Source organism: Triticum dicoccoides, chromosome 4A (assembly GCF_002162155.2).
Source record: "Triticum dicoccoides isolate Atlit2015 ecotype Zavitan chromosome 4A, WEW_v2.0, whole genome shotgun sequence".
Classification (NCBI taxonomy): Eukaryota; Viridiplantae; Streptophyta; class Magnoliopsida; order Poales; family Poaceae; genus Triticum; species Triticum dicoccoides.
The window spans coordinates 200,791,570-200,863,658 of record NC_041386.1 but is presented as its reverse complement, the minus strand read 5'-3'; positions in this window follow the sequence as shown (position 1 = coordinate 200,863,658).

Sequence of the window (72,089 nt, the reverse complement as noted above, 5' to 3'; positions counted from 1 at the left end):
TAGGAGAATGATGTGATGGCCAAGACCCATCTGTTAGCTTAGCATAATGATCAATAAGTTTTATTCCTATTGCTTTCTTCATGACTTATACATATTCCTTTGACTATGAGATTATGCAACTCCTGAATACCGGAGGAACACCTTGTGTGCTATCAAATGTCACAACGTAACTGGGTGATTATAAATATGCTCTATAGGTGTCTCCGAAAGTGTTTGTTGGGTTGGCATAGATCGAGATTAGGATTTATCACTCCGAGTATCGGAGAGGTATCTCTGGGCCCTCTCGGTAATGCACATCATGATAAGCCTTCCAAGAAATGTGACTAATGAGATAGTTGCAGTATGATGCATTACGGAACGAGTAAAGAGACTTACCGGTAACGAGATTGAACTAGGTATGAAGATACCGACGATCGAATCTCGGCCAAGTAACATACCAATGACAAAGGGAATGACGTATGTTGTCATTACGGCTTGACCGATAAAAGATCTTCGTAGAATATGTAGGAACCAATATGAGCATCCAGGTTCCACTGTTGGTTATTGACCGGAGATGTGTCTCGGTCATGTCTACATAGTTCTCGAACCCGTAGGGTCCGCACGCTTAACGTTCGATGACGATTTGTATTATGAGTTATGTGTTTTGGTGACCGAAGATTGTTCGGAGTCCCGGATGAGATCATGGTCACGATGAAGAGTCTCGAAATGGTTGAGAGGTAAATATTGATATATTGGATGATGGTATTTGGACACCGGAATTGTTTTAGAGTGGTTCGGGTATTTTTCGGAGTACCGGGAGGTTACCGGAATCCCCCGGGGAAATATTGGGCCTATATGGGCCATAGGGAGAGAGAGGGGAGCCCGCAATGGGTGGCGCGCTCCCCCCAAGGGAGTCCGAATTGGACAAAGGGGAGGGGGCGCGGACCCCTTTCTTTCTCTCTCTCCCTCTCCTTCCCTTTCCCCTCCGAAAGAAAGGAAAGGGGGGGGGGCGACTAGGATTGGGAGTCCTAGTCGGTTTCCCCCCCGTATGGCATGCCCCCTGGTAGGACTCCTCCCTCTTCTCCTTTATATACAGGGCATGGGGCACCCCAAAGCACAATAGTTGTTTATTAGCCGTGTGCGGTGCCCCCCTCCACAGTTTACTCCTCCGGTCATATTGTCGTAGTGCTTAGGCGAAGCCCTGCACGGATCACATCACCATCACCGTCACCACGCCGTCGTGCTGACGAAACTCTCCCTCAAAACTTTGCTGGATCAAGAGTTTGAGGGACGTCATCGAGCTGAACGTGTGCTAATCTCGGAGGTGCCGTATGTTCGGTACTCGATCGGTTGGATCGCAAAGACGTTCGACTACATCAACCACGTTAACCTAACGCTTCAGCTTTCGGTCTACAAGGATACGTGGACACACTCTCCCCCTCTCGTTGCTATGCATCTCCTAGATAGATCTTGCGTGATCATAGGATTTTTTTGAAATTGCATGCTACATTTCCCAATAGTGGTATCAAAGCCCGGTCTATGCGTAGATGATATGCACGAGTAGAACACAAAGAGTTGTGGGCGATCATAGTCATACTGCTTACCACCAACATGTTATTTTGATTCGGCGATATTGTTGGATGAAGTAGCCCAGACCAACCTTACATGACCACGTTCATGAGACCGGTTCGACCGACAGACATGCAACTAGTTTTGGATAAAGGTGGCTAGCGGGTGTCTGTTTCTCCAACTTTAATTGAATCGAATTTGACTACGGCCGGTCCTTGTTGAAGGCTAAAACAACACACTTGACAGAAAATTGTTGTGGTTTTCATGCGTAGGTAAGAACGGTTCTTACTAGAAGCCCGTAGCAGCCACGTAAAACTTGCAACAACAAAGTAGAGGACGTCTAACTTGTTTTTGCAGGGCATGTTGTGATGTGATATGGTCAAGAGATGATGAGATATACGTTATTGTATGAGATGATGATGTTTTGTCAAAGTTATCGGCAACTGGCAGGAGCCTTATGGTTGTCTCTTTATTGTATGAAATGCAATCGCCATGTAATTGCTTTACTTTATCACTATGTATTAGCGTAGTCGTAGAAGCTATAGTTGGAGAGATGACAACGACGCTACGATGGAGATCAAGGTGTCAAGCCGGTGACGATGGAGATCATGACAGTGCTTTGGAGATGGAGATCAAAGGCACAAGATGATGATGGCCATATCATGTCACATATTTTGATTGCATGTGATGTTTATCTTTTATGCATCTTATTTTTCTTAGTACGGCGTTAGCATTATAAGATGATCCCTCACTAAATTTCAAGGTATAAGTGTTCTCCCTGAGTATGCACCGTTGCGATAGTTCATCGTGCCGAGACACCACGTGATGATCATGTGTGATAAGCTCTACATTCACATACAACGGGTGTAAGACAGCTTTGCACATGCAGAATACTCGGGTTAAACTTGAAGAACCTAGCATGTACAGACATGGCCTCGGAACACTGAGCCCAAAAGGTCAAATGTGAATCATATAGTAGATATGATCAACATAGAGATGTTCACCATTGAAAACTACTCCATCTCATGTGATGATCAGACATGGTTTAGTTGATATGGATCACATGATCATTTAGATGACTCAAGGGATGTTTATCTAAGTGGGAGTTCTTCAGTAATATGATTAATTGAACTTAAATTTATCATGAACTTAGTCTTGATAGTTTTTGCATATCTATGTTGTAGATCAATGGCCCATGCTACCGTTCCCTTGAATTTTAATGCGTTCCTAGAGAAAGCTAAGTTAAAAGATGATGGTAGCAACTACACGGACTGGGTCTGTAACTTGAGGATTATCCTCATTGATGCATAGAAGAATTACATCCTTGATGCACTGCTAGGTGCGAGGTCTGCTGGAGGAGCAACTCCAGATGTTATGAACGTCTGGCAAGCTAAATCCTGTGACTACTCGATAGTTTAGTATGCCATGCTTTACGGCTTAGAATCGGGACTTCAAAGACGTTTTGAATGTCATGGACCATATGAGATGTTCCAGGAGTTGAAGTTAATATTTCAAGCAAATGCCCGAGTTGAGAGATATGAAGTCTCCAACAAGTTCTATAGCTGCAAGATGGAGGAGAACAGTTCTGTCAGTGAACACGTTCTCAGAATGTCTGGGTACCATAATCACTTGACTCAGCTGGGAGTTAATCTTCCTGATGATAGTGTCATTGACAGAGTTCTTCAATCACTATCACCAAGCTATAAAGGCTTTGTGATGAACTATAATATGCAAGGGATGGAAAAGAGAATTCCGGAGCTCTTCGCAATGCTTAAGGGTGCGGAGGTAGAAATCAAGAAGGAGCATCAAGTGTTGATGGTTAACAAGACCACTAGTTTCAAGAAAAAGGGCAAAGGGAAGAAGGGGAACTTCAAGAAGAATAGCAAGCAAGTTTCTGCTCCCGGTAAGAAGCCCAAGTCTGGACCTAAGCCTGAAACTGAGTGTTTCTACTGCAAAGGGACTGGTCACTAGAAGCGGAACTGCCCCAAGTATTTGGCGGATAAGAAGGATGACAAAGTGAAAGGTATATTCGATATACATGTTATTGATGTGTACCTTACTAATGCTCGTAGTAGCGCCTAGGTATTTGATACTGGTTATGTTGCTCATATTTGCACCTCGAAACAGGGGCTACGGATTAAATGAAGATTGGCTAAGGACGACGTGACGATGCATGTCGGAAATGGTTCCAAGGTCGATGTGATCACCTTCGGCACGCTACCTCTACATCTACCTTCAGGATTAGTTTTAGACCTGAATAATTGTTATTTGGTGCTAGTGTTGAGCATGAACATTATATCTGGATCTTGTTTGATGCGAGACGGTTATTCATTTAAATCAGAGAATAATGGTTGTTGTATTTATATGAGTAATATCTTTTATGGTCATGCACCCTTGATGAGTGGTCTATTTCTGTTGAATCTCGATCGTGGTGATACACATATTCATAATGTTGATGCCAAAAGATGCAAAGTTAATAATGATAGTGCAACTTATTTGTGGCACTGCCGTTTAGGTCATATTGGTGTAAAGCGCATGAAGAAACTCCATGCTAATGGGCTTTTCGAATCGCTTTATTATGAATCACTTGATGTTTGCGAACCATGCCTCATGGGCAAGATGACTAAGAATCCGTTCTCTGGAACAATGGAGCGAGCCACTAACTTATTGGAAATAATACATACTGATGTATGCGGTCTGATGAGTGTTCAGGCTCGCGGCGGGTATCGTTGTTTTCTGACCTTCACAGATGATTTGAGCAGATATGGGTATATCTACTTGATGAAATATAAGTCTGAAACATTTGAAAAGTTCAAAGAATTTCAGATTGAAGTGGAAAATCATCGTAACAAGACAATAAAGTTTTTATGATCTCACCGTAGAGGCAAATATTTGAGTTACGAGTTTGGTCTTCATTTAAAACAATATGGAACAGTTTCACAACTCACGCCACCTGGAACACCACAGCGTAATGGTGTGTTCGAACGTCATAACTGTACTTTATTAGATATGGTGCGATCTATGATGTCTCTTACCGATTTACCACTATCATTTTGGGGTTATGCATTAGAGACAACTGCATTCACTTTAAATAGGGCACCATCTAAATCCGATGATACGACACCGTATGAACTACGGTTTGGCAAGAAACCTCAGCTGTCGTTTCTTAATGTTTGGGGTTGCGATGCTTATGTGAAAAAGCTTTAGCCTAATAAGCTCGAACCCAAATCAGAGAAATGTAGGATACCCAAAAGAAACTGTTGCGTTCACCTTCTATCATAGATTTGAAGGCAAGATATTTGTTGCTAAGAATGGATCCTTTCTAGAGAAGGAGTTTCTCTCGAAAGAAGTGAGTGGGAGGAAAGTAGAACTTGATGAGGTAGTTGTACCTTCTCTCGAATTGGAAAGTAGTTCATTGCAGAAATCAGTTCCAGTGATGCCTACACCAATTAGTGAGGAAGTTAATGATGATGATCATGAAACTTCAGATCAAGTTACTACCAAACCTCGTAGATCAACCAGAGTATGTTCCGCACCAGAGTGGTACAGTAATCCTATTCTGGAAGTCATATTACTAGACCATGATGAACCTACAAACTATACACTACTACAGGATGCTGCTAACGCGGTACTATGATCATAGACCCTTTCACGAAACTGTGTGCGATGCATTAATCACAAATGGGGATGTAAAAAACTGTCAAAAAGGTGCAAAACATTTGCAATGGCAGAGCCATCAAACACAGTTTAGATTTTAGTTGCATGTGTGATGCAGGGCATACAGTTCAGTTCAATGAACTGTTTGCGACGAGGAGGAAAAAAAGAAACGCGCGTCTAGATGAAGGTGTGTGTGATATACAACATACGGTTCACTCGGATGAACTATTTGTGATTAGGCAACACAAAAGAAACGGTCAGCCAGATCAAGGTGTGTGCGATATACATCATGCGGTTCACTTGGCCTTGTCGTCAGTGTGTGACCTCTATGGCAGCCGTTCGCTCCCCACTAGCCTCTTCTTGTACCGTGGCAACCGTCCACCGCCTCATTGCCTTTCACTATCGCAGGATGCTGCTAACATGACACTATGATCAGAGACCCTTCGATGTAACTGTGTGCGATGCAATAATCGCAAACGGTGGTGTAAAAAACCCGTCAAAAAAGACACAAAACATTTGCGATGACGGATGCATCAAACATGATTCAGATTTTAGTTGTGTGTGCGATTTAGGGCATATGGTTCAGTTCAATTAACTGTTTTTGATGAGTAGGAACAAAAGAAACGAGCAGCCAGAAGAAGGTGTGTGTGATGTACATCATACGGTTCACTTGGATGAACTATTTGTGATTAGGCAACACAAAAGAAACGGCCAGCCAGATCAAGGCGTGCGCGATGTACAAGATACAATTCACTTAGATGAACTGTTTGTGATTAGGCAACACAAAAGAAACGGTCAGCCAGATCAAGGTGTGTGCGATGTACGACATGCGGTTCACCCGGATGAACTGTTTGCGTTGAGACAAGAGAACATAAACGGTTCAATATAACAAATACCATAAATATTGCAAGGTTCAAATTCAAATATTACAACGCCCAAACTAAAACATTGTAAGCTGCGTCATTTCTAAAAAGGGATCAGCTGCTGACAAGTCATGTATGGGTTTGACACAATGATTTCCAATTTCTTTGCCATATGAACTTTGGCATTTTTCGAGGTACTTCCATTCAATTGTACCAGCCGGCTCTGCTGATCATACCATTGATCTTTCCTAATGAAATGCGTGTTCAACCTCAGTACACTCAGCACCTTTGCTCTGGCAAGAAAGAACCTGGCGAGTGTAATCTCCGATGGGGTCCCCCGGTAGGAGTTCAAAGTAATATTTGAGAGATGCAGATCCAGGCATTCGATGTGATTGTCGTTATAAACATCATCCACTGGGCCTAATATGCACTGTAAAAGAAGAGAACGTGTTAGTGCCTACATGCAGTTTTGAACACTGCTACACGCCCATTTGGTTTGAAGGATTGGTAAAATGCACCAACGTGCCATCTTCGATCTGGCATGATTAACATGGACATTTGATTACAATCTAGAGACATGTAGTCTTCTTCACAAGAGGTTGGATTGGATGAAAAATTCCCTAAGAAAACTAGTACAGATGAATCCAAATCTGAAATTCTTATGGATGATTGTAACCATATGAATGAAGCAACCAATATGGGGTGGGGTGTATGTCCTAAAATCCTCCAAAATTCCTTCAGAAATAGTAGTACATTTTCATTGTGAACTTGGGAAAAGGTGAAAAAAATTGAACTCCCTTATGGTTAACATTTAACAGGAAAGGAACATCACCTCGATATATAGCTTCTTTAGGCACAGAAAACATCTCAGGCAACTGAAAACTTGGTCCAGGTTGGGGACGACAGATTCTAGTGCCAAGACCTTCACTGTGCCCAGAGTCTGGGTGAAGCTTGGTTGGATGACAGACGAACATACATCTTCAAAACTAGTTATAACATTGATATCAAGAAGGAGAGGTATATAAGGCGACTGTTGTACCTGAAAGTTGTAGTATTTGATAGACGAGTAGCCCACCACTTTCAATTTCGGCGCAGAAATGACATTGATTCTTGTTGGACCTTGTTGATCAACTACAAGTACTCTCTCAAGTGAAGGTGTGTCCTGGATGACCATATTGTGGTCCACCTTTTGTGATCTCTCGTTGCAGCACCAGCAACACACATCAATAGTGCGGCGAGTCCTGGAGGTGATGTGCAAGGTACTCGACCAATTCATCGCTTGAAGACGAAGGAACTTGAGTGTAGTACAGCCGCGGAGCAGGCGCTCCATGTCATCCTTTGGGATGCAGACGACGACGAGCTCAAGGTGCTTCAGTCGTGGTAGAAAAAGAGCGGGTGCGTCATTAAGGGGGGATGGCAGTTCATGAACTTGGCGAGGCGTAGTGTGGGTGCGAAGCGAAGCACAGACGTTGGCAGCAAGCTCATATGCCCATCATTATAACTTAGCTTCTTGAGCTGATCTATGGCATGGGATCGGAACCACTCGTCAAGCTTGGCTCGCTCCTTGCCATTGGAACGGAACTTGCACACGATAAGGCCTTTGATTGGGCCATGGTGACTGCCGAGGATCTAGGAGAACGCATCCAAGCTTTTGCAATAGCCATGGCAGAGCTTGTGGGCATGGAGGAGGTCGACAGAGGTGCGGAGCCATAGGCTGCTGTCCTCGCCTGATTTCTGATTGGGAGGAGGGATATGATGACTATCAGCATATCATCAGGGAGGTTGTTGATGAAGTTTAGGCCTGCTGGAGTCGCTTGCGGTTCTTTCACGACCCGCCTCCGCTTGTTGTCAGCCTCGTTCTCCACCTCGTCGGCGGGGACGGGAACCTCTGCCTCCATATTCACGCCGTGCTTTGGTGCTTCAGCAGCCCCGACATCGCCAGTCCCTCCGATAGGGCACTTCGGCGGCATCCTCGTACACTGACGGCTTTGAGGACTCAGAGAGGCATCGAGGATGTGGGCGGAGAGAGAGGAATTGTGTGTGTGATGAGGATGGGGGGTGCGGCCGCTCGGCAGCGCCATTAATATAGACCAGTGGGAGCGAGGCGGGCGGTGGTCCAAGGCTGTCTCGCTTCTCGGTGAGAACGACTGCTTAATCTCTAGTATGAATGAAATATATGCTTAATTACTGAATTTTAGTTTCAAAAAATAGATGGTGATATTGATTTTTAGCTGCATATTTTGACAAATCGCAGTATCTCTTGGCTTAGCGCCGAAGTCTGGCTTTAATTTGCATACCGTAATCTGAACCATTTGCGTTGAAGAGATGCATAGATCCTACGTTAAACAGCTTGTATGCTTCCCAGAGAGCCTGCGCACCGGACTGCGGTCGCACGCCTCCCATTCAGTCAAGCTGCTGTCCACACGACACCTCCAATAGTCATTAAAACCAAGACACATGGTGTCACGTGTATGGTTAACCGAACGCACACAGTTTGAATTATACAAACGTTTGAGATATTAAAGTGGCATCTATTTTTTTCAAATTGCCTTTGTTGGCTATCATTATTCGAGTGCGCCTTCTCTAAAAATGGACACGAAAAATACCACAACATGTCGGGTGCCCGTCCATGATAGCATGCCAAGTTTCATGAATTTCAGACGAGTTTTGGAGTTACAAGAATTTAAAAACCAGGTATTCAATGTTTTGCCAGCAATCAACGGTGCCCGGGGGTTTGAAATTCATTCCCATTTCTTGCATGGGACCTAAGCATGCACCCAAGGACACATATTTGATTTTTCAACCAATTTATATGCACTAGAGCATGCACATGTAGTTCAAATTTGAATTATGCACATAGATGCATCGAAAACTCAGTTAATGCAAAAAATGTCCAAACGAACCCTGAAAAATCACAAAAATTCACACAACACTCCTGTTGTTATATGTTGACACGATAAAAAAACTTGAAAGCAATAAGAGGCAATGGATATCGTTTCATCCCCAAATGTGGGATGTTCCCTACCGAAAACCATCATGCTTGTTGTGAGAATCTCTAGTTTGTGAGAAGCATATACCCAAACCTGCCCCAAATGGGACAAAATTTGTACCACGTCATGTTGATGCCGCTCCATGATAGCATGCCAAGTTTCATGAATTTCAGACGAGTTTTGGATTTACTAGAATTTAAAAACCAGGCATCTCACTATTTTGCCGGCAATCAACGGTGCCATGGTGTTTGAAATTCATTCCCATTTCTTGCATGGGGCCTAAGCATGCACCCAAGGACAAAGATTTGATTTTTCAACGAATTTATATGCACTGGAGCATGCTCATGTAGTTCAAATTTGAATTATGCACATAAATGCATTAAAAACTCAGTTAATGCAAAAAAATGTCCAAACGAACCCCAAAATATCACGAAAATTCACACAACACTGCTGTTGTTCTATGTTGACACAAGAAAAAAACTTGAAAGCAATAAGAGGCAATGGATATCGTTTCGTCCCCAAAGGTGGGACGTTCCCTACCGAAAACCATCATGCTTGTTGTTAGAAGCTCCGGTTTGTGACAAGAATATACCCAAACCTGCCCCAAATGGGGCCAAATTTGTACCACGACATGTTGATGCCACTTCATGATAGCATGACAAGTTTCATGAATTTCAGATGAGTTTTGGATTTACTAGAATTTAAAAACCAGGCATCTCACTGTTTTGCCGGCAAGCAACGGTGCCATGGTGTTTGAAATTCATTCCCATTTCTTGTATGGGACCTAAGCATGCACCCAAGGACAAAGATTTGATTTTTCAACGAATTTATATGCACTGGAGCATGCGCATGTAGTTCAAATTTGAATTATGCACATAAATGCATTGAAAACTCAGTTAATGCAAAAAAAGTCCAAACGAACCCCTAAAAATCACAAAAATTCACACAACACTCCTGTTGTTCTATGTTAACATGATAAAAAAACTTGAACGCAATAAGAGGCAATGTATATCGTTTCTTCCCCAAAGGTGGGACGTTCCCTACTGAAAACCATCATGCTTGTTGTGAGAAGCTCCGGTTTGTCAGAAGGATATACCCAAATCTGCCCCAAATGGGACAATATTTGTACCACGGCATGTTGATGCCGCTCCATGATAGCATGCCAAGTTTCATGAATTTCAGACGAGTTTTGGATTAACTTGAATTTAAAAACTAGGCATCTCACTCTTTTGCCGGCAATCAACGGTGCCATGGTGTTTGAAATTCATTGTCATTTCTTGCATGGGGCCTAAGCATGCACCCAAGGACAAAGATTTGATTTTTTAAAGAATTTATATGCACTGGAGCATGCGCATGTAGTTCAAATTTGAATTATGCACATAAATGCATTGAAAACCCAGTTAATGCAAAAAAATGTCCAAAGGAACCCCGAAAAATCACAAAATATCACACAATACTCCTGTTATTCTATGTTGACACGAGAAAAAAACTTGAAAGCAATAAGAGGCAATGGATATCGTTTCATCCCCAAAGGTGGGACGTTCCCTACCGAAAACCATCATGCTTGTTGTTAGAAGCTCCGGTTTGTGACAAGCATATACCCAAACCTGCCCCAAATGGGGCCAAATTTGTACCATGGCATGTTGATGCCGCTTCATGATAGCATGACAAGTTTCATGAATTTCAGACAAGTTTTGGATTTACTAGATTTTAAAAACTAGGCATCTCACTGTTTTGCCGGCAAGCAATGGTCCCATGGTGTTTGAAATTCATTCCCATTTCTTGCATGGGACCTAGGCATGCACCCAAGGACAAAGATTTGATTTTTCATCGAACTTATATGCACTGGAGCATGCGCATGTAGTTCAAATTTGAATTATGCACATAAATGCATTGAAAACTCAGTTAATGCAAAAAAAATCCAAACGAACCCCGAAAAATCACAAAAATTCACACAACACTCCTGTTGTTCTATGTTGACACAAGAAAATAAACTTGAAAGCAATAACAAGCAATGGATATCATTTCGTCCCCAAAGGTGGGATGTTCCCTACTGAAAACCATCATGCTTGTTGTGAGAAGCTCCGGTTTGTGAGAAGCATATACCCAAACCTGCCCCAAATGGGGCCAAATTTGTAGCATGGCATGTTGATTTCGCTCCATGATAGCATGCCAAGTTTCATGAATTTCAGACGATTTTTGGATTTACTAGAATTTAAAAACCAGGCATCTCACTGTTTTGCCGGCAATCAACGGTGCCATGGTGTTTGAAATTCATTCCCATTTCTTGCATGGGACCAAGGCATGCACCCAAGGACAAAGATTTGATTTTTTCAACTAATTTATATGCGCTGGAGCATGCACGTGTAGTTCAAATTTGAATTATGCACATAAATGCATTGAAAACTTAGTTAATGCAAAAAAAATTCTAAATGAACCCAGAAAAATAACAAAAATTGACACAACACTCCTGTTGTTCTATGTTGACATGAGAAAAAAGACATGAAAGCAATAATAGGCAATGGATATCGTTTCGTCCCCAAAGGTGGGACATTCCCTACCGAAAACCATCATGCTTGTTGTCAGAAGCTCCGGTTTGTGAGAAGCATATACCCAAACCAAACCCAAATGGGACAAAATTTATACCACGAGATGTTGATGCTGCTCCATGATAGCATGCCAAGTTTCATGAATTTCAGACAAGTTTTGGATTTACTAGAATTTAAAAACCAAGAATCTCACTGTTTTGCCGGCAATCAACGGTGCCATGGTGTTTAAAATTCATTCCCATTTCTTGCATGGGACCTAAGCATGCACCCAAGGACAAAGATTTGTTTTTTCAATGAATATATACGCACTTGAGCATGCGCATGTGTGCGTATCCCGACTCATAAGTTGTGATCACCCAATGCACGTGTACAGTGATCCCAGAGATCAATGCTCACTGAACACACAGAAGCTGAATAACAAGAGCCTTACATCCATACATACCGTCTTACATAAATTATGACCATTATGGTCGAGTCTTGAGTATAACTTCGCAGCGGAAATCTTCGTCGATAACTTGGACCCATGCCATCTGCCTTAACCCTACATGCATTTTGACTGGGAAGCGTCCTAGCTCGCATGTGCGTCACCGAAGTATTCTTCATCATATCCTGTTCTTTCATGCCTGGCCAATAAAATAACCAGTGGCAAGCCAATGAGTACTTTGAATGTACTCACAAGCAACCCAAGGGTGATAACATAATAATTATGCAAGGCTCTACTGCTAATTTGGCATTTTTGCGGAAAGCTAGTTTTTCTCATGCAAGTATAATCATCATTTAACAAGGACATGAATGTGTCTGCAACAAGTATCAAGAGGTTACAGACATCAACATCGAGAAAGAGTTATGAACAATTCATGCTCAAGCTCACCGTGACTTTCTCACGAATCACATCAACAAATTTACCAAACCCTGTTGTTTTCCAGAAACTTATGAACATAGTCTAAGCAGCACCACCCAACTGTCCTTGACCGTGGACACGGCTATTCGAATAGTTTTACACTCTGAAGAGGTTGCACACTTTACCCACAAGATCCGTGGAACTTTCGTGTCATCCACGACCCGCGGTACCTCAAGTACCCGGGGTAAGCACCCGATCACTATCTTTCCCTAGACGACTCTAGCATAGAGTCCACTCGATTGGTAGTAACCCCCGTACCCAACATTTCACATCTTAAAATTGTGGAGCCTCGCTCCCGTATTCATCACATACCACAAGCATGGGGTACCAACGGTATGTCCGGTGTCCTGAGAAAATAGTCATGGCTGCCCTACCTAGCACGACCCCGTCCCGAGAGAGCGCAACAACAACTCTCCCGTCACTAGTAATGCGGGCTCCAAGCTAGTATCGGCCTAGGTAATCAATAATGCCCTTTCCCATATAAGGGTAGAGTGGTTGCGCATGTAAGGTTGGGACGGTCGACAAATCTTAAATCTAATCTGTCTCTGTAAACAACACTTTTATCAAGCCCCGGTACACTACTTCTGCAACAAGTAGTGACCTAGTCCATCATCATCATCTCCCAAGGGCATCAGTGGCACCCACTAGGGCTGTTTGTAAGTATGTCAAACCACACTTGTTTCTTTCCATGCATAGCCTTGACACCTTTTGCGTAGCCAACTACTATAGCATATTTCTACAATCCATCAACACAACTCTAAACAAGGATATAGTCATGAACAATACAAGTATCAACGAGTATGCAACAGAGCCAAGCCCAGCAAGGTTGCCATTCAAGAACCATCATGCACTCGATGAAACAGTGAAAATGTTCTCATGATATAAAAGGTTTCAACATGGTCAAAGGGCTGCTTTCCTGGTTCATCAGAGTCTTCAAATCTTCTAGTCCATCTCCGAGTATTTCGTCTACTTCGTCAACTAATGTCGGAAACAATCATAGTAAGCAACACAACAAGGCAGAAAATAAAAGTACTCTAAAAATATTAATTGGACTTTTCTAGGATACCTTTGGTCATATGAGGAATGACCAAAGTGGTTTCATTGGGATTTGATCAATGTATATCTCTGAACATTTCAACATGATGGAATCAAGGGATTTATGGATTTGCAAGAAGTACACAGAAATATTATTTTGAAAAATGAGCAAAGGCACCCATTGAACAAAGAATGATTTTAGAAGCATCTAGGAGTTGGTTTCACTGGATATGGAGTTCAAATGAATTTCCTATGAATTTGCAAAGTTGGCTTATATGGAGAAATGGCTCATTATTTTGTGTGGCACAGAAAGTATTAGGAAAAATGTTGAAAAACTAAGTTATAAACTCAGGATCATCTAGAAATTTGAATCATGGCATTTGGATGAAAGATGATCTCTGTGTGATTTTCTAAAGTTCATTACAGAAATGGAAAATGGGATTTTATTTAATTTGTGTGAGGAAAGTTGTTCTGGAAAAATGTGCATGTTGCACCAAAAGGTAGATCATGATTTATGGAGTCACTAGAAATTTGAATTACTAGATTTGGAGTTCATAAGATTTATTTATGAATTTTACAAGTTTACAGAAAAAGAAAAAGCAAAGCGAAAGGGTTCTACCTTTATCCTGCGCACTGGGCGAGAGATAGCAGTGGGCCGGCCCAGCGGCTCAGCTGCATGGGTGGCAGGGCGACGTCGAAGGCGCAACTAGCAGAGTACGCCTTCGCTGTGCGTGTAGCGGGTTTACTCCTGGCCCGTCTCCACTCAAATGGGCGGGGCCCGCCCACCGTGTGCTGACGAGCGAGGCCCGGTGCTCAGGCCATCTCCTACCTCCCGCTCGGACAGAGCAGAGGCAGGGGAGGCGAGGCCGAGCATGTGTCGGCGTTCTCCCTAGCGGCACCGTCCACCTCCGGTGATGCCGAGCACACTAGCGGGTTCAGAAGGCTACGCCGCATCCGCCGAGGTGCGCCAGGTCCACAGGGGTGGTCGGATGCGAGCGCACCATCGGCCGTGGCGGGCGAGGCTGGCGGTGGTGATGGAGCTCGATGGCACGGCCACGAGGAGGAGAGAAAGAAGTGCAGGAGGGTCCCTTCGGGATGTTGGAGGTGCTCTGGTGTGGTCTAGAGGGGTGGAGGAGGAGCGGTGGGTGCAAATTTAGGAGGAGTCCGGCAGCTCGTCTCCGGCCATGGGGAGCGACAGAGGGCACGAGAGGAGGTGAAGGTTGGTCCAGGGGTGCATGGGAGAGAGAGAGAGAGCCAAATGATTAGAGAGGGGGCTCAGGGGTGGCCTTAAATAGAAGGGGGGAGGTGCACAGCGGGGTCGTGCGCCGGCGAGGCCGTAGCCATCGCTGGAGGGCATGGGAGGGCATGGCTTCGAGTCGGGGGTCTTCCTGGGCATGGTCTACGACCAGGGAAAGAGAGAGGGAGAGAGGAGCGAGCGCAAGGCGGGCCAGGGACGCGGGCGGCGATTGGCGGATGCGGGCGACGCTTGGGCACGCGCCGCAGGGGCGAGAGGAGGGCGCAGGAGCAAGTGGGAGACCTACTGGCGTGATGCGGACACCAAGGCGCATCGACTGGCGCGAGGGGGAGGCTCGAGGTGGACGGGAGCGCCGTGTCAATGGTCGGGAGCACGATAGCGTGCTCCAGAGCGCGTCTTTGGCTGGCATGCGCGGCTTTTCCGCGCGCGCTCGCGCGTCCACTTGTGTCTAGTGGCTGTAGGGGGGAGTAAACAAAGTGGAAATGGCATTGGATGCCTTGGGGAGCCAGTAGAAGAGAGGAGGGGTAGAGAAAGAGTGAAAATGATGTTGTCCAGAGAAGAAAAGTGGATCCCTGCCCCCCTTCATCATTGCCTCTCGGGCAGGGAAGCACAGAAGAGGTAGAGGGGGACTAGGAGAGGTTGTGGGAAGAAGTTCAGCTCATGGAGATTAGTGGAAATGGCCAAAAGATGCATTTTGAAATTCTGCCAGAAGGTGTTTGATGTAGGTTTGGGCAAGAAATTTAGTTTCACTTGACATGAAACTTAACAGGATGAAATGGCACATAGAAGTAAGGTGTTACACCAAGTTTGAGCTCATTTGGGAAAAGTAGCCAATGTAACTTTGGTAATCCCTAGAAATCAGCAGAAATGGCTTTACCAAGATTTAGTCATGCAAATATATTCTCCTTGATGCACCACTTGGTGTAGTGTCATAATTTGAGGACTTGAACATGTCCATAAAAATTCAGATCACAAGGACACACTTGGCAATGTAGAGTTGTGCAATTTTGGTTCTGGACAGAATGGGTTTTAGAACACTTTGATCATAGTATCCTTCTCTCCAACTTGTGCCATTTGGTCTAGATGCATTATTACACCATTTGAGCATGTGCACCAAGTTTGAGAGAATTTGGACATGTTTGGCAGTGCAAGGTTGTTCAAACTTGAAAAAGGACAGAAATGGTTTTGATAGGGTTTGGTGGGGCTATATTGTTCTCCATGACATGAGACTTTGTAGGATCCTCAAGTAGGTCATTCTGGATATGATAGAATTTGCCTGTATTTAATGGAGAATATTTCCTTTGTAAACATTTCAAAAGCTTGGAATGTCCATAAAGAGTTTTTGATGTATTTGACCAATAATTTGAACATGACCATGTGTTTAAACTCTTATATATGGACAATATATGTCCATTGAGCTTCCCTAAATTTTCTCATATATTTTTGAAACATTAAAATAATTTTAACCTATTAAAGACCATTTCTGGCCTTAAGAAAAAGCCTTTAAATAAAATAGGAAAATAACTTTTAAAATTATATTTTTGTGATTTATGGGAGCCCTATACCTAATAGGTTTCAAATATAGTTTTTGAAAGATTTTTCACACCCTTGATTAAGTACTTGTAGTTCAAGTCTCAATTCATGGGTTTTTGGAAAACCTAATTTAGAAAATTCTTTTGGCCAAAATATTTTTTTCAAGAAATTGTTTTTATGTCCTACACACATGGCATGATCATTGGGCAAGGTTTTGGATCAAGGAGAAGGAGTATAAGAGTTGGAGGATTTATTTGATGTTTAGAGCACTTGCAACCAGCACACAAAAATCAAATCAAACAAAGACCAAAACACTCAAAAGTTTTTGTCAAACCACATTTTATCATCATTGATTAGCTTAAGTGTTGTGGCATGAAAATCAGGGTGTGACAGACCTACCCCCCTTACAAGAATCTTGTCCCTGAGATTCCCAAACTAGGCGCGAAAAGGAATACAGAAACTTGGATCGAGGGTAGTCTTCACATTCTCATACTGCTTCTGCTTCCGAGTGGTGCTCCATTGACCCTTGAAGTACTTGATGGTTCGATGGCTCAGTGACCGATGTCCTGGTCGAGGTCGGGCTAGTTAGGAAGTTGGAAACACTCCGGAGGTTGTGTTGTGTGGGAAAACGTTGTGCGTAGTGGGTAACTCAGGTGGTAACTCCAGCTGGCAACTGTCTTCTCTTTCATCTCGTAGCAATCTCGGCGGGGGTTGTTAAATCTTGGAGTGAGCTTCCCTTTGACATGGAAATGCTTGCTTCCATTGAGAGAAGTGGCTTGCAGATACACCCGGTCTTCGACGCGGAGGTTTACTTCTTGATGATGGTGGTTGGTGTAGTTCTTCCTCCTGGACATGGCGATCTTCAGATGTTCCTTGACCAGCTGAACGGTTCTTCTTCCGTCTTCGGGTAGGCAAGTAGGTCACCAAATAAAGATGACAACCAACTTGTCCAAGTACTCCATGAAGACTCGTTCATGGGGTACATAAAGTATGATGGGGCATTGATGGTGGTCACAGTTGAGTATTGGCCATGGTTTCCTTGTCCTAGAGCCAAAACCCATTGTCATGATCAGACCATGTTGTGGCTTGGTAGGGCTTAAGGGTTTCAAGGATTCTAGCATGAGGGTGAATGTTTATCATCTAGTCCTTAAGCACGGTTTCTGAGATGCCAATAGTTCTATCTAGTCCTCTAAACAAATCACTTATACCACCGAAAGCATCATCTCGTATAGGTCAACTCCAATCATCACTCACGCTATTCATGTCCTCATGACTCCCAAGAGGAGGTTTAACAGAATTATACATGTCTACAGTCCCCAAAAATCATATGTATGGCTACCCCTAAGAATTCATGGGTAGGGCATTCAAGCTGCTAAGCTTGAGTTGAACATGGCAATTCAAGTGCTCATCCTATTCTCCCAAGGTCTAAGATTAAGCATCTCTATCCTAAGGAAACACATCGTAAGCCACTCCAGAACCTTGTTTCCTTCCTATGAATCAACTCCAAGGCCCATTAGCTTCCATCAATCACTACATAATCCATTAATTCTACAAATTCAATGTCTATGGTGTTCCACACGATCTTCTCATGTCCTATAACCCCATATGCTTTAAAGGGCTACCCTTACTATAGTCAGTCCACCAATTTCCATTTCCATGGTCAAGTAAACTCCAAGGTCAAGCTTATATATATATCCCTAAATCAACACCAACAATTAATCCATTCTCCTAGTTTATTGTCCTCCAAGAAACATGGTATCATGATTGAGATCATCAGTCTAAATCCAATTTACTTCGAACCATGTAGACTCACTTCAGCATCTATACTCCACTAGGATCACCTATTTAAATCTAGATAGCGTGTTCAACGAGAATTCTGTTTCCCTCAAGTTATTATAATGTCAGCTATCTCCTATCAATGACCCTTGGCTAAGTCTAATCCTTACGCTTCCAAGAATTTCATCTTGCGACCATAATCGTCCTACTAAATCCAATTTACTCAGGGGTAATTAAAGCCATGGTAATCTATAATCATGATCCCTCCAAGTTCATCTACCAACATGAAAGCCTTATAATCCACCAAAGAGTCTCAGATAATTCCTCAAAGTCATTGATATAAACTCATCAAGTCATTTTTACTCTATTCCTATATCCTGAAATTGGTCTTCCCTATGGCATTGTCAGTTCTGGTGCTATATTAGGATGATAATGTGCTTGTTCACTATGTCCACTAGTTCCATAATGAACCTGGTGGGAAGCAAGGGTTACTGAGGCTTCACTAGTCCCTTACAATTTGTAGGTTAAGCACACGGTTAAGAATTCGAGCTGGGGTATCTCGTGAAGTCTCGAAGGGTCTAGGGATGGGTTTCTAGTCAGGAGGGTTAAACATAACTCTACGGGGTTGCACCTGGTTGAGGAGGCGGTAGCAAAAAGTCTTCATTGCTAGCTGGTTGCCGAGGTAGAATCCTTGGTGTATCTTGTCTTGCCGGTCTTCAGTTGAGGAGAGAGATGAGAGGGAAAATAGCATAGAGGAGGGGAATGCCAAAAGGGGGATCTATAGTGCAAGTGCAAACAAACAGGTGCAAAATGGTTCAAACCAAATAAACACGGTAAGGAAGGTGATATAGTTGCGTACTTGTTGCCTAGGGCAAAAGTGCGACCTATATCAAAACACAAACAAATAAAAACAAGCAACACACAATCATGGTTCTATTCAAACCATCATATGAACTCGACTGCGCATAGGGGGTACACGACTCATCCTACCCTAGGGGTTCTCGGATTCAGTAGTCGTGCTTTGCTCCGTGCCTCGTGCAGTCTTCTGGGTTTTCCTTAGGGGTTGCTACGTCTCTTGTAGTTGTTCGATGAAACAATCCATGTTGATCCTGAAGATTCTTCAACAACTTCTTGCCTGTTGAAGTGATGGGGTGAAAGTGGCTCCTCGTAGCAGGCATTGACTCGGTCTTCTGTTGTCTTCTTAATCATGATGATCCCTTTTTGTCTTCTATGGCATCGATGGTACCAAGTAGGTAATCCTTTATGCAATGACATTAACAAGGCATAGTAGAGGTCCAACATGTCGGTTAAGTTGATGACAATATCGACACCAAGAGCGGGGGATGAGGAGAACCGTTTTCCTGCTCACTATAGTGAGCCAGACCAAATGGCGAGGTTCTCATCCACCGGTGGTTGATGATATAACAACGATAAGGACATGATTGCTCTCTTAGCGATGTATATCATGACCTTGCATATCTCATGACCTGCTCATCACAAGACAAGGTTGCATCATCTTGGGGTAGTGTCAAGGGTGTCACCATTTTCTGGGTCTTGATGTCCTCATTCCTCGAGGTATCTTCTGTTGGTATCGTCTTGTTGTGGTGTCGCTAATCTTGTGTTTAGAAGATGTGGGTGAATGTCTGGCAAGGAGTCTTCTTCTCGATTACCCACGAGGATTACAGGGAATCCAAGGGTCAGGGGCTTAAAGGTACTAGCGACCATTTGCTAAAGTTTTGAAGGGGAAAAGATCAATAAGGAAAATATATCTTAGTTTTTGAAAAACTCAGAAGGGAAGAGAAGTGTAGATAGTTTTTGAAAATTAGTAATAGTTTTGAAAATAGTTTTAACCTAACTAACGACCATGCTAACTAAGGCTTCCTACAGTCAACTTGGCTCTAATACCAGCTCTGTGGGGATCCCGACTCATAAGTCGTGATCACCTAATGCACGTGTACAGTGATCCCAGAGATCAATGCTCACTGAACACACAGAAGCTGAATAACAAGAGTCTTACATCCATACATACCGTCTTACATAAAAAATTATGACCATTATGGTCGAGTCTTGAGTATAACTTCGCAGCGGAAATCTTCGTCGATAACTTGGACCCATGCCATCTGCCTTAACCCTACAGGCAATCTGACTGGGAAGCGTCCTAGCTCGCATGTGCGTCACCGAAGTATTCTTCATCATATCCTGTTCTTTCATGCCTGGCCAATAAAATAACCAGTGGCAAGCCAATGAGTACTTTGAATGTACTCGCAAGCAACCCAAGGGTGATAACATAATAATTATGCAAGGCTCTACTGCTAATTTGGCATTTTTATGGAAAGCTAGTTTTTCTCATGCAAGTATGATCATCATTTAACAAGGACATGAATGTGTCTGCAACAAGTATTAGGAGGTTACAGACATCAAAATCGAGAAAGAGTTATGAACAACTCATGCTCAAGCTCACCGTGACTTTCTCACGAATCACATCAACAGATTTACCAAACCGTGTTGTTTTCCAGAAACTTATGGACATAGTCTAAGCAGCACCACCCAACTGTCCTTGACCGTGGACATGGCTATTCGAATAGTTTTACACTCTACAGAGGTTGAACACTTTACCCACAAGATCCGGGGAACTTTTGTGTCATCCATGACCCGCGGTACCTCAAGTACCTGTCATCCACGACCGGCGGTACCTCAAGTACCCGGGGTAAGCACCCGATCACTATCTTTCCCTAGACAACTCTAGCATAGAGCCCACTCAATTGGTAGTAACCCCCGTGCCCAACATTGCACATCTTAAAATTGTGGAGCCTCGTTCCCGTATTCATCATATACCACAAGCACGCGGTACCAACGGTGTGTCCGGCGCCCTGTGAAAACAGTCATGGCCGCCCTACCAAGCACGGCCCTGTCCCAACAGAGTGCAACAACAACTCTCCCGTCACTAGTAATGCGGGCTCCAAGCTAGTATCGGCCTAGGTAATCAATAATGCCCTTTCCCATATAAGGGTAGACTGGTTGTGCATGTAAGGTTGGGACGGTCGAAAAATCTTAAATCTAATCTGTCTCTGTAAACAACACTTTTATCAAGCCCCGGTACACTACTTCTGCAACAAGTAGTGACCTAGTTCATCATCATCTCCCAGGGGCATCAGTGGCACCCACTAGGGCTGTTTGTAAGTATGTCAAACCACACTTGTTTCTTTCCATGCATAGCCCTGACACCTTTTGCGTAGCCAACTACTATAGCATATTTCTACAATCCATCAACACAACTCTAAACAAGGATAGAGTCATGAACAATGCAAGTATCAACGAGTATGCAACAGAGCCAAGCCCAGCAAGGTTGCCATTTAAGAACCATCATGCACTCGATGAAACAGTGAAAATGTTCTCATGATATAAAAGAGTTCAACATGGTCAAAGGGCTGCTTGCCTGGTTCATCAGAGTCTTCAAATCTTCTGGTCCATCTCCGAGTATTTCGTCTACTTCGTCAATTAATGTCGGAAACAATCATAGTAAGCAACACAACAAGGCAGAAAATAAAAGTGCTCTAAAAATATTAATTGGACTTTTCTAGGATACCTTTGGTCATATGAGGAATGACCAAAGTGGTTTCATTGGGATTTGATCAATGGATATCTCTGAACATTTCAACATGATGGAATCAAGGGATTTATGGATTTGCAAGAAGTACACAGAAATATTATTTTGAAAAATGAGCAAAGGCACCCATTGAACAAAGAATGATTTTAGAATCATCTAGGAGTTGGTTTCACTAGATATGGAGTTCAAATGAATTTCCTATGAATTTGCAAAGTTGGCTAATATGGAGAAATGGCTCATTATTTTGTGTGGCACAGAAAGTATTAGGAAAAATGTTGAAAAACTAAGTTATAAATTCAGGATCATCTAGAAATTTGAATCATGGCATTTGGATCAAAGATTATCTCTCTGTGATTTTCTAAAGTTCATCATAGAAATGGAAAATATGATTTTATATAATTTGTGTGAGGAAAGTTGTGCTGAAAAAATGTGCATGTTGCACCAAAAGGTAGATCATGATTTATGGAGTCACTCGAAATTTGAATTACTAGATTTGGAGTTCATAAGATTTATTTATGAATTTTACAAGTTTACAGAAAAAGAAAAAGCAAAGGGAAAGGGTTTTACCCTTATCCTGCGCACTGGGCGGGAGATAGCAGTGGGCCGGCCCAGCGGCTGAGCTGCACGGGTGGCAGGGCGACGTCGAAGGCGCAACTAGTGGAGTACGCCTTCGCTGTGCGTGTAGCGGGTTTACTCCCGGCCCGTCTCCACTTAAACGGGCGGGGCCCGCCCACCGGGTCACTGAAGATCGGGGCCTGGTGCTTAGGCCGTCTCCTACCTCCTGCTCGAACAGAGCGGAGGCAGGGGAGGCGAGGCCGAGCGGGTGCCGGCGTTCTCCCCAGCGGCACCGGCCACCTTCGGCGATGCCCAGCACACCGACGGGTTCAGGAGGCTGCGCCGCATCCGCCGAGGTGCGCCAGGTCCGCAGGGGTGGTCGGATGCGAGCGCACCATCGACCGTGGCGGGCGAGGCTGGCGGTAGTGATGGAGCTCGATGACACGGCCACGGGGAGGAGAGAAAGAAGTATGGGAGGGTCCCTTCGGGATGTTGGAGGTGCTCTGGTGTGGTCTAGAGGGGAGGAGGAGGAGCGGTGGGTGCAAATTTAGGTGGAGTCCAGCGGCTCAGCTCCGGCTATGGGGAGCGACGGAGGCACGAGAGGAGGTGAAGGTTGATCCAGCGGGTGCACGGGAGGGAGAGAGAGCCAAAGGAGTAGAGAGGGGGCTCAGGGGTGGCCTTAAATAGAAGGGGGCGAGGTGCACAGCAGGGTTGTGCGCCGGCGAGGCCGTAGCCGTCGCTGGAGGGCACGGGAGGGCTTGGCTTCGAGTCAGGGGTCTTCCTGGGCATTGACTACGACCAGGGAAAGAGAGAGAGAGGAGCGAGCGCAAGGCAGGCCAGGGACGTGGGCGGCGATTGGTGGATGCGTGCGGCGCTCGGGCACGCGCCGCAGGGGCGAGAGGAGGGCGCAGGAGAAAGTGGGAGACCTGCTGGCGTGATGCAGACGCCGAGGCACATCGACTGGCGTGAGGGGGGAGGCTCGAGGTGGACGGGAGTGTCGTGTCAATGGTCGGGAGCACGGTAGCATGCTCCAGAGCGCGTCTTTAGACGGCATGCGCGGCTTTTCCGCGCGCCCTCGCGCGTCCACTTGTGTCTAGTGGCTGCAGGGGGGAGTAAACAAAGTGGAAATGGCATTGGATGCCTTGGGGAGCCAGTAGAAGAGAGGAGGGGTAGAGAGAGAGAGTAAAATGCTGTTGTCCAGAGAAGAAAAATGGATCCCTGCCCCCTTCATCATTGCCTCTCGGGCAGGGAAGCACAGAAGTGGTAGAGGGGGACTAGGAGAGGTTGTGGGAAGAAGTTCAGCTCATGGAAATTAGTGGAAATGGCCACAACATGCATTTTAAAATTCTGCCAGAAGGTGTTTGATGTAGGTTTGGGCAAGAAATTTAGTTTCACTTGACATGAAACTTAACAGGATGAAATGGCACATAGAAGTAAGGTGTTCAACCAAGTTTGAGCTCATTTGGGAAAAGTAGCCAATGTAACTTTGGTAAACCCTAGAAATCAGCAGAAATGGCTTTACCAATATTTTGTCATGCAAATCTATTCTCCTTGATGCACCACTTGGTGTAGTGTCATAATTTGAGGACTTGAACATGTCCACAAAAATTCAGATCACAAGGACACACTTGGCAATTTAGAGTTGTTCAATTTTGGTTCTGGACAGAAAGGCTTTTAGAACACTTTGATCATGGTATCCTTCTCTCCAACTTGTGCCATTTTGTCTAGATGCATTATTACACCATTTGAGCATGTGCACCAAGTTTGAGAGCATTTGGACATGTTTGGCAGTGCAAGGTTGTTCAAACTTGAAAAATGACAAAAATGGTTTTGAGAGGGTTTGGTGGGGCTATATTGTTCTCCATGACATGAGACTTTGTAGGATCATCAAGTAGGTCATTTTAGATATGATAGAATTTTCCTGTATTTAATGGAGAATATTTCCTTTGTAAACATTTCAAAAGCTTGAAATGTCCAGAAAACGTTTTTGAGGGATTTGACCAATAATTTGAACATGACCATGTGTTGGAACTATTATATATGGACAATATATGTCCACTGAGCTTCCCTAAATTTTCTCATATATTTTTGAAACATTAAAATAATTTTAACCTATTAAAGACCATTTCTGGCCTTAAGAAAAAGCCTTTAAATAAAATAGGAAAATAACTTTTAAAATTATATTTTTGTGATTTATGGGAGCCCTATACCTAATAGGTTTCAAATATACTTTTTGAAAGATTTTTCACACCCTTAATTAAGTACTTGTAGTTCAAGTCTCAATTCAGGGGGTTTTGGAAAACCTAATTTAGAAAATTCTTTTGGCCAAAATATTTTTTTCAAGAAATTATTTTTATGTCCTACACACATGGCATGATCATTGGGCAAGGTTTTGGATCAAGGAGAAGGAGTATAAGAGTTGGAGGATTTATTTGATTTTTAGAGCACTTGCAACCAACACACAAAAATCAAATCAAACAAAGGCCAAAACACTCAAAAGTTTTTGTCAAACCACATTTTATCATCATTGATTAGCGTAAGTGTTGTGGCAAGAAAATCAGGGTGTGACAACATGTAGTTTAAATTTTAATTATGCACATAAATGAATTGGGAACTCAGTTAAAGCAAAAAATATCGAAACAATCCCCGAAAAAATCACAAAAAATCACACAACACTCCTGTTGTTCTATGTTGACACGAGAAAGAAACTTGAAAGCAATAAGGGACAATGGATATTGTTTCGTCCCAAAAGGTGGGACGTTCCCTACCGAAAACCGTCATGCTTGTTGTGAGAAGCTCCGGTTTGTGAGAAGGATATACCCAAACCTGCCCCAAATGGGTCAAAATTTCTACCACGACATGTTGATGCCGCCCCATGATAGCATGCCAAGTTTCATGAATTTCTGACGAGTTTTGGATTAACTTGAATTTAAAAACTAGGCATCTCACTGTTTTGCCGAGAATCAACGGTGCCATGGTGTTTGAAATTCATTCCCATTTCTTGCATGGGGCCTAAGCATGCACCCAAGGACAAAGATTTGATTTTTCAATGAATTTATATGCACTGGAGCATGCGCATGTAGTTCAAATTTGAATTATGTACATAAATGCATTGAAAACTCAGTTAATAAAAAAATGTCCAAACGAACCACGAAAAATCACAAAAATTCACACAACACTCCTGTTGTTCTATGTTAACACGACAAAAAAAACTTGAACGCAATAAGAGGCAATGTATATCGTTTCGTCCCCAAAGGTGGGACGTTCCCTACTAAAAACCATCATGCTTGTTATGAGAAGCTCCGGTTTGTGAGAAGCATATACCCAAACCTGCCACAAATGGGGCCAAATTTGTACCACGGCATGTTGATGCCGCTCCATGATAGCATGCCAAGTTTCATGAATTTCAGACGAGTTTTGGATTTACTAGAATTTAATAACCAGGCATCTCATTGTTTTGCCGGCAATCAACGGTGCCATGGTGTTTGAAATTCATTCCCATTTCTTGCATGGGACCTAGGCATGCACCCAAGGACAAAGATTTGATTTTTCAACAAACTTATATGCACTGGAGCATGCGCATGCAGTTCAAATTTGCATTGTGCACAAAATGCATTGAAAGCTCAGTTAATGCAAAAAAATCCAAACAAATCCGGAAAACCACAAAAATTCACACAACACTCCTGTTGTTCTATGTTGACATGAGAAAAAAACTTGAAAGCAATAACAGGCAATGTATATCGTTTCGTCCCCAAAGGTGGGATGTTCCCTACCGAAAACCATCATGCTTGTTGTGAGAAGCTCCGGTTTGTGAGAAGCATATACCCAAACCTACCCCAAATGGGGACAATTTGCACCATGGCATGTTGATGTCGCTCCATGATAGCATGCCAAGTTTCATGAATTTTAGACAAGTTTTGGATTTACTAGAATTTAAAAACCAGGCATCTCACTGTTTTGCCGGCAATCAACGGTGCCATGGTGTTTGAAATTAATTCCCATTTCTTTCATGGGACATAGGCATGCACCCAAGGACAAAGATTTTATTTTTCAACGAATTTATATGCACTGGAGCATGCGCATGTAGTTCAAATTTGAATTATGCACATAAATGCATTGAAAACTCAGTTAATGCAAAATAATTTCCAAACGAACCCTGAAAAATCACAAAAATTCACACAACACTCCTGTTGTTCTATGTTGACACGAGAAAAAAACTTGAAAGCAATAAGAGGCAATGGACATCATTTCATCCCCAAAGGTGGGACATTCCCTACCGAAAACCATCATGCTTGTTGTGAGAAGCTTCGGTTTGTGAGAAGCATATACCCAAACCTGCCCCAAACGGGACAAAATTTGTACCACGACATGTTAATGCCGCTCCATGATAGCATGCCAAATTTCATGAATTTCAGACAAGTTTTGGATTTACTAGAATTTAAAAACCAAGAATCTCACTGTTTTGCCGGCAATCAACGATGCCATGGTGTTTGAAATTCATTCCCATTTCTTGCATGGGACTTAAGCATGCACCCAAGGACAAAGATTTGATTTTTCAACAAATTTATATCTGGAGAATGCGCATGTAGTTCAAATTTGAATTATGCACATAAATGCATTGAAAACTCAGTTAATGCATAAAAATGTCCAAACGAACCCTGAATAATTCCAAATTCTTTTATGATCACTTCAGATAAAAGGTCGAGCAATTCAAACATCGTCTATGGCCGCTGTGACCCCATTATGTAATTCAAATCAATACCAAAAATAAAATTGATCCAACACAGTTTATTATAACCAACCGTGTGAGATGCGGCACAAAATGTCTTCGGACCATGTCTGAATAAGGGACCGTGTCTAACGACACTTTGCGCGCCAGTTTTTTTGCTGAATCGATTCCAGTTTTTTGGTTTCTGTGGAAATATCTACCTCCCTGCCCCTCCCCCTTACCAAAAGCTACATTTCCCCCCTTTCCGCATTCCTTTCCAAGTTGAAACCTTCACTCCTTGCTTGCAGCGCCGCCGCCTCCTCGCCAGTGACCCTCCTTCACGCTGCTCGGCCTCGCCTGTCCGGGCAGGTAATCCACACCCGACCCCCATCCTCCTCCTCCTTTCACATCCCACATGGCCCGACCGCGACACCTTCCACCCAAATCAACGACCCCTCAACCAAATAAGTGTCAGCCTAAGCCATGGTGCACGTAGTATAGCTAGGACCTCAAGGAGCATTTGGCAGCGGAGAAGCAAATCGCTGCCGAACGCGCGGATGAGGTCGCGATGGCTACCATTCGTGCCGACCTGCAGATCTTGGAGGAGCACCTCACCGTCGAGGTCGTCATTGACGCCTCGAGCACTGACGTTGCGACGTGGTTGGCTACTTTAAATGACAGTTCATGGCGTTTTCTCGAGGCCACCGTCGATGCCTTCGACGAAGACTACGAGGTGTTTTCTCAGCGTGCACGTGCTTACCTCATCTCGAGAGCCAGAAGGTTGGTGCCCGGAGCGGCTCAGGCAACTCACCACTACAATGAGGGCACCCACGATGCGGAGGCCTCGCCCTCTTCCATGTCCAAGGAGTCAATTGTCATCGATATCTCCGACAATGAGGAGTAGTTTGTCTTATTAGCTCACTATAAGGACCCATGTTCAGTTTGCTAGCTACTGCCTCTCCTTAACAAATTCTACTGAATTGTGCTATCTACTTTTACCATGCAATCTTCTAGTGTATATGTTCTATATGTCGTGCAATGTGGTGTTCAATTAACTACTTGGTTCAATTCTGCAAATGTGATGTTCAATTCTTCAGGGTGCAATATTTCCAAGTTGTTAAGCATGCTTGGTTTGGTTAACTGTCTGATCTTCTATTAGGAGTATGTTATATTGTGCAATGTGGTGCTCAGTTAACGTTTGGTTCATTTGTTGTAGTGTTTAGTTAACTGCTTGGTTCAATTCTGCTATGCGATGTTCAATTGTTGTGGCTGCATTCTGTTGTTGTATACCATGTGAGGAATAAATCGAATTTGGCTGCACTTAATACATGAGAAACATATACAAGTGCTATATTTCCTACTTCTCAATCATGCTTGGTTTGGATAAATGGGTTTTCCATGTGGCTTGAATTAACTGATGAATCTGCAATCTGCTTATTTATCATCAACATATTTTACTGATAGCATGCGAACCCTTACTTAACCTGATGACTAACTACCTTATATGTGTTGCAGGGAAACAATGGGAAGCACTGAGGTTTACAAGATGGTACTAACTATTATACCTTGCATTTTTGTATTCCTTTGCCCCATTTCCGATATAGAGAAGATATTTATGCACATCCTTGTTTTCAGGCTTCACTGATGATTACCTCTCAAACCACCTCTGTGGTCAGGACGCGAGGAAAGTTTTCATAAAACACCCACGGTTCAATATTGAAGTGTTCCTGAAGAGGTCGAAGGATGGACGGTCAATCATCCACAGGCACTGGCCTAAAGTTGCAAAGACCTTCAACATGAATGAAGGCTAAATATTCGCCTTCCGCTTCAGCAGTTTTCCAGATGAGATGCATCTCTCTATGTACCGTCTAAGATCCTAATTTCAAAAGGTTCTAGATGTTGCATGTGAAACTTGCTGCTGGTGCTGTTGTGTAATGGGGTAGCTGAGTGCTGAAGCTATATCATGTTGTACTCTGATGTATTTCAATTATCAAATCTTGCTTCCTTAATATGGAAATGGAATATATTATGTGCTTAATATGAATGTCAATTAGATTGGTAAATGTATTATTAATAATAGGTAAATTAGCCCACTAATTGGCCAATTAGCTTGCTAATTGGGTTTTCCTATTGCAAACGGTTAATGAGAAACCACCATGGGCGATGACCTCAGGCAACGCACATAGTTTCTAGGAATAAACCATGTTTGATCAATGAACAATCACAAATGACATTCTCTTCAAAACTGTTTGTGTTACTGCTACCTCTTGAGCACTGCGTTGGTTTTCCGTTGAAGAGGAAAGGGTGGTGCAGCAAAGTAGCGTAAGTATTTCCCTCAGTTTTGAGAACCAAGGTATCAATCCAGTAGGAGGCTACGCGCGAGTCCCTCATACCTGCACAAAACAAATAACTCCTTGCAACCAACGCAATAAGGGGTTGTTAATCCCTTCACGGTCACTTACGACAGTGAGATCTGATAGATATGATAAAATAATATTTTTGGTATTTTTGTGATAAAGATGCAAAGTAAAATAAAAGAAAAGGAAATAACTAAGTATTGGAAGATTAATATGATGAAGATAGACCCGGGGGCCATAGGTTTCACTAGTGGCTTCTCTCAAGAGCATAAGTATTTTACGGTGGGTGAACGAATTACTGTTGAGCAATTGACATAATTGAGCATAGTTATGAGAATATCTAGGTAAGATCATGTATATAGGCATCACGTCCGAGACAAGTAGACCGACTCCTGCCTGCATCTACTACCATTATTCCACTCATCGACCGCTATCCAGCATGCATCTAGAGTATTAAGTTCATGAAAACAGAGTAACGCCTTAAGCAAGATGACATGATGTAGAGGGATAAATTCATGCAATATCACAAAAACACCATCTTGTTATCCTCAATGGCAACAACACAGTACGTACCTTGCTACCCCTACTGTCACAGGGAAAGGACACCGCAAGATTGAACCCAAAGCTAAGCACTTCTCCCATTGCAAGAAAGATCAATCTAGTAGGCCAAACCAAATTGATAATTCGAAGAGACTTACAAAGATAACCAATCATACATAAAAGAATTCAGAGAAGATTCAAATATTTTTCATAGATAATCTTGATCATAAACCCACAATTCATCGATCTCAACAAACACACCGCAAAAACAAGATTACATTGAATAGATCTCCACAAAAGAGGGGGAGAACATTGTATTGAGATCCATAAAGAGAGAAGAATCCATCTAGATAATAACTATGGACCTAAAGGTCTGAGGTATACTACTCACACTTCATCGGAGAGGCTATGGTGTTGATGTAGAAGCCCTCCGTGATGGATGCCCCCTCCGGCGGAGCTCCGGAACAGGCCCCAAGATGGGATCTCGTGGATATAGAAAGTTGCAGCGGTGGAATTAGGTTTTTGGCTCCGTATCTGATCATTTGGGGGTACGTAGGTATATATAGGAGGAAGGAGTACGTCGGTGGAGCAACAGGGGGCCCACGAGGGTGGAGGGCGCGCCTTGGGGGGGGGGGTAGGTGGGCCCCCTACCTCGTGGCCTCCTCCTTTATTTCTTGACGTAGGGTCCAAGTCTCCTGGATTATGTTCGGTAAGAAAATCACGTTCCCGAAGGTTTCATTCCGTTTGGACTCCGTTTGATATTCCTTTTCTTCGAAACCCTAAAATAGGCAAAAACAACAATTCTAGGCTGGGCCTCCGGTTAATAGGTTAGTCCCAAAAATAATATAATAGTGGATAATAAAGCCCAATAATGTCCAAAACAGTAGATAATATAGCATGGAGCAATCAAAAATTATATATACATTCGAGACGTATCAAGCATCCCCAAGCTTAATTCCTGCTCGTCCTCCAGTAGGTAAATGATAAAAACATAATTTTTTGATGCAGAGTGCTACTTGGCATAATTTTAATGTAATTCTTCTTAATTGTGGTATGAATATTCAGATCCTAAAGATTCAAAGATAAAAGTTCATATTGACATAAAAATAATAATACTTCAAGCATACTAACTAAGCAATTATGTCTTCTCAAAATAACATGGCCAAAGAAAGTTCATCCCTACAAAATCATATAGTTTAGTCATGCTCCATTTTCGTCACACAAGAATGCTCTCATCATGCACGACCCCGATGACAAGCCAAGCAATTGTTTCATACTTTAGTAATCTCAAACCTATAAACTTTCACTCAATATATGAGCGCGAGCCATGGACATAACACTATGGGTGGAATAGAATATGATGATGGGGGTTATGTGGAGAAGACAAAAAAGGAGAAAGTCTCACATCAACGAGGCTAATCGAGGGGCTATGGAGATGCCCATCGATTGATGTTAATGCAAGGAGTAGGGATTGCCATGCAACGGATGCGCTAGATCTATAAATGTATGAAAGCTCAACAAAAGAAACTAAGTGGGTGTGCATCCAACTTGCTTGCTCACGAAGACCTAGGGCACTTGAGGAGGCCCATTGTTGGAATATACAAGCCAAGTTCTATAATGAAAAATTCCCACTAGTATATGAAAGTGACAAAACAAAAGACTCTCTATTATGAAGATTATGGTGCTACTTTGAAGCACAAGTGTGGCAAAGGATAGTAGCATTGTCCCTTCTCTCCTTTTCTCTCTTTTTTTGGGCCTTCTCTTCTTTTTTATGGCCTTTCTCCTCTTCTTTTTAATTCCTCACTTAGGACAATGCTCTAGAAAATGATGATCACCACACTTCTATTTATTTACAACTCAATGATTACAACTTGATGCTAGAACAAAATATGACTCTATATGAATGCCACCGGCGGTGTACCGGGATATGCAATGAACCAAGAGTGACATGTATGAAAGAATTATGAATGGTGGCTTTGCCACAAATACTATGTCAACTACATGATCATGCTAAGCAATATGACAATGATGAATGTGTCATGATAAACGAAATGGTGGAAAGTTGCATGGCAATATATCTCGGAATGGCTATGGAAATGCCATAATAGGTAGGTATGGTGGCTGTTTTGAGGAAGATATAAGGAGGTTTTTGTGTGAAAGAGCATATCATATCACGGGGTTTGGATGCATCCGCGAATTTTGCACCAACTCTCAATGTGAGAAAGGGCAATGCACGGTACCGAAGAGACTAGCAATGATGGAAGGGTGAGAGTGCGTATAATCCATGGACTCAACATTAGTCATAAAGAACTCACATACTTATTGCAAAAATCTACAAGTCATCAAAAACCAAGCACTACGCGCATGCTCCCAGGGGGATAGATTGGTAGGAAAAGACCATCGCTCGTCCCCGACCGCCACTCATAAGGAGGACAATCAAAGAACACCTCATGTTTCAAATTTGTTACATAATGTTTACCATATGTGCATGCTACGAGACTTGCAAACTTCAACACAAGCATTTCTCAAATTCACAACTACTCAACTAGCCGACTTTGATATTATTACCTCCATATCTCAGAACAATCATCAAGCATCAAACTTCTCTTAGTATTCAAAACACTCATAAGAATTTTTTTACTAATCTTGAATACCTAGCATATTAGGATTATTTAAGCAAATTACCATGCTATTTAAGACTCTCAAAATAATCTAAGTGAAGCATGAGAGATCAATAGTTTCTATAAAACAAATCCACCACCGTGCTCTAAAAGATATAAATGAAGTACTAGAGCAAAACTATATAACTCAAAAGATATAAGTGAAGCACATAGAGTATTCTAACAAATTCCAAATCATGTAAGGCTATCTCAAAAGGTGTGTACAACAAGGATGATTGTGGTAAACTAAAAAACAAAGACTCAAATCATACAAGACGCTCCAAGAAAAACACATATCATGTGGTCAATAAAAGATAGCTCCAAGAAAAGTTACCGATAGAAGTAGACAAAAGAGGGGATGCCTTCCAGGGCATGCCCAAGCTTTGGATTTTAGGTTTCCTTCGATTATTTTGGGGGTTCCATGTGCATCCGCAAGCTTAGTCTCTTGCCACTACTTGTTCCATAATCCATCAAATCTTTACCCAAAACTTGAAAACTTCACAACACAAAACATAAAGTAGAAAATCTCATGAGCTCCGTTAGCGAAAGAAAACAAAAGACCACTTCAAGGTACTGTAATGAACTCATTATTTATTTATATTGGTGTTAAACCTACTGTATTCCAAATTCTCTATGGTTTATAAACAATTTTACTAGCCATAGATTCATCAAAATAAGCAAACAACACACGAAAAACAGAATCTGTCAAAAACAGAACAGTCTGTAGTAATCTGTAACTAGCACAAGATATGAAACCCCAAAAATTCTAAAATAAATTTATGGACGTGAGGAATTTATCTATTAATCATCTGCAAAAAATAATTAACTAAATAGCACTTTCCAAATAAAAATGGCAGCAGTTCTCGTGAGCGCTAAAGTTTCTGTTTTTTACAGCAAGATAACAAGACTTTCCCCAAGTCTTCCCAACGGTTCTACTTGGCACAAACACTAATTAAACACAAAAAACACAAACAAAACAGAGTCTAGGTAAATTATTTATTAGTAAACAGGAACAAAAAGCAAGGAATAAAAATAAAATTGGGTTGCCTCCCAACAAGCGCTATCGTTTAACGCCCCTAGCTAGGCATAAAAAGCAAGGATAGATCTAGGTATTGCCATCTTTGGTAGGCAATCCATAAGTGGCTCTCATAATAGATTCATAAGGTAATTTAATTTTCTTTCTAGGAAAGTGTTCCATGCCTTTCCTTAACAGAAATTGGAATCTAATATTTCCTTCCTTCATATCAATAATTGCACCAATCGTTCTAAGGAAAGGTCTACCAAGGGTAATAGGACATGAAGGATTGCAATCTATGTCAAGAACAATAAAATCTATGGGCACATAATTCCTATTTGCGAAAATAAGAACATCATTGATTCTTCCCATTGGTTTCTTAATAGTGGAATCCGCAAGGTGCAAGTTTAGAGAGCAATCATCAAAATCACGGAAAACCTAACAAATCACACAAAGTCTTTGGAATCGTGGAAACACTAGCACCCAAATCACATAAAGCATAGAACTCATGATATTTAATCTTAATTTTAATAGTTGGTTCCCACTCATCATAAAGTTTTCTAGGGATAGAAACTTCCAACTCAAGTTTTTCTTCATAAGATTGCATCAAGGCATCAACGATATGTTTAGTAAATGCTTTATTTTTACTATAAGCATGAGGAGAATTTAGCATGGATTGCAACAAGTAAATACAACCAATCAAAGAGAAATTTTCATAATTAAATTCCTTGAAATCCAAAATAGTGGGTTTAGCAACATCTGGGGTTTTAATTTCTTCAATCCCACTTTCATCAAATTTTGCATCAAGATCTAGAAACTCCGAATATTTGGAACGCCTTCTAGGTAAAGGTGGATCATATTTAGTACCATCATTATCAAGATTCATATTGCAAAACAAAGATTTAATAGGGGACACATCAATAACTTTTAGATCTTCATCTTTATTTTCATAGGAACTAGAAGAACACGCTCTTATAAAGGCATCTTTCTTAGCACGCATCCTAGCGGTTCTTTCTTTGCACTCATCAATGGAAATTCTCATGGCTTTGAGAGACTCATTGATATCATGCTTAGGAGGAATAGATCTAAGTTTCAAAGAATCAACATCAAGAGAAATTCTATCAACGTTCCTAGCCAACTCATCAATCTTAAGCAATTTTTCTTTAATCAAAGCATTGAAATTCTTTTGCGAAGTAATAAATTCTTCAATATTAGATTCAAAATCAGAGGGCATCTTATTATAATTTCCATAAGAATTGTTGTAGGAATTACCATACTTATTAGAGGGATTACTAGGATAAGGCCTAGGATTAAAATTTCCTCTATACGCGTTGTTACCAAAATTGTTCCTACCAACAAAATTCACATCCATAGATTCATTATTATTCTCAATCAAAGTAGATAAGGGCATATCATAAGGATCAGAAGAAACACTCTTACTAGCAAATAATTTCATAAGTTCATCCATCTTTCCACTCAAGACATTAATTTCTTCTATCGCATGCACCTTTTTATTAGTAGATCTTTTAGTATGCCATTGAGAATAATTAACCATAATATTATCTAGGAGTTTAGTAGCTTCTCCTAAAGTGATTTCCATAAAAGTGCCTCCCGCGGCTGAGTCTAAAAGATTTCTAGAAGAAAAATTCAATCCGGCATAAATTTTTTGTATAATCATCCACAAATTCAAACCATGAGTAGGGCAATTACATATCATTAATTTCATCCTCTCCCAAGCTTGTGCAACATGTTCATGATCAAGTTGCTTAAAATTCATAATATCATTTCTAAGGGAGATGATCTTAGCGAGAGGAAAATACTTAGAGATAAAAGCATCTTTGCACTTGTTCCAAGAATCAATACTATTTTTAGGCAAAGATGAAAACCAAGCCTTAACACGATCTCTAAACGAAAAAGGAAATCGCTTCAACTTAACAATATCATTATCCACATATTTATTCTTTTGCATATCACACAAATCAATGAAGCTATTTAGATGGGTAGCGGCATCTTCACTAGGAAGGCCGGAAAACGGATCTTCCATGACAAGATTCAGCAAAGCGGCATTAATTTCACAATATTCAACATCGGTAAGAGGAGCAATCAGAGTGCTAATAAAATCATTGTTGTTGGTATTGGTAAAGTCACAGAATTTAGTGTTATCTTGGGCCATCGTGACAAGCAAGCAATCCAACACACAAGCAAACAAAAAGCAAAGGGGAAAAAAGAGGCAAATAGAGAAAGAGAGGGAGGATAGAGAGAGAGGGCGAATAAAACGGCAAGGGTGAAGTGGGGGAGAGGAAACGAGAGGCAACTGGCAAATAATGTAATGCGGGAGATAAGGGTTGTGATGGGTACTTAGTATGTTGACTTTTGCGTAGACTCCCTGGCAACGGCGCTAGAAATCCTTCTTGCTATCTCTTGAGCACTGCACTGGTTTTCCCTTGAAGAGAGGGTGGTGCAACAAAGTAGCGTAAGTATTTCCCTCAGTTTTGAGAACCAAGGTATCAATCCAGTAGGAGGCTACGCGCGAGTCCCTCGTACCTGCATAAAATAAATAACTCCTCGCAACCAATGCGATAAGGGGTTGTCAATCCCTTCACAGTCACTTACGAGAGTGAGATCTGATAGATATGATAAAATAATATTTTTGGTATTTTTATGATAAAGATGCAAAGTAAATAACTAAGTATTGGAAGATTAATATGATGAAGATAGACCCGGGGGCCATAGGTTTCACTAGTGGCTTCTCTCAAGAGCATAAGTATTTTACGGTGGGTGAACGAATTACTATTGAGCAATTGACATAATTGAGCATAGTTATGAGAATATCTAGGTATGATCATGTATATAGGCATCATGTCCGAGACAAGTAGACCGACTCCTGCCTGCATCTACTACTATTATTCCACTCATCGACTGCTATCCAGCATGCATCTAAAGTATTAAGTTCATGAAAACAGAGTAACGCCTTAAGCAAGATGACATGATGTAGAGGGATAAATTCATGCAATATGATTAAAAAACCCATCTTGTTATCCTCGATGGCAACAATACAATATGTGCCTTGATGCCCCACTGTCACTGGGAAAGGACACCACAAGATTGAACCCAAAGCTAATAACTTCTCCCATTGCAAGAAAGATCAATCTAGTAGGCCAAACCAAATTGATAATTTGAAGAGACTTGCAAAGATAACCAATCATACATAAAAGAATTCAGAGAAGATTCAAATATTGTTCATAGATAATCTTGATCATAAACCCACAATTCATCGGTCTCAACAAACACACCGCAAAAACAAGATTACATCGAATAGATCTCCACAAGAGAGGGGGAGAACATTGTATTGAGATCCAAAAAGAGAGAAGAAGCAATCTAGCTAATAACTATGGACCTGAAGGTCTGAGGTATACTGCTCACACTTCATCGGAAATGCTATGGTGTTGATGTAGAAGCCCTCCGTGATGGATGCCCCCTCCGGCGGAGCTCCGAAACAGGCCCCAAGATGGGATCTCGTGGATATAGAAAGTTGCAGCGGTGGAATTAGGTTTTTGGCTCCATATTTGATCGTTTGGGGGTACGTAGGTATATATAGGAGGAAGGAGTACATCGGTGGAGCAACAGGGGGCCCACGAGGGTGGAGGGCGTGCCCGGGGGGGGGGGGGTAGGCGGGCCCCCCTACCTCGTGGCCTCCTCCTTTATTTCTTGACGTAGGGTCCAAGTCTCCTGGATCATGTTCGGTGAGAAAATCACGTTCCCGAAGGTTTCATTCCGTTTGGACTCCGTTTGATATTCCTTTTCTTCGAAACCCTAAAATAGGCAAAAACAACAATTCTAGGCTGGGCCTCCGGTTAATAGTTTAGTCCCAAAAATAATATAATAGTGGATAATAAAGCCCAATAATGTCAAAAACAGTAGATAATATAGCATGGAGCAATCAAAAATTATAGATACCTTGGAGACGTATCAGTTATGCCACCTTGCGCAAACATTTTCGTTGGAGCGACTGTGTGGGATGTACATACGAACGGGAACATTTAGCAGGGACTGACTGTGTGGGATGTACTTGCGATCGGAAACAATTTCGTCGTATAATTGTATATTTTAGCTATACTGTATGTATTTCCATATTTGTGCACTCGCCGGTCGCACACGACCTCATTTTGCCGAACGTGTGTGCCAGGATGGCATATCCCCGATGGTTTCTAGGTCATGTGGGAAGGACCCCCCTATAGCCCACACTCACTTGGTGATGGTTCCAGATGCCGTCGCGGAAAGGGGTTTTAAACCGTTTGCTTAGGACCAACGCGCACTAGTGTTTCCCTCTCGATTTGAAACTGCTGTCGCATGCTCTTCCTCCCTCCATTTTCCTTAACCCTTCCTTCTACTATTGTTCGATCATCTTCTCCATGGAGGGAACAAGCTGGAAATGACCCCATTATTCTTGCCCCGATCTGAAAGATGATGTGGTGGAGGAACTCATTGATCGGTGCGACGTCATCACCTTGGCTAGCATGGCAGGTTCCTTCAAGACCATTATTGACTCAACTTATAACATCATTACAAAGAACCCAAGGGTCCAGGAGCAGTTTGATCTCCCCTATCTTCTTCGCGCGTGACCCTGATCACTGGCGCGCGGACGACAGAAGCGTCGCCTTGTGCAAGTTGACGCCGCTTGATAATGATACTTGTGATGTTAAGATGCTATCTCTTGAGGGTAAGGCTTGGGCAGGCGCAAATGGAGATTGGGTTCTTTATCTTGGGTACAACTGCGAGTGGGAACTTGTGAATGTGTACACTTGTCATCGGGTTCCACATCCAAAAATCTCAGACTGCCCAGAGGTTGAGCACACCGGCATTCTACGTACGTTCAACTATGATCATGGGGACTGTCATCTACAGAAGATAGCAATTTGTCGAGTTCCCCACCGCTCTTGGGATTACAAGAACTATGAAGTTGTTGCTATCTTTGACAAGCTTGTTGCCGTCCTTACTTCCACACCTCGGTGGATATTGCTCAATAATCAATTTTTGTACATGGATGAGTAATGTGATGCAATTCAATATGAGGGTCTTGTGTTTGCTACCACCACTCGTGGAACTATTTTTGCATGGAATCCTTATGGTTTCAGTACATTTGTCTTCCACCGTAATTATAATTGTTTCATCCACATGCATGCAGGTTAGCTAGTTTCCCTTCTTGTGTTTCCAAGGTCCTGTGAACATTCCACCACCTATACTTGAAACAATTTATAACCAAGGGGGAGATGACGATGGTGATGATCACGAGCATGAGGACGAGCAGGACCTATATACTCAGTGGCGCCTGGCAACTTATTCCGATGGATCACCTCTTCTTGTATGTATACATGGCACTGCTGATGTTACTAACGAAGCAGGTGTTGTCTCCCATGGTCGCACTGTCCAAACCTATTCCAACATCTGTTGCAGGGTATTCGGGATGGATACTAGTGTGCTAGCGCCAGCACCTTCTCCCTGGTTCAGTATTGATAGTCTTGGAGAAAACTTGCTCTTCCTTGGAGAAAACTATCCAATAATGGTGAAAGGCGATCCAACTGCTATGTTACTACCATTTATGAGAAGCAATTGTATCTATACCCCGGACATTGCTATGGTTCCCTACCCTGGCTATCACAATATGCGTCCTGATATAGGCTGCTTCAGCCTGGATGATCAGTCATGCGTTGGTCTCAAGATTGACAATAGGTGGCCCTTCCTAGAGAATCAGTTATGGTTCAAAGCAAGCGTTTCCAAGGCCGAGGAATGGTTGAGCTAAAGTTCATTTCATTGCTTTGTTATTTGTTGTGTGAGCAAAACTTTAGTATTTACGTTTGTTGGAAATAATCTATAATCCAACATGCATCCTCGCTGTCGTTGTGTGTGGATGACTTGTTGTATGTAATGAATGGTACATTTGCATATGTGTGGTTGGCAACAATTGGGGAAAAGTTTGGTTGGTTCAGCTGTCGAGTTGAACTATTTGTATAAATTAAGAATGACTGCTTAATCTATGAATGAAATCTATGTTTAATTACTGAATATTAGTTGCAAAAATTAGATAGTGCTAGTGATTTTTAGCTGCATATTTTGACAAATCACAGTGTTACAAGGATTGACAAATGGCAATGTTACTAGATTAACAAATATCAATCTTTCCAGTTTGACAAATGGCAACATACCCAATATGATAGATGCAAACCTTACCAAATTGTTTGTACGTGGTTGCACACGGGTCATCCAAAACAACCGTTTGCATTGAAGGGATGCACAAATCCTGCGCTTCAAATTTTCCCTCGACTTAAGGGGGAAGACCGTAGCTCTCACTTTGCATACGGGTGTTCTATCTAAAATGTTTGCGATCAAGAGCTGCAGAAATCCTGCTCGGCACATTTTCTCTTGGCTTCCTGGGGAAGCTGTCGGCTTGCATACGGGTGTTCTAACTAAAACGTTTGCGATCAAGAGCTGCACAAATCCTGCTAGGCATATTTTCCCTTCGCTTCCTCGGGAAGTTGTCAGTTTGCATACGGATATTCTAACTAAAACATTTGTGATGAGTGTTCTATATTTAAAAACTGTATTAAACTGCGGCTTGGGCGCCATTAATGGAGAGGATGCGAGCAAGGTGGGCGGCCATGGAAGTCAAAGGTGGCACGTTCCCTACCAAAACCACCAGGCTTGTTGTGAGAAGCTCTAGTTTGTGACAAGCTATTACCCAAACCTGCCCCAAATGGGACAAATTTTTTACCATGGCATGTTGATGCCGCTCCATGATACCATGCCAAGTTTTATGAATTTCAGACGACTTTTGGATTTACTAGAATTTAAAAACCAGGTATATCAATATTTTGCTAGCAATCAACAGTGCCCCGGCGTTTGAAATTCATTCCAATTTCTTGCATGGGACCTAAGCATGCACCCAAGGACACATATTTGATTTTTCAACCAATTTATATGCACTGGAGCATGTGCATGTATTTCAAATTTGAATTATGCACATAAAATGCCTAGAAAACCCAGTTAATGTATAAAAATGTCCAAAAGAACCCTGAAAAATTACAAAACTTAACACAACGCTCCTGTTGTTCTATGTTGACACTAGATTTTTTTTGAAATCAATAAGAGGCAACACATATCGTTTCGTCCCCAAAGGTGGCACGTTCCCTATCGAAACCACCAGGCTTGTTGTGAGAAGCTCTGGTTTGTGAGAATCTTATACCCAAACTTGCCCCAAATGGGACAAAATTTTTACCACGACATGTTGATGCCGCTCCATGATGCCATGCCAAGTTTCATGAATTTCAAACGAGTTTTGGATGTACTAGAATTTAAAAACTAGGTATCCCAAAGTTTTGCCGATAATCAACAGTGCCCTAGTGTTTGAAATTCATTCCCACTTCTTGCATTGGACCTAAGCATGCACCCAAGGACACATATTTGATTTTTCAACCAATTTATATGCACCGGAGTATGTGCATATATTTCAAATTTGAATTATGCACATAAAATGCCTAGAAAAGCCCGTTAATGTATAAACATGTCCAAAAGAACCCCGGAAAATTCCAAAACTTAACACAACACTCCTATTGTTCTATGTTGACACTAGAGATTTTTTGAAAGCAATAAGAGGCAACGGATATCGTTTCGTCCCCAAAGGTGGCACGTTCCCTACCGAAACCACCAGGTTGTTGTGAAAAGATCTGGTTTGTGAGAAGCTTATACCCAAACCTGCCCCAAATGGGACAAAAAATTTACCACGACATCTTGGTGCCGCTCCATGATACCATGCCAAGTTTCATGAATTTCAGACGAGTTTTGGATTTATTAGAATTAAAAAACCAGGTATCTCAATGTTTTGCCAGCAATCAACAGTGCCCTAGTGTTTGAAATTCATTCCCATTTCTTGCATGGGACCTAAGCATGCACCCAAGGACACATATTTGACTTTTCAACCAATTTATATCCACTGGAGCATGTGCATGTATTTGAAATTGGAATTATGCACATAAAATGCCTAGAAAACCCAGTTAATGTATAAAAATGTCCAAAAGAACCCTGAAAAATTCCAAAACTTAACACAACACTCTTTTTGTTCTATGTAGACACTAGAAATTTTTTGAAAGCAATAAGAGGCAATGGATATCGTTTCGTCCCCAAAGGTGGCACGTTCCCTACCGAAACCACCAAGCTTGTTGTGAGAAGCTCTGGTTTGTGAGAAGCTTATACCCAAACCTGCCCTAAATTGGACAAAATTTTTACCATTGCATGTTGATGCCGCCCCATGATACCATGGCAAGTTTTATGTATTTCAGACGAGTTTTGCATTTACTAGAATTTAAAAACCTGGTATCTCAATGTTTTGCCGGCAATCAACAGTGCCCCGGTGTTTGAAATTCATTCCCATTTCTTGCACGGGACCTAAGCATGCACCCAAGGACACATATTTGTTTTTTCAACCAATTTATATGCACTGGAGCATGTGCATGTATTTCAAATTTTAATAATGCACATAAAATGCCTAGAAAACCCAGTTAATGTATAAAAATGTCCAAAAGAACCCCGAAAATTCCAAAACTTAACACAACACTCTTGTTGTTCTATGTTGACACTAGAATGTTTTTGAAAGCAATAAGAAGCGACGGATATCGTTTCGTCCCCAAAGGTGGCACGTTCCCTACAGAAACCGCCAGGCTTGTTATGAGAAGCTCTGGTTTGTGAGAAGCTTATACCCAAACCTGCCCCAAATGGGACAAAAGTTTTACGATGGCATGTTGATGCCGCTCCATGATAGCATGCCAAGTTTCATGAATTTCAGATGAGTTTTGGATTTATGAGAATTTAAAAACCAGGTATCTCAACATTTTTCTTGCAATCAACAATGCCCTGGTGTTTCAAATTCATTCCCATTTCTTGCATGGGACCTAAGCATGCACCCAAGGAGACAGATTTGATTTTTCAACCAACTTATATGCACTGGAGCATGTGCATGTATTTCAAATTTGAATTATGCACATAAAATGCCTAGAAATCCCAGTTAATGTATAAAAATGTCGAAATGAACCCCAAGAAATTCCAAAACTTTAACACAACACTCCTATTGTTCTATGTTGACACTAGAAATTTTCTGAAAGCAATAAGAGGCAATGGAGGTGCCGTGGTGCTCGAAATTCATTCCCATTTCTTGCATGGGACATAAGCATAAACCCATGGACACATATATGATTTTACAACCCATGTTGGTGCACCGGAGCATGTGCATGTAGTTTAATTTTGAATTGTGCACCTGAAATGGCTAGAAAACCAATTTAATGTATAAAATGTCCAAATGAACCCTGAATAATTCCAATTCTTTTACGACACACATATAGTTGCATGTTCTCTGTAGATAAAAGGTCTAGCAATTCAAACACTGTACATTGCCGCTGTGACCCCATTATGTAATTCAAATCAAGATGAAAAATCAAGTAGATCCCACACAGTTCATTATCACTAACCGTGTGAGATGCAGCACAAAATATCCCGGAGCACCGTCGATGTATAGTACATCTATGGCTTACGCGAGAAGGTGCGTCGGCTGCAGTCCATAGCCAGCGTGTGAAGCACACTAGCTCGCTCCCCAAATACTCCTGCCTTTGCATCCCTCACAATCTCAAAAATATTACTGCCTCTTAACTCGAAAATATCTACCGCCTGGAAGGTTTTAATGTTTGATAGCACATGATTAGTATGTGTGAACCGTGTGCGATGTCTGTTACTCCCGCTCTGCTTCAGTCCCTTGATTCAAATTTTCAGTAGCCCCAACATTTTACTCCCGCCTCTGCATCCCTCGCAATCTCAAAAATATCTGCTCGCCCTTGATCCAAATTTTCAGTAGCCCCGCCTTGTTAGTCCCGCCTAGTAAAATTATCAGTTGTCGCAGTATTTCCTCAAACACCACCTTGCCCCCCTCCACACACACACACCACACACCCCCTCCCCAAAACCTCCGCTCACACAGACACACACCACCCCCAAAACCGTTGGTAGGTCGCCGCCATCGCCAACACCTCCATCCTCAACGTCAGCTTGTGTGCGTGGGAGCTCGAGGAGCCAATGGCCAAAAAGAGGTTTATCACGGCCTTTTCACCCGATGTCGGCGAGGTGTCCCCGTCGTACTCCGCGGGCTCGATTCGCCGTGGCCGGTCCCCCGATCCGCCCGCCGCCATGCCCCTATGTTGGTTCGAGGACTTCGCCGTCCTCCCTTGGACCCGGCAGCCGACGATGTCCTACCTCGGGGGCCGGCAGCGGTGGTGGGGGATGTGGGTCACCGGGATTACAGATCGGGAGACCCACACCCACCGGTGGCTCGGGAGCTTCTACACAGCCGAGCTCGCGGCCATGGAGTATGACTGCTGGCAGGTCCGCTACCATAGGGTGGCTGCTAGGCTCAATTTCCCCTTCGGCACACATCCAGTCGACCTTGTTCCGCCGGAGCCAGGGGTGGTGAGCTCGGCTATGGTTGTGACACCCCGATCATTAAGCTACAGTAAACCCTTGTTAATCATGCCATGCCATCATAATTAAAATTTTGGTAAACCTCACTTGTCTCAAACTGAGATCAAATTCAAATTCAAATAACAAGTCAAATTATAATTTCATAAAACAGTGAATTAAAAATGTTCAAAAGGTTGTAAATATTCACTAAGAAATTAACAAACAAGAAACAACATTTTGGGTATGTTTATATGCCTCTAAGATAATTAAAACAGGAACAAACAACATTTAAATTAACCTTATAAAAGTAAACAAATATTAATCCCTTTTCAAAATGACTTGAAATTTTGTGTGCAACTCAATTATATGACCCAATATTTATGTGCCAAGTTTCATGTTCACCAAAATTCATTTGCTACCTAAACTAAAGGCAAAGCAGCGGATAACTAAATAAAAGGAAAACAAAAATAAAAGAAAGGAAAAGAAGACTCACTGTGCACTGGGCCTAAGTGCATAGTGCAAAGGCCCAGTGCACAGCACAACCCACCTAAGGGGTCACCCTACCTTTGTTCACCCGAGGCGCGGTGGTCGCAGTTCGACCGCCCGCGGCCATCCGCCGCTCCCCCATCGCCTACTAGGTCGCCCCGACCTAAATCCTAACCCTAGAGCCCCCAGTACCACACTCCCTTGCGCCCCCTCACCCTTCTCCTCCCTCACCGAGCGCAGCCGCTGCCGCGCGCCCGTCGATCCCGGGCTCCCCGTCGACCCCTTGTCTTGCCCCGATGATGTAGCGCTCCACCGTCGTCCTCCGTGTCATCCGGTCCAAGCCATTGGAGCCAGGAGCCACCCAGACGAGCCCGACGACCTCTTCTTCCCCTACGGCCATCTTCGACTCCGGCGATGATTCCGGTGACGACACGCCTCCCCGAGCCCATTTGAGCACAACTATAGGGCCCGGTATGCAGTTGTCTTCCTTCCCCCTCTCTCTCCACGCGTTTTCGTCGCCGTAGTCGTCGCATTGGAGATGCCCGAACGCTCCGCCATGAATCTCGTCGTCGGCGAGACTCCGGTGACCAAATGGTCAGGGGCATGTTTCCGTTGAACTCGCCACGCCGAGTAGGGCCCGACAAGCCCTTCCGTTTGCCGATAGCGCGCCGCATCGCCGTTGCCATTGCTCGCCCGAAAACACCTCGCCGCCGACGATGTCGTACCGCTCGTCTCCGGCCACTTCAACCCGCGAAACCACCACCAACTAGCGCATCGTCGTCTTGCTGTTCTAGCGTGCCTGACCGCGATCAAAATGATGCCCTCTGGGCGATTTCCGACAATGCCCGAGGATGCGCCGCCGTGAACGAGCTCGCCGGCTACCGCTGAGCTGGCCTGATGCGTGGGTCCCCATCTGTCGCTAACAGGTGGGCCCCATTGACCCATTAACCCGGTCAGCCCCATGTCAGTGACATGTCGATCCCGCCTGATTAAATGATTTTAGTTAAATAGATAATCGGATAATTACTTAATTATTTAAATTAAATGTTAATCACTCCCTGACAGTAGTTCCACCCACTAATTGACCTATTAAGTAAATCTAACCCCTCTGTTAGAGCCACAGTCACTGACGAGTGGGTCCCACTAGACCCACAAGTCGGGTTTGACTCCAGGCGACCGCACTGTTGACTGCTGATGTCGCACATACGTCATGCTGATGTCATCCCATACTATTCTGGATAATGTTTATTTAAATTAATTAAATAAATTCCAGAAAATGACTAAAACTTTAGAATATCATAGAAAATAAACCGCAGCTCGGATGAAAATACTTTGTACATGGAAGTTGCTCAGAACAACGAGACGAATCCGGATACATGGCCCATTCGTCCGCCACACATCCCTAGCATAACGAACATGCAACTTTCCCAGCTCCGGTTCATCTGTCCGAAAACGCGAAACACCGGGGATACTTCCCCGGATGTTTCCCCCCTTTGCCGGTATCACCTCCTACTGTGTTAGGTCACCCCTAGCACAGCGTATTTCCATGTTATGCTTTGTGACACTTTGATTGCTCTGTTATTTATTGGGTTCCTCCCTGAGGGAGTCCTGGATTAGGGGGTCTCCGGACAGCCGAACTATATCCTTTGGCTGGACTGATGGACTATGAAGACACAAGATTGAAGACTTCGTCCCGTGTCCGGATGGGACTCTACTTGGCGTGGAAGGCAAGCTAGGCAATACGGATATGCATATCTCCCCCTTTGCAACCGACCTTGTGTAACCCTAGCCCTCTCCGGTGTCTATATAAACTGGAGGGTTTTAGTCCGTAGAACAACAAACGATCATACCATAGGCTAGCTTCTAGGGTTTAGCCTCTCCGATCTCATGGCAGATCAACTCTTGTACTGCTCATATTATCAAGAATAATCAAGAAGGACGTAGGGTTTTACCTCCATCAAGAGGGCCCGAACCTGGGTAAAACATCGTGTCGCCTGCCTCCTATTACCATCCGCCTTAGACGCACAGTTTGGGACCCCCTACCCGAGATCTGCCGGTTTTGACACCGACATTGGAGCTTTCATTGAGAGTCCTCTGTGTCATCGCCATTAGGCTTGATGGCTCCTTCGATCATCGATAGCGATGTAGTCCAGGGTGAGACTTTTCTCCCTAGACAGATCTTTGTATTCGGCGGCTTCGCACTGCGGGCCAACTCGCTTGGCCATCTGGAGCAGATCGAGAGTTACGCCCCTGGACATCAGGTCAGGTTTGGAAGCTTAAACTACACGGTCGATATCAGCGGAGACTTGATCTTCAACGGATTCGAGCCCTTGTTTAGTGCGCCACGCGGTCACGATGAGCATGATTTAGCTCTGCCATCAGATAGTGTCCAGGAGATCGCGCCGGCAACCGCTCCGACCCTCAATTCGGAACCAGTTGCGCCATCCATGGACGGGTGGATAGACCCCGCCACGGAGGCCGTATCCTCAGCGGCGATCGAGCCGAATGTCAACCTTACCCTTCACGAGAGCCGTGATGCCACACTGCCGGATCCTTCCCCGGCCACGGACTCCGAACCGCCTGCGCCCGTGCCTATCGAATCCGACTGGCTCCGATCATGGAGTTTACCTCCGCAGATATCTTTCAGCACTCGCCCTTCGACGGCATACTGAACTCATTAAGGTCTCTCTTCTTGTCAGGAGAGTCCTGGGCGAACTATGTCCGACAGGATTGGGGTGCTGATGACAAAGAAATTCGCCACCCACCCACCACCCACTTAGTAGCCACTGTCGATGATTTGACCAACATGCTTGACCTCGACTTCAAAGACACATCGACGGTATGGACGACGATGCAGGAGACGAACAGGAACCACTGCCCATAGGGCACTGGACGCCCACCTCATCATATGATGTATACATGGTGGACACACCCAAAGAAAATGAAGACGAGGAATGGAAGGACGCAACGAAGGGTTGTTCCCTCGAGAAGCAGTCAAAGCGGCGGCACAAGTGCCGCTCCAAATCCCGCCTCGGCAGAAACAGCGGTCACATAGACCCAGTGATAGAGTAGGGTGAACCATCGCCCGACCAGGGCAACATGGAGAATGAAACTGAACAACGCGACTCCGTTGAAGATAATAGTCCGGTTGATATCACACCGGACAGGCGCCCGGAGCAACACAATGCCCATCAAAGGCCTGTTGCCATTGCGAGGAGTCTGAAAAAGTAGAAGCAAAGGCTTAGGGCTGCGCAAGACACAATCAAAATCAGATGGAGTGAAGTACTCAACACTGCAGTGGAGTATGACGGTAATCGCCACACCAAGAGCTACCCGAAGTGAAAGTTGCTACCTAAATCCGACGAGGAGGCCTTAGATCCCCCGCAATTAGAAAACAAAACGGCCATCCGATCGGATAGACGACCTCGCGGCCAATATAGAGCGGCAAACGACGCCGCACATAAGCCAGTACGCGATCCACGCGAGGGCTCGCATCAAAAGGACGGTGCAACCAAATCCATATACGGGCCACGCAAGCGCGCTCCAGTATGCAATACAACACAACGAACATCCGAACACCACGGTACACCCAAATATAGGGGTGCCGCACACGCCCTATGTTTCACCGATGAGGTGCTAGACCATGAATTTCCAGAGGGATTCAAACCCGTAAACATAGAGGCGTACGACGGAACAACAGACCCTGGGGTCTGGATTGAGGACTATATCCTCCATATCCACATGGCTCGAGGAGACGATCTCCACGCCATCAAGTACTTACCCCTCAAGGTCAAAGGGCCAGCTCGGCACTGGCTTAAAAGCCTCCCTGAAAACTCCATTGGAAGCTGGGAAGAGCTCGAAGACGCCTTTCAGGCAAATTTTCAAGGGACCTATGTCCGACCACCGGATGCAGACGATTTAAGTCATATAACTCAATAGCCCGGAGAGTCAGCCCGAAAGCTTTGGCACAGGCTCCTCACTAAGAAGAACCAAATAGTCGACTGTCCGGACGCCGAAGCCTTAGCAGCTTTCAAGCACAGCGTTCGAGACGAATGGCTCGCCAGACACCTCGCCAAGAAAAGCTGAGAACAATGGCAGCATTAACAAGCCTCATGACCTGCTTTTGCGCGGGCGAGGATAGCTGGTTAGCCCGATGCAGCACCAGCGACCCAAGTACATCCGAAGTAGGGACGGAAATGGGAAATCACGACGCAACAAAAACAAGCGCCGGAATAAAGAAGACAGCCCGAAGAGCACGACAATAAACGCCGGATTCAGAAGCCCTCAGCCAGGTCAGCAAAAGCCGCCCTCCAAAGGCAACAGAGACGAACTATCCAGCCTAAACAAGATTCTGGACCAAATATGTCAGATCCATAGTACCCCCGACAAACCTGCAAATCATACCCATAGAGAATGTTGGGTCTTCAAGAAGTCCGGCAAGCTCAACGCCGAACATAAGGGGCAGGATACACCAAGCGAAGACAAGGACGAGCCTCGCAAGCGAAGCACTGGGGAACAGAAGAATTTCCCACCAGAAGTCAAAATAGTCAATGTGTTACACGTAATAAAGGGGAGAAACAAAGTGACACTCCCAGAGACACATGCCCCAGGGCCTATCACCGCGGAATTCTGCCACTGGTCGTCCCAACCGATCACTTTTGACCATCAGGATTACTCAGCAAGTGTCCGGCGTGCAGGATGGGCTGCCTTGTATTAGACCCAATAATGGACGGATACCACTTCACACGAGTTCTGATGCACGGCGGCAGTAGTTTAAACCTGATATATCAGGACACAGTACGCAACATGGGGATAGACCCAGCAAAAGTAGCCATAGCAATACTACCTTTAAAGGAGTAACGCCAGGCCCAGAAGCCCATTGCACGGGCTCCCTGCTACTAGAGGTTATATTCGGCTTTCCCGATAACTTCCGCAGCGAAAAGTTAACCTTCCACATCGCTCCATTCCAAAGTGGCTATCAAGCTCTACTCGGACGCGAAGCTTTCGCTCGCTTTAACGCAATACCACATTACACCTCTCTTATGCTTAAGATGACCGGTCCATGCGGCATCATTACAGTAAATGGAAATATTGAGCACTCCTTGCACGCCGAAGACCGTGCGGCTGCCTTGGCAGCCACATGCTAAACAGCCTCACCAACTGAAGCATCTGACAGATCGTTAAGACCACAGACGCGGTTAGATGAGTCCGGCGCAGTTATATGTAATTGATATAGGTTTGATGGCTATACCCCTATTACAATACAAGGGGCTCAACGCGCATAAACAAGTGGCAATTAGGCTCAACTTACTCATCTTGAACTGTACATATTTTCTTTAGTACAACCTACCTTTTTGCACGACAACTTTTCAACTAAGTTCCTCTCTTTTACAGATGACCATCGAGCTACACCCGTCCAGGATACGGCACAACGGAGACACAGGCGCAGACGTGCAGCAGGGACCCGTTCCAAGGATTCCTTTTAGATTAAGACCCTACGTAAACCTTTTTTACTGTCTCTTGTTGATACACATCCCCCGGGTTCTCAGTACAATTGAGAAGGATGTTGACGTATTGGCATGTGGCCACGTCAGAATATTGCACGTACCTGGAAACCAGGGGCTTATTACAAAGGGCACTGTTTAGGCCCGGTTTATACCATAAAGACCGAATACCTTAGGGAGTGTTCGGCGTCGCGAGTTTGGCCTTATATGCATCAGCTCCGAATCATGTCTTTGGTCAAATGTTGGGTTTGCCCGGCTCCTGTGTTTTGCTGCCTTACGTTTCACTCTATTGGCTAAGGCGGCACCAGGAGAACTACTGCGATTGTGCCCTGGTTCATCCGAACGAGCACCTCAGTAGAGAAAGCCGAAAACTGACTGTCATGATATAGCGTGAGACTAGTCAACCACTCGATGACCTACCAGAATCTTTGGGATTCCTCCGCCTTAACGAAGGGCCGTTTCCCGGCCAGGCATGTACACACCCCGAATTCGGATGAGTGCAGAGCCACCAGGGGCTATATAGTAGCCCCACTGTCAAACTCCTCTGGCTAAGTGAAAGTGTTAAAGCATTATAGTCCGGTTGCCTAGTTCGCTGTGCTATCACCTCCTTAATGGCCAAGACGTTGGATCAAGTGTGAACATGTGTCTTCTGCAAACACCCCCGCATTATATGCGTGGAGGCTGAAGCCGATGACTGCAATCTTTCAGGTTATATACATATATACATAAATGGCTGCACATGAGGCATCATAATACTTTCGGGCAAAAGTATACATACAGCCTTGATAAACTTAATAAAACATTGTTTTTACAATGGGAATACATGTCATTCAAACATAATATTCTTCGAGCACTGGGCCTCTATCGAATGAGAACCTTCAAGAACTTCTTAAAAATAATGCTCCGCAGCCACTCGGCCTATGGCCGAACCCTGCGTCGCGACAGTGGTGGCATCCATCTCCACCTAGTATGTTTTGACACAGGCAAGGGCCACCCGCGAGCCTTCTATGCACGCCAACCTCTTCATCGCATTAATGCGCGACACCGCACCAAGGAACTGTTGCACCAAACTAAAATAGTTGTTCGGCTTTGGCCTTTCCGGCCACAGATGATCCACAACAGACCTCATGGCGAGTCCGGACAATCTATTTAGCTCGGCCCATTCGACAAGCCGATCATTCAATGGAAGCGGACACTCTGGAACATTAAATTGTGACCAGAATAGCTTGTCCACTTCACAATCTGTTTGATCTCGGAAGTATTCGGCCGCATCGACATCACTCGCCGCCAAGTCCAGATATGCGTCCGCCGAACTCCACAATCGGTCCAGAGGGGCATACTAAGGATCTCCAAACTTCCTCCACAACATGAAGGGTTTCCCAGCCACGATATCCCTAGCTTGACGTAGCTCCTCCTTCTTTGCTCTCATCGCATAGCAGGTGTCTTTGGTCGCCATCGTGGCCTTTTCTAGGTCCGTCGCCTTTGCCTGGTTTTCTTCTTCAAGAAGCTGGCAACGGTCGACAGTGTCTTTTTACTTTACAGCCATCTTGGCCATTTTCTCTTTGCTCTTGCAATGCGTGGCCTTTTCGGCTCTTAACTCTTCGGCCGCCTTTAAAGCGGCCGCATTACTACTCCTTGCTTGCTCCTTGGCTCGGGCAAGCTCCGCCCGAAGGGTCTCCACGGTGGCAGCTCCATCTACAGTCACAACATATTAAAGATACTGGCGTCATGCTGCTCTTATTATGTGACGATCACCAGAAAAATCACTCACCCTGTGCCTCGTCAAGCCGCTTGTTGACAAGCACAATGTCGGCATCTGCCGCATCCAGTTGCCACTTTAGTCCGACAAACCCATCAGTCCGGCTAGCCACCGGAGCTTCAACCACCTGCACATAAAGGCGGACTGGTTATTACCCGGGACTACGATCGTCTGTTCGCCGCCGTTCTCGATGACAACTAGAGTCTCGGGGCCTACTATCTATACAGGGCACACCTTAAAATGTGCGGTACTGTCAAAAATGTACATCATTTCACGTACCTCAAAACCCGTCAGTAGACTCATAAAAGCTTCATGCAACCCACTTTCGGCGGACGAAATCCTTTCAATCACCGTACCCATCACCGTACGGTGCTCTTCTGAGATAGTCGCTCGCTCTAGCAGATCCGTCAGCACGTCCGACCGCATACCAGATGGTGCCGGGCCTTTTTGGTTGCTCTGTTCAAGAGCCGGATCCTGGGGACTTTGACTGGCCATAGGACTATCTTCTGGCCTCACCGGATCCGAAGAGACCCTCCACAACGACACTTCAAGGTCGCCCGCTTCTTGAGCTGGGGAGTCCGGGGGAGGCGTTTCGCTCTCCATCATCTCCGGAAGAAGATCCCCTGAAGACGAGCTGTACTGAGAAGGGCTAAGATCCGAACTACAAGATAAATGCTTCGGTTATTTTCCTCAGAAGTAAGGTAGGATATCTTCACTATTAAGTAATTTTTGATTACTTACAGCTTGTTAGAGGGCTGATCCCCGCATGGACATTGTGCGGCAAGAGCACCCTCCGAGGCAGGACCCTCTGGTGGAGATTTCTTCTCCAGTTTGGAAACCTTGATTTCCGGATCTTCAGAGGTAGTCCTCTTCCTTCCCCGGGGCGAGGGAATGTCAGATTCTTCCCCTGGGTTGTCCTCCCTCACGGAGGCGCTCATTCCCTCGGTTGGAATAGGTAGCGATGGAGGCCCGCTTTCGCCCTCTTTATCCTCCCCTTCATCTTCCTTTGAGGGCACTAGGCAAGGTGCTGGCTCAAGCATCTTTTCCAGCACCAGATTTTCCAAGCCTTCAGGAAGGGGGGCCGAACACCGGATCATCTTTGCCTTTGTTATCCAGTCCTGGTCAAAGAGCGATTCTTTAGAATGATGTCATGATAAATAAAAGGACAGTGTGTTCGGCAATGGGATTACTTACTTGGGCCGCGGTGCGGTTGCTGCTCAGGCCCACATCCTCGGTATTGTCCGGACACTCTATTTGGGGTCCGAAGAACGATTTGTACATCTCCTCGTGCGTCAGGCCGAGGAAATTCTGAATAGTGCGCGGTCCTTCTGGTTGAATTCCCACATGCGAAGGGGCCGACGTTTGCAAGGCTGGACTCGATGAACCAGCATGACTTGCATTACCATAACCAGACTGAAATCTCCCTCGAAGAGATCTCGGATCCGTCTCTGCAGTATGGGCACGTCCTTGGCTGGGCCCCAACTCAGCCCCCTGCTGATGCATGACATCAGTTGTGGTGGAGGGCCCGAGCAGAAGGTGGGGGCGGCTACCCACTTGGCACTTCGGGGAGATGTGACCAGAAACCACTCCTGTTGCCACAATCCGGACACCTCTGGAAAGGAGCCCTTCGGCCATGGAGCACCAACAATTTTGCTTATTAGAGCACCTCCGCACACTGCGTACTGCCCCTCAACCATCTTCGGCTTCACATCAAAGGTCTTGAGCCACAGGCCGAAGTGAGGAGTAATGCGGAGGAAGGCCTCAAAAAGGACAATAAATGACGAGATGTGAAGAAGGGAATATGGGGCTAGGTCGTGAAAATCCAGCCCGTGATAGAACATAAGACCCCTAACAAAGGGATCCAGAGCGAGGCCTAGTCCTTGGAGGAAGTGGGAGACGAACACAACGCTCTTGTTGGGTTTGGGAGTAGGGATGACCTGCCCTTGGGCGGGCAGCCTATGCGAGATTTCGGCGGTCAGGTATCTGGCCTCCCTCAACTTCTTGATATCCTCCTCCGTGATGGAGGAAGGCATCCACCGGCCTTGAAGGCTGGATCCGGACATGATCAAAGGTTCGAAGCACCTGACCTGGGCTTTGGGTGTTAGAACTCGAGGCGGGGGAAGGATTCGATTGAGCACATGAGGGAAAAAACTAAAATCGTTGTCCCTTTATAAAGAGGGTGAATATCAAGCGTCCTCCTCGTGGTCGTTTGGGACTTGCCTAAAATCTAGGAGTCCTAGGCACGGTTGGGTTACCCACGTCCATATTAATGAGAATCCCGTAATAAGGGGAACACGATCTTTGCTTTGACAATACATGTCAAGAAACCGCCTTGCATTATGTGCGGGGCTGGTTAAGGAAAAACAATTTGAATAATTACCGGGCCGTGGCATGATGTCATGCTGCCAAAACGTGTCAGCAGATTGGATTTGTGCAAATATTATTCCCTCTATGGTGGTATGTGGAACTTATTTTGCAGGGTCGGACACAATCCTTGTATTCAAACTCTTCTGTGGTGTATTCAGAGGAGGAACCCGCCTTGCAATGCCGAAGACAACACTGCGCGCTGGATTTATCGTCATTGAAGCCTGGTTCAGGGGCTACTGAGGGATTCCTGGATTAGGGGGTCTCTGGACAGCCGGACTATATCCTTTGGCCGGACTGATGGACTAGGAAGACACAAGATTGAAGACTTCGTCCCGTGTCCAGATGGGACTCTACTTGGCGTGGAAGGCAAGCTAGGAAATACGGATATGCATATCTCCCCCTTTGTAACCGACCTTGTGTAACCCTAGCCCTCTCCGGTGTCTATATAAACCGGAGGGTTTTAGTCCGTAGAACAACAGACAATCATACCATAGGCTAGGTTCTAGGGTTTAGCCTCTCCGATCTCGTGGTAGATCAACTCTTATACTACTCATATTATCAAGAATAATCAAGCAGGACGTAGGGTTTTACCTCCATCAAGAGGGACCGAACCTGGGTAAAACATCGTGTCCCCTACCTCCTGTTACCATCCGCCTTAGACGCACAGTTCGGGACCCCCTACCCGAGATCCGCCGGTTTTGACATCGACACTCCCCGTTACTTCTTTCCGGTAGACCCAGAGACCTCGGTTGAAACAGTGATCGAGTACTTCACCTTTGAGGGTCCATTTCTGTCTGCAGAGCAACCAGGCAAGCCCCCTTGATCACCAGATATCGCCTCTTCTTCTCTCTACTGCTTGCATTAGAGTAGTGTAGCATGTTACTGCTTTCGGTTAATCCTATTCTGCTGCATAGCCTGTCATTGTTTCTACAATTGTCGATACCTTTACCTGCAATCCTAAATGCTTAGTGTAGGATGCTAGTTTATCATCAGTGGCCTTACACTCTTGTCTGTCTGCCATGCAATACTACTGGGCCATGTTCACTTCGGGAGGTGATCACGGGTACATATACCATATACTTTTACATACTTATGTTACTGTTCGGAGAGGGGGGTCTGAAGGGGCAGGTGGTTCCATCCAGGTAGTGATGGGCCTGGGTTCTCGACAGCCCCCTGATGGTTACTTTCGGGCGGAGTGACAGGGCAGGTTGCGACCACCTAAGAGACAAGTGGGCCTGGTCCCTGGTCGGCGTCATCTGATACTTCTAATAACACGCTTAACAAGATCTGGATATTTGATCTGAGTCTGCCCACTGGCCTATACGCACTACCCAACTACGTGGGGATAGTTATGGGCACTCGATGTCGTGGTATTAGTCGAAGCCTTCTTGATGTCAGCGACTGAGAGGCGCGGCCGGGTTGGACCGTGTAACGCAACTTCCTCTGTAATGGAGGTTGCTAGGTCTGCTCACCGGCCGTGTACGCAACGTGCAGGTGTGCAATGGGCCCAGACCCCTGCGGGCATAGGATTTAGACAGACATGCTGACCTCTCTATTATGCCTAGGTAGGGCCGTGACGTGTTGATCTTCTGAGGCCGGGCATGACCCAGGAAAGTGTGTACGGCCAGAGGGATCGACCATGTTAGGTAATGTGGTGCACCCCTGCAGGGAAGTTTATCTATTCGAATAGCCATGTCCCTTGGTAAAAGGACGACCCAGAGTTGTATTCGGACCTTATGACAACTAGAACCGGATACTTAATGAAACTCACCCTTTCAAGTGCCAGCTACAACCTGGTGATCGCTCTCTCATAGGGCGACAAGGAGAGGATCTCCGGGTAGGACTATGATATACATTGTTACTTGGTGAACTTACCAGCTATTCTCTTCTACATGCTTCAAGATGGAGGCTGCCAGAAGCGTAGTCTTTGATTGGACTAGCTATCCCCCTCTTATTCTGGAATTCTGTAGTTCAGTCCATAGATACTACCCATTTTCATTGATACCCATGCATATGTAGTGTATATCCTTGCTTGCGAGTACTTTGGATGAGTACTCACGGTTGCTTTGCTCCCTCTTCTCCCCCTTTCCTTTTCTTCTCGGGTGTCGCAACCGGATGTTGGAGCCCAGGATCCAGACACCACCGTCGATGATGACCCCTACTACACCGAGGGTGCCTTCTACTATGTGCAGGCCGCCGACGACCATGAGTACTTAAGAGGTCCCAGGCAGGAGGCCTTGCCTTTTCGATCATTGCTACTTCTGTGCTAGCCTTCTTAAGACAAACTTGTTTAACTTATGTCTGTACTTAGATATTATTGCTTCCGCTGACTCGTGTGTATTCGAGCTTATGTATTCGAGCCCACGAGGCCCCTGGCTTGTAATATAAAGCTTGTATTATTTTAATTTGTGTCTAGAATTGTGCTGTGATATCTTCCCGTGAATCCTTGATCTTGATCGTACACATTTGCGTGTATGATTAGTGTACGGTGAAATTGAGGGCGTCACAATGGCGCGAGAGGACCGCGAGGTGTGGGAGCGCCTCGAGACCGAGGCCGCCGATGATGCCTACATGCAAGATCTCCGCCAGCAGCACCCGGAGCTCATGGAGGTGGAGTGGGCGATCTTTGCCGGTGCGAAGGGCAGCGAGGTTATCATGCTCTCCTTCGATGACGAGGTCGAAGGCGGCAAGGACGGTGGCGCGGAGGGCGGCAAGGTTATCGCACTCTCCTCCGATGATGAGGTGGAAGGCGGCGGCGACGGCGGCACGGAGGGTGTCGAGGTGGGCCCCGAGGACAAGGAGATAGACGTCGACGAGTGGAGGAGTGCCATCCCCAACGACCCCGACAACGGCACCGGCCCGGACCCGGCTCGTGACACACCATACATGACGAGCAAGGATTGGCTTGACCTCTACTTCGACTGAAAGTAGTTTACCTTAATTTAAATTTAGGTTTTATGTTTGGTTATGCAAAACTGTCTATGTTTATGTTTGAATGCATGCCACTTTTGGTTGAACCTACTTTGAACTTGATCAAATTGAAGTTTACAACGTTAAGTTTAGGGGATCGACTAGAAAAGGCCAAACATTGCTGGAGTATATATATATATCCACTAAGGGTTTAGTCCTTTAACTTTTTAAGGATCGGCTAGAGATGGCCTTATGACTTGTTTATTTCAGTTCTTCACAATGTGATGCTCTATATGTGCAACTATTTTCCGTGCATTTCAATTTCATCAATGACAGCTTCAACAATAGCACTATGAATTATGATATTTGGTTGCTATTAAGGATATTGCAGTTAACACGCCTTTTCGATTTTTAACAATAACTAGTGTACTTTAGACCTACACAATACCAGTTTGAATGACTATTTGCTTGTTTTTAAATGTATGCCTGATGCAGTTAACACACCTTTCCACTTCTTGGTTTGCTTAACTAGCATGCTTAAGCCTGCACACTGAAGCTATCATTTGTAGATTATGTTGTCTACCATGGATATATTTGGTTGATGTTTAGCTTGTTGTGCTTAACATGCCTTTATATGTACTCATATAGGACAATATTGAGAACGGTGTTGTTTTCCATCGAGGTTAGTTTCATCGCATTGCTTATATGTACTCACTGTTCAGGATATCGGTAGCTGGTACCATATAGCCTGGGGCTAATAAGGGATTAATCGTCGAATCAGACATTTCACTAAATATATTTGTAACCCATTTATTAGTAGGTTAACTAGGGCCATGTTTAATATATCTGAGGCTACATAGCAACATGCATTGTACTGCATGACTAAATATGCAATCCCAGGCTACATAGCAACAAGGAAGAGTGTTACCTTAATGTTCTGATGATGTCTAGATATACATGTAATAAAATCTTATATAATGGGATGGAGGGAGTGTTGTACTACATAATTTTTCAATTGTTGTTTAGATTCTAATATTAACTTGGTGCTTTTAGGTACATATATCATTGCCAAATATCCACACTTCGACCCTTTCTGCGTATGGGGCAATGAGATATTCATGAACCAGCATCAAGTGAGGAAACTGATAAAGATTGTTATTAAAATGGGTCAAAAGATGTCAATCGAACTATTTGTTTACACTTTATGCAAGACAATAGTGAACTACAGGATGGTAAGTAAGAACCCTGTAGCCTTCTTTTTACTGCCCGTAATGAGTTTTGTTAGATGACAATGTCTGGATCTTTCTTCTTTTGTAGTGGATCCTGAAGCAGTTTACTCAAGATTACCTCTCAAACTAGAGTCCTACATGCCAAGGGTTTGGACTAGAGTCCTGCATGCCTTCTACATCCAGGAGAGCACAATAGGGCCATTCCGCTTCACCTTGTTCAGCAACCGGAATGCCTGTCGCCTCTTTCTTTACCATGTGTAATAGTACAAGTATAGAACCCTGGTTCATCATTCTTTATTTGGTGCTTATGTAATTCTTGAACATATGTACCTGTGAATCGAATAATGCATTGGTTGTTTGAACCTGATGGATATGAATAAAGCTATAGCCTACTTTCAAGTTTAAATTAGGTACAATTTTAAATAGCAACAATTAAATTAGGGTGAAATTACGGTGTGCAGGTCATTACGGCGCACATGGTTAATAAAGTACATCGTCTGTGATATACACCATAACCCGACATGGTTCACGGAGAGGAAACGTGTGTAACAATGCACAGAGTTGCCGTTTGCAAAGCCTGTGTGATGTTAGACACTATCACATACGATGCAGGAAAACTAGATGTGTGTGATTGTCTACCTATCATACATGGTTTATAATCACGAACTGTTTGTGATGTGCCAGGCATCGTAAAACTCCCGTGCCTGGAATCTACCTGGAAAACTCCCATGCCTAGAATCTGCCTGGTTTTAGGTAAAACCACAAAACTCTGACTGCGATGGCAATGCGAGCACAAACGAGTAGCAAGGATGAAGCGTTTGGGATATTTGAGATATCGGAAACGGTTATATAGGGACAACTGTATGAATCAAGGCTCCCTATCATCAACGGTTTCTAGGTTGTGTGGGAAGTACCCCCCTATCGCCCACACTCATTTGGAGATAGTTCCAAATGCTATCGCGGAAAGGGGTTAAAAGCATTTGTATAGCACCGACGCGTACCAGTGATGAGGAAGCGACGATGAGCCCAGATTCCGCAAAATGGCTTGAGGCCATGAAATCTGAGATGGAATCCATGTATGAGAACAAAGTATGGACTTTGGTTGACTTGCCCGATGATCAGCAAGCCATAGAGAATAAATGGATCTTCAAGAAGAAGACTGGCGCTAATGGTAATGTTACTATCTAAAAAGCTCGGCTTGTTGCGAAAGGTTTTCGATAAGTTCAAGGAGTTGACTACAATGAGACCTTCTGACTCGTAGCAATGCTTAAGTATGTCCGAATCATGTTAGCAATTGCCGCATTTTATGATTATGAAATTTGGCAAAGGGACGTCAAAAATGCATTCCTTAATGGATTTATTAAAGAAGAGTTGTATATGATGCAACCAGAAGGTTTTGTCGTTCCTAAAGGTGCTAAAAAGTGTGCAAGCTCTAGCGATCCATTTATGGACTAGTGCAAGCCTCTCGGTGTTGGAATATACGCTTTGATAGTGTGGTCAAAGCATGTGGTTTTAAACAGACTTTTGGAGAGGCTTGTATTTACAAGAAAATGAGTGTTAGCTCTGTAGCATTTCTAATTTTATATGTGGATGACATATTATTGATTAGAAATAAAAAAATTCTGGATAGCATAAAAGGATACTTGAATAAGAATTTTTCAATGAAAGACCTCGGTGAAGCTGCTTATATATTGGGCATCAAGATCTATAGAGATAGATCAAGACGCTTAACTGGACTTTCACAAAGCACATACCTTGATAAAGTTTTGAAGAAGTTCAAGATGGATCAGTCCAAGAAAGGGTTCTTGCCTGTGTTACAAGGTGTGAAGTTGAGTCAGACTCAATGCCCAACGACTGCAGAAGATGGAGAGAAAATGGAAATCATTCCCTATGCCTCAGCCATAGGTTCTATCATGTATGCAATGCTGTGTACCAGACCTGATGTGTGCCTTGCTATAAGTTTAGCAGGGAGGTACCAGAGTAATCCAGGAGTGGATCACTGGACAGCGGTCAAGAATATCCTGAAATACCTGAAAAGGACTAAGGATATGTTTCTCATTTATGCAGGTGACAAAGAGCTTGTCATAAAAGGTTACGTCGATGCTAGCTTTGACACTGATCCAGATAACTCTAAGTCGCAAACCGGATACATATTTATATTGAATGGTGGAGCTGTCAGTTGGTGCAGTTTCAAGCAGAGCGTCGTGGCTGGATCTATGTGTGAAGCGGAGTACATAGCTGCTTCGGAAGCAACAAATGAAGGAGTATGGACGAAGGAGTTCATATCCGATCTAGGTGTAATACCTAGTGCATCGGGTCCAATGAAAATCTTTTGTGACAATGCTGGAGCAATTGCTTTAGCGAAGGAATCCAGATTTCACAACAGAACCAAACACATCAAGAGATGCTTCAAATCCATCCGTGATCAAGTCAAGGAGGGAGCCATAGAGATTTGCAAAATACATACGGATCTGAATGTTGCAGACCCGTTGACTAAGCCTCTTCCACGAGCAAAACATGATCAGCACCAAGACTCAATGGGTGTTAGAATCATTACAATGTAATCTAGATTATTGACTCTAGTGCAGGTGGGAGACTGAAGGAAATATGCCCTAGAGGCAATAATAATGTTTTTATTTATATTTCCTTATATCATGATAAATGTTTATTATTCATGCTAGAATTGTATTAACTAGAAACTTGATACAAGTGTGAATACATAGACAAAACAGAGTGTCCCTAGTATGCCACTACTTGACTAGCTCGGTAATTAAAGCTGGTTAAGTTTCCTGACCATAGAGATGTGTTGTCGTTTGATGAACGAGATCACATCATTAGGAGAATGATTTGATGGAGAAGACACATCCGTTATCTTAGCATAATGATCGATAAGTTTTATTGCTATTGCTTTCTTCATGACTTATACATATTCCTTTAACTGTGAGATTATGCAACTCCCGAATACCAGAGGAACACCATGTGTGCTATCAAACGTCACAACGTAACTGGGTGATTATAAAGATGCTCTACAGGTGTCTCCGAAGGTATTTGTTGGGTTGGCATAGATCAAGATTAGGATTTGTCACTCCGAGTATCGAAGAAGTATCTCTGGGCCCTCTCGGTAATGCACATCATGATAAGCCTTGCAAGCAATGTGATTAATGAGATAGTTGTGGGATGATGCATTACGAAACAACTAAAGAGACTTGCCGGTAACGAGATTGAACTAGGTATGAAGATATCGACGATCGAATCTCGTGCAAGTAACATACCGATGACAAAGGGAATGACGTATGTTGTCATTACGGTTTGACCGATAAAAGATCTTCGTAGAATATGTAGGAACCAATATGAGCATCCAGGTTCTGCCGTTGGTTATTGACCAGAGATGTTTCTCGGTCATGTCTACATAGTTCTCGAACCCGTAGGGTCCGCACGCTTAATGTTCGATGATGATTTGTATTATGAGTTATGTGTTTTGGTGACCGAAGATTTTTCGGAGTCCCAGATGAGATCACGGACATGACAAGGAGTCTGAAATGGTCGAGAGGTAAAGATTGATATATTGGACGATGGTATTCGGACACCGGAATAGTTTTAGAGTAGTTCGTGTATTTTTTGTTGTACCAGATGGTTACCAGAACCCCCTGGGGAAGTAATGGGCCTATATGGGCCATAGGGGAGAGAGAGGGGAGCCCACAAGGGGTGGAGCCCCCCCCAAGGGAGTCCAAATTGGACAAAGTGGAGGGGTGCGTGGCCCCCTTTCCTTCTCCATCTATCTCCCTCTCCTTCCCTTTTCCCCCTCCGAAAGAAAGGAAAGGGGGCCGACTAGGATAGGGAGTCCTAGTTGGTTTCCCCCCTTATGGCGCGCCCCCTGGCCGGCCTCCTCCCTCTCCTCCTTTATATACAGGGGCAGGGTGGAACCCCAAAGCACAAAAGATGTTTCTTAGACGTGTGTTGTGCCCCCTCCACAGTTTACTCCTCCGGTCATATTGTCGTAGTGCTTAGGTGAAGCCCTGCGCGAAGCACATCACCATCACCATGCTGTCTTGCTGACAAAACTCTCCCTCGACACTTTGCTGGATCAAGAGTTCGAGGGACGTCATCGTATTGAACATGTGCTGAACTCGGAGGTGTTGTACGTTCGGTACTTGATTTGTTGGATCGCGAAGACGTTCAACTACATCAACTGTGTTAACCTAACGCTTTCGCTTTCGGTCTACGAGGTTACGTGGACACACTCCCCCCTCTCGTTGCTATGCATCTCCTAGATAGATCTTGCGTGATCATAGGAATTTTTTTAAATTGCATGCTACGTTTCCCAACAATTTTCTGTAAAACCAAAAACATGCAGAAACAGGAACTGACATTGGGCACGCACTGAGTTAATAGTTTAGTTCCCAAAATGATATATAATTGCATATCAAGCATCTAATATTGGTAATATAATGGCATGAAACTATAAAAATTATAGATATGTTGGAGACATATCAGCATCCCCAAGTTTAATTCATGCTCTTCCTCGAGTAGGTAAATGATAAAAATATTTTTTTTGATGTTGAATGCTACCTAACATATCTATCATGTAATATCTTTACGGTATAAATTTTGAGAAACGATGAAGTAATTGATATCAACATAATAATATCCATGAATATAAGAACATGATCATTACTTTTTCAAAATATACGATGCTCAATGAATGTTATCCCTACTCATTGAATTATGTAAGCATGGCATGACTCCACCTTCACCGCATTAAGATAAACCATGAGCACCCCGGTGTCAAAACAAGTAATTGGATCATACTTTTTGACGCGCTTCAGCATTTCCAACTCCACTCAATACATGAGCGTGAGCCATGGACATTAGCACTACTGGTGGAATAGAATGCGGTGGTAGAGGTATATAGAAGGAGTCAAAAAGGAAGAAAGGCTCGCATCAACTTGGAAGATCAATAGGCAATGGAGAGGCCCATCAATCTATATCAATGAGAGGAGTAGGCATTGCCATGCAATGGATACACTAGAGCTATAAGTGTATGAAAGCTCAACATGAAACTAAGTGGGTGTGCATCCAACTTTCTTGCTCATGAAGACCTTGGGCATTTGAGGAAGCCCATCATCAGATATATAAGCCAATTTCTATAATGAAAAATTCTCACTAGTATATGAAAGTGGTAAATCAGGAGACTCTCTATATGATGAACATGGTGCTACCTTGAAGCACAAGTGTGGTAAAAGGATAGTAGCATTGCCCCTTCTCTCTTTTTCTCTCAATTTTTTGCTGGGCTCTATTGGGGCCTTTTTTAAGTCTAGAACCTCATCCTCATTTTTTGGAGGACTCACTGGTTTCCATCACCCTCTTCCTCACTGGGACAATGCTCTAATAATGATGATCATCACACTTTTATTTACTTACAACTCGATATACTGAAACAACATGACTCTATATGAATGCCTCTGATAGTGTACCAGGATGTGCAATGATCCATCATAACATGTATAATAATGATGAACAATGGCTTTCCCACAAATATCACGTCAACTCTATATGATCATGCAAAGCAATAAGATGATGAACACATATGTCATAAAATGGAATGGTGGAAGTTGCATGGAAATATATCTTGGAATGGCTATGGAAATGCCATGATAGGTAGGTATGGTGGCTATTTTGAGGAAGATAAAGGAGGCTTATGTATGATAGAGTGTATCATATCACGGGGTTAGAATGCACCGGCGAAGTTTGCACCAACGCTTGAGGTGAGAAAGGGAAATGCATGGTACCGAAGAGGCTAGCAATATGCAGAAAGGTGGGAGTGCGTAATTGTCCAGGAACTCACATTAGTCATGCATAACTCATGTACTTATTGTGGAAGTTTTATTATCCCTCGAAGCATAGTACTACTTGCATGCCCCTAGGGAGGAGGTTGGTAGGAGTTAACCATCACGCACCCCTAATTTAGATAGCACTCATGGATTTCAATTAGACATAAAAATGCTCAAACCTCCACACCATGCCATGTCATGCACTTAAATGAGTAGTTAATAACAAGCTTTAATATTAATATTTCTACTAGCCAATGATCATGAACCAATACCCTTTCATATTACAACATCAATATAACTAAAACATACATTTCATATTTAGTGATCTACATGAAAGTTCTTATGATACCACTCTTAAATACCTATACTTTTGGACTAGTCTTATAACCCGTGTTCATTACCACTTCCAGTTTAATAGACTCTAAAAAAGATTTAAGTGAAGCATGAGAGTGCAATCATTTCTATAAAATATAACCACCATAGTGCTCTAACAAATATAAGTGAAGCACAAGAGCAACTGCACAGCTCAAAAGATATAAGTGAAGCTCATAGAGTATTCTAACAAATCACAATGATTGTGTGTCTCTCACAAAAGGTGTGTCCAACAAAAAATGATTGTGGTAAAATAACAAGCAAACAAAATAAAACTATGGTACAAGACGCCGCGGGCAAAACTCATATCATGTGATGAATAAAAATATAGCTCCAAGTAACATATCAATGAATTGTAGATGAAAGAGGGGATGCCATCCGGGGCATCCCCAAGATTAGACGCTTAGGTCTTACTTGAATATTACCTTGGGGTGCCTTGGGCATCCCCAAGTTTAGGGTCTTTGTTGAGGATATAGCTCCGACATGTGCCCCGCCCAGGAGGGGCCGGGTTACACCATTGGCGGTTTAAATAATTAGAAGGTCTGAGGAGGCCCAGGGAGAATTGTGAAGACAACGACTTATGTAGGCAGGCCTGGTAAAAGCCCAAGACCCGGGCCTACGAACTGTCGTATGAAGACTTGTCCTGAAAGGCATGGTTAGTTAGAAACCGAGCCGGTCACATTGTGTGAGCCGGCCGGGACTCTGTAAGCCTTCGGGTCTCTACTTGTGTATAAAGGTCAGACCTGGTGGTGGGTTAACTCAAGAGACAATAGATCAAGAACTAGGTCAAGCATATTTGCTCCCTAGTGATCGAAACTCAAGCAATACAACTAGAAGCAGGACATAGGATTTTACCTCATTACGAGGGGCTGAACCTGGGTAAACTCCTGGTGTCCTTTGTCCCGTTCAACCCCTTCAAGCTAACCTAGTTGCGATGGCTCCACACCTAAGTCCTTTTACTAGGGCATCTGCCGTGTTAAATGCACGGCAGTTGGCGCCCAATGTGGGGCCAGAGCACGGTGGTTTCGAGTTCTTGAAGGGCAGCTTATCAGGGATCAAGGGATATGCTGTGGGCCGGATGACCAAGAGCCGCTGCGGCAAGATCTACATCGACGATGCTGGATGGGGTCCCGAGGCCGATTTAATCGAGTACGGATACCGGGTCCCCTTCGGCGAAATTCACGTCTTTATTGGCAAAATTGGCAAGTAAGAACCTGAGTCGAAGGCCTGCACTAACACCATTGAGTCGGCTTGGCGCACGGGACCCGCCAAGTTCCAACCCGCCCGTAAGCGTGCTTTCCTTGGCTTTATTCATGGGGCAGATCTTGAGGAAGGTTTGGTGTCTGGTGGAGAGACAACCATGTATTCAGGTGATGAGTCATCAATCAACGAAACCAAGTCGATATATCAACTTCAAGATGGCGGTCTTGGGGGCTATTTCGATGGCGACAGTATTCCGGAGCCCGATGAGCCACCAAGCAGACTTGCAATATTCATGGCTGGCATGCAACCAGTGTTACAATCATCAACCGCTGCGGCCATGACATCCAGTTCAACTACTACTGCAACGGCTAGTGTGAACGGTTTGGCGCGGTCACTAGCTCAAGTCTTATCTGAACTCCTGGATACTTTGGTGACTCTCTTGGTCACAGATGTGACTCCGGCGACTCAGACGCAGCATAATGAGGAGGATGCAAAATTACGAGATGAGGTGGCCAAGGCCCGAGAGGATCTAGAGGCAGAAAATGTCAGGATGGCCATAGAGCGAGCCGCCCTAGAGGCTGAGACACAACGGATAAGGGCCGAGGCTTTTTATTTAAGCTTGGATCAAAATGCGTCAAATGCTGTTTTACGTAGATAGCAGAGCCGTTTACCTTCACAGTTCGAAGGGAGGAATATTTTCAATACGCCTGGAGCAGGGCCAAGTAACCCGCCCGGCGTGACCCAGGCTGCGGAGGCGCCCATGACCGGGGCGGCAGCTCAGCCTCATGTAGCAGACCCACCATGTATGGATGCAACCGCACCACAGCGGGTGCTGACGCCTCTGGGTCATTACTTCAACCCTCTAGATAACATGATTGCCGCGGCTTCGCGGCTGGCGGCTCTTCCGGTTGAAGGCGAGTCTCCTGCAGCGATTGAGACCCGGAACGCCATGGAAATTCTTCAAACAGCGGTGGCCCAGCAAGCGGCGTACTCAAATAGACGTGAGCAAATTCACTTAACTCCCCGTCATAGTTGAAGTTATAGCCAGCGCATTGAGTGGACGGTTTCCAGTAGCGAGCGGCGTCGTAACCCGCCCCGTGGGCATGACCCGCCGCATGATAATTGATACGTATCCAACGTATATATAATTTTTGATTGTTCCATGATGTTATATTATCATTATTGGATGTTTTATAATCATTTTATAGCCATTTATATCATTTTTCGATACTAACCTATTGACATAGTGCCAAGTGCTAGTTGTTGTTTTCTACATGTTTTTACATCACAGGAAATCAATACTAAACGGAGTCCAAACACAGCGAAACTTTTTGTGGATTTTTTTGGACCAAAAGACATCCAATGGGCCGGAGAAGCGCCTGGGGGTGCTCCGAGGGGACCACTACCCACCAGGGCGTGCCTACAGGCCCAGGCGCGCCCTGGTGGGATGTGCCCACCTCAGGTGCCTCCCGAACCGACTCTTTGCTCTATAAATACCCCAATATTCCAGAAACCCTAGGGGGGGGACAACGAAAATCAATTCCAGCCGCCGCAGAGTCCAGAACCACCACATCCATCTAGACACCATCACGGAGGGGTTCATCATGCCCATTGGTGCCTCTCCGATGATGTGTGAGTAGTCTTTAGTAGGCCTTCGAGTCCGTAATTAGTAGCTAGATGGCTTCCTCTCTCTCTTTTGATTCTCAATACGATGGTCTCTTGGAGATCCATGTGATGTTACTCTTTTTGCGGTGTGTTTGTTGGGATCCGATGAACTTTGAGATTATGATCAGATCTATCTCTTTTTATCCATGAAAGTTATTTGAGTCTTTTTTGATCTCTTATATGCATGATTGCTTATAGACTCGTATTTCTTCTTTGATATTTGGTTTTTGTTTGGCCAACTTGATCTATTTATCTTGCAATGGGAAGAGGTGCTTTGTGATGGGTTAGATCTTATGGTGCTTGATCCCAGTGACAGAAGGGGAACCGACATGTATGTATCGTTGCCATTAAGGCTAACAAGATGGGGTCTATTTCTACATAAATAGATCTTGTCTACATCATGTCATCGTTCTTATTGCATTACTTCATTTCTCCGTGAACTTAATACACTAGATGCATGCTGGATAGCGGTCGATGTGCGGAGTAATAGTAGTAGATGCAGGTAGGAGTCGGTCTAATAATCTTGGACATGATGCCCATATAATGATCATTGCCTGGATATCTTCATGATTATTTGAAGTTCTATCAATTTCCCAACAGTAATTCATTTACCCACAATTTGCTATTTTTCTCGAGAGAAGCCACTAGTGAAAACTACGGCCCCCGGGTCTCTTCTTTATCATATTTGCCTTTGTGATCTATTTTCCTTTGCTTTTATTTTCAGATATATTAATCCAAAAATACAAAAATACCTTGCTGCAATTTATTTTATCATAGATCTATTTATCCTATCTATCATACAAAAATACCTTTCGGGTCTGTTTGCCAATTTCTGGCGCCATTACCCGAAAGGGATTGACAACCCCTTTTACACGTCGGGTTGTGAGTATTTGTTATTTGTGTGCATGTGTTGTGTATGTAGTGTTGCTTGGTTCTCCTACTGGTTCGATAACCTTGGTCTCATCACTAAGGGAAATAACTACCGTTGCAGTGGTGCATCATCCCTTCCTCTTTGGGGAAATACCGACGTAGTTCTAGCAGACATCAAAAGGAATTTCTGCCGCCGTTGCCGGTGAGACATTAGCAACATCTACCAGGTTCCTAATCAAAATCTCATCTCCTTGCAATTTACATTATTTTCCATTTGCTTCTCGTTTTAATCTCCCCCCTTCACAAAAATTTGCCATTTTACTCGCCCTCTTTTTCGTTCACCTTTTTCTCGTCAAATCTCATGTTTGCTTGTGTTGCCATGTGTCTTCTATTTGCTTGAATATTCGCTTGCTAAAAATCAATTGATATGGATCCTCATCCACTTGCTAATCTTTTCAAGAGATCAAATTATGATGAACCCATTGCTAGTGAATTGAGTTCACTAGATTATCTTTATGAAGTTTTGCTTGAGATTCATGAATCTGAAAATTGTGATGAAGTGTTAAAAGAAGGAATTTATAAAGTGATTCATGATAGCTCCTTAGATGAAAAGCATGATTGCAATGATGTCATTATAAATTCTATTAATGTCAATTGTGCTAATAATATGCAAAACCCCAAGCTTGGGGATGCTAATTTTTATATGTCTACTACTTATTGCAATGATCATGATTGGGGTGATAATGTTTATTATGATCTTGAAAATTTATTTAAGCCTCATGATGAATATGCTTGCGATAATATTAAAAGTCCGTTTGTAAGAGAGTCAATTTTAGGTAAAAATAATCCCACATATTTGGAGAGTGTTCAATCTTATGAATTTTTTTATGAAAGTGGGCTTGGAGAGGTCATGACTTTACTTGATGATAATCCCACTATTTTGGAAGAGTGCAACATTGCATGCATGTGGATCATATAGAGAATATGCTATGTCATAGCTATACTGTTGATTTTTAATATGATCCCACATGTAATTATTATGAGAGAGGAAAATATGGTTGTAGAAATTTTAATGTCACTAAATTACCTCTCGTTATGTTGAGTTTGCTATTATTTCTTTCTTCTTCCTTGCATATGCTAGATATTTTTTGCATTGATGATATGTTTCCTTATAATATTCCGATGCATAGGATGTATGTTAGACTTAACTATGTTTGTCATATGTTTCATATGCTCTCTTTGTGTTTCAATTCTTATTTTTCGTGTGAGCATCGTTGAAATCTTATGCCTAGCTAGGGGCATAAAACGATAGCGCTTGTTGGGAGGCAACCCAATGAATAAAATTTATTTTTGTCTTTTCCTTTCTGTTCTTGAGTGTTTGCACAATTATCCTACTGTTATGATTGTGTTTTCTGTGTTTTAATTAGTGTTGGTGCCAAGTAAAGCCTTTAGGACCTTCTTGGGTGATAGTTGTTTGATCTTGCTGAAAAATAGAAACTTTTGCGCTCACGAAAATAATTTGAGTTTTTATGAGAGAGTGATAAAATACCAATTATTTTGGCATAAGATTAATATAAAAATTTCTCAGGTCTTCCCATTTGTTCAGAATTTTTGGAGTTACAGAAGTATTCGAAATACCTAGATTCCTACAGACTGTTCTGTTTTTGAGAGATTCTGTTTTCTTTGCGTTATGTGCTTGTTTTGATGATTCTATGGTTTTCTCTGAAGATTTTTTGCCATAGAAAAGTTGGAATACAGTAGATATAATGCAAGACTAACATATGAATTGGTTTGCAACATCACATATAGTAGTGATTTGTTTTCTTATACTAACGGATCTCACGAAGGTTTTGTTGAGTTTTGTGTGATTGAAGTTTTCATGTTTTGGGTTATCTTACGATGGATGAAGGAATAAGGAGTAAGAAGAGCCTAAGATTGGGGATGACCATGGCTTCCCAAGCTATTATCCAAAGAGAAGGAAGCAACTAAGCTTGGGGATGCCCTGAGTGGCATCCCCTCTTTCTTCTAACGACCATCGGTATTTTACTCGAAGCTACATTTTTATTCGTCACATACTATGAGTTTTGCTTGGAGCGTCTTGTATGATATGAGTCTTTGCTTGTTTTGTTTCGTTTTGTGTTGTAAGTCTTGAATCCTTGCTGGACACACTTATTTGAGAGAGCCAAAGTTATTCCATTATTTGTTAGAATTGCTCTCTATGCTTCACTTAAATCTTTATGAACTATGGAATTGCTCTAGTGCTTCACTTATATCTTTTTTTAGCACGGTGTGACTGAGTATTTTTGAAGAAATTCTCTCTTGCTTCACTTAGATTTATTTGAGAGTTAGTAATTTTTTTAAGAAATTCTCTTTTGCTTCACTTAAATTAATTTGAGAGAAATAAATATTATGCTCATGATCTTCACTTATATTTGTTTGAGCTTATCAAAAGCAACACATGAAAATTAGTGCCAAAGTGATAGATCTCCAAGAAGGATATAATAAAAACTTTCATGATCATTGGACAAAATAAACTTGATTCTTTGTAATAGTTTAGAGATATGATGATGTGATATGTGAGTCATGTTGATGAGTAATTATGCTTTAGTAAGAATATTGGTGTTAAGGTTTGTGATTCCCTATGCAAGCACGAAAGTCAATAGTCATGCAATGAAATTACATCCTACCTGTGGTGCATTATTCAGTGTTAATTATGCTCAATGCTCGCTTATGAGATTATTCGTTTCTTAGTTGGCCGCTTCTCAATCTTTTGCTAGCCTTCATTTTGCACTAAGTATCATCACTACTTTTGCATCCAAAATCCTTTAAACCAGTTTTTCCACATGAGTCCACTATACCTACCTATATGCGGTATTCTTTTGCCGCTCTAAGAAAATTTGTATGTGCCATCTCTATTTTTCATAATAAATTTCTCTTTTGTGTGCTCGTACCGCTCGCGAGGCTATGAGGGGTGGCCGATAGTTTCCATGCTAGATGTGTTATTCTCACGATGAGTGTTTATTCACTTGTCATTGCACGAGAGTAAGGCAAAGGTATTAGGGATGCCTATTACCGAAATGAAAAATGAATTTACTTTATGTTGTCAAATAATAAATTCCTTGGAAAGTGTTGGTATGGAGGGCACCCATGGATACGGTTAGCCATGGAAATTGAAAGTATGGTGGAAAAGGGAATAAACTTTATTTTCTGTTTGGGAAACGCCTATGATATATCTAGCATGGAAAGTGTTGGGATCTCTAAGTCGTTTTCGTTGGTGGGAAAACTATGCCTCTCAAAATGTTTTTATCTCGCAATTTTTGCTTTAAGCTATGGCACCTCTACAAATCCCTACTTCCCTCTGCGAAGGGCCTTTCTTTTACTTTAAGCAATTTTTATTTTTAATTTGATTCTCCAACTCCTCTTGTAAAGAACCAACTAGGGGGCACTATGATCGTACTTGAGCATTGGGTGTAGCTAATATGCGAGTGTGTTTCAAGAATGGATCAATGATTGTGCATGATGGTCTATGGATAACTTATTTTAGCATTGATATTTTGAAAGACATGGTTGCTTGTTGACATGGTTGAGTATTTAAGTCTCATATCAAAACTAAATTATTGCTTTGAATCATATAAAAGTCCAAATGTCCATGCTATAAAGAAAAGAAAATGAGATGACATGTTAGGCAGCATTCCACATCAAAAATTATGTTTTTGTCATTTACCTACTCGAGGACGAGCAAGAATTAAGCTTGGGGATGCTGATACATCTCCAACGTATCTATAATTTTTGATTGTTCTGTGCTGTTATATTATCATTCTTGGATGTTTTATAATCATTTTATAGTCAA